This window comes from Lotus japonicus, chromosome 1, assembly GCF_012489685.1.
Source record: "Lotus japonicus ecotype B-129 chromosome 1, LjGifu_v1.2".
Classification (NCBI taxonomy): domain Eukaryota; kingdom Viridiplantae; phylum Streptophyta; class Magnoliopsida; order Fabales; family Fabaceae; genus Lotus; species Lotus japonicus.
In genome coordinates this window covers 88,707,226-88,777,575 of record NC_080041.1, presented here as the reverse complement: position 1 = coordinate 88,777,575, position 70,350 = coordinate 88,707,226, and the positions used below count along the sequence as shown (strand labels likewise).

The 70,350-nt window shown below is 37.0% G+C and overlaps 7 protein-coding genes and 1 long non-coding RNA gene across 9 annotated transcripts; 3 read left to right on the top strand and 5 right to left on the bottom strand.

The window, feature by feature from the left end:
* Positions 1-4,003: 4,003 nt before the first annotated feature.
* On the top strand, positions 4,004-5,617 carry LOC130710807 (uncharacterized). Its single transcript, XM_057560178.1, has one exon. It carries the CDS (start codon positions 4,004-4,006, stop codon positions 5,615-5,617), a length of 1,614 nt encoding a protein of 537 aa, XP_057416161.1.
* Positions 5,618-18,690: 13,073 nt separating this feature from the next.
* Positions 18,691-21,044, top strand: LOC130727539 (uncharacterized). Its single transcript, XR_009015337.1, has 3 exons — positions 18,691-20,205; positions 20,591-20,665; positions 20,758-21,044. It is a non-coding gene; the product is annotated as an uncharacterized LOC130727539 (long non-coding RNA).
* A 2,143-nt stretch (positions 21,045-23,187) lies between these two features.
* LOC130727538 (aspartate aminotransferase 1) lies at positions 23,188-27,676 on the top strand. The gene is made up of 12 exons (XM_057578693.1): positions 23,188-23,468; positions 24,142-24,213; positions 24,443-24,504; positions 24,593-24,676; positions 24,810-24,909; positions 24,990-25,110; positions 25,251-25,414; positions 25,715-25,852; positions 26,110-26,231; positions 26,621-26,715; positions 26,920-27,040; positions 27,181-27,676. Exons 1-12 carry the CDS (start codon positions 23,268-23,270, stop codon positions 27,263-27,265), a joined length of 1,365 nt encoding a protein of 454 aa, XP_057434676.1. The 5' UTR covers positions 23,188-23,267; the 3' UTR covers positions 27,266-27,676.
* A 1,361-nt stretch (positions 27,677-29,037) lies between these two features.
* Positions 29,038-35,798, bottom strand: LOC130727537 (transcription factor MYB3R-1-like). The gene is made up of 12 exons (XM_057578691.1): positions 35,589-35,798; positions 35,007-35,197; positions 34,015-34,069; positions 33,658-33,715; positions 33,170-33,264; positions 32,921-33,024; positions 32,594-32,722; positions 30,640-32,287; positions 30,291-30,565; positions 29,968-30,100; positions 29,684-29,887; positions 29,038-29,349 (listed from the first exon to the last, which is right to left on the bottom strand). The coding sequence occupies exons 2-12, from the start codon at positions 35,081-35,083 to the stop codon at positions 29,233-29,235; spliced, it is 2,895 nt and encodes a 964-aa protein (XP_057434674.1). The 5' UTR covers positions 35,084-35,197; positions 35,589-35,798; the 3' UTR covers positions 29,038-29,232.
* A 1,471-nt stretch (positions 35,799-37,269) lies between these two features.
* LOC130727536 (la protein 1) lies at positions 37,270-40,983 on the bottom strand. Its single transcript, XM_057578690.1, has 10 exons — positions 40,859-40,983; positions 40,698-40,776; positions 40,431-40,580; positions 39,463-39,605; positions 39,208-39,356; positions 38,889-38,990; positions 38,455-38,800; positions 38,074-38,221; positions 37,688-37,769; positions 37,270-37,555 (listed from the first exon to the last, which is right to left on the bottom strand). Exons 1-10 carry the CDS (start codon positions 40,910-40,912, stop codon positions 37,450-37,452), a joined length of 1,359 nt encoding a protein of 452 aa, XP_057434673.1. The 5' UTR covers positions 40,913-40,983; the 3' UTR covers positions 37,270-37,449.
* Positions 40,984-43,970: 2,987 nt separating this feature from the next.
* On the bottom strand, positions 43,971-44,633 carry LOC130710799 (secreted RxLR effector protein 161-like). Its single transcript, XM_057560167.1, has one exon. The coding sequence runs from the start codon at positions 44,631-44,633 to the stop codon at positions 43,971-43,973; it is 663 nt and encodes a 220-aa protein (XP_057416150.1).
* A 7,295-nt stretch (positions 44,634-51,928) lies between these two features.
* LOC130727534 (uncharacterized) lies at positions 51,929-54,841 on the bottom strand. 2 transcript variants are annotated; one of them, XM_057578688.1, is made up of 6 exons: positions 54,591-54,841; positions 54,144-54,271; positions 53,801-53,904; positions 53,587-53,674; positions 53,273-53,334; positions 51,929-52,488 (listed from the first exon to the last, which is right to left on the bottom strand). In XM_057578688.1, exons 1-6 carry the CDS (start codon positions 54,701-54,703, stop codon positions 52,324-52,326), a joined length of 660 nt encoding a protein of 219 aa, XP_057434671.1. In that variant the 5' UTR covers positions 54,704-54,841; the 3' UTR covers positions 51,929-52,323. The 2 variants fall into 2 exon arrangements, with proteins under 2 accessions (XP_057434671.1, XP_057434672.1); XM_057578689.1 differs by having other exon boundaries at positions 51,929-52,476; positions 54,591-54,836.
* Positions 54,842-56,548: 1,707 nt separating this feature from the next.
* On the bottom strand, positions 56,549-61,385 carry LOC130727533 (sulfite exporter TauE/SafE family protein 3). The gene is made up of 12 exons (XM_057578687.1): positions 60,803-61,385; positions 60,122-60,281; positions 59,518-59,718; positions 59,262-59,326; positions 58,999-59,026; positions 58,725-58,801; positions 58,562-58,648; positions 58,419-58,469; positions 57,972-58,193; positions 57,463-57,556; positions 57,116-57,256; positions 56,549-56,887 (listed from the first exon to the last, which is right to left on the bottom strand). The coding sequence occupies exons 1-12, from the start codon at positions 61,034-61,036 to the stop codon at positions 56,805-56,807; spliced, it is 1,443 nt and encodes a 480-aa protein (XP_057434670.1). The 5' UTR covers positions 61,037-61,385; the 3' UTR covers positions 56,549-56,804.
* Positions 61,386-70,350: the final 8,965 nt, after the last annotated feature.

Sequence of the window (70,350 nt, the reverse complement as noted above, 5' to 3'; positions counted from 1 at the left end):
CATCAGGGCTGAATGTGCCACATACTTAAAGAAACAGAAGAAAGGAATGGTCACCACTTGGTCTGATGATGAATCTGATACTGAAGGTGAAGATGTAACAGCAAACAAAGTAACATCATTCATGGTTAGATGTGATTCAGATGATGGAGACAGTGACAAGGAAATCTCCGATGAGGAACTTGCTGAAGCCTATAAACTTCTCTACACTAAGTGGAAAGAAGCATGTATCTATGGTCAGCAACAAAAGAAGCAAGTCCTTGACCTTCAAGCTGAGAAGAAGAAGCTAACTGAAGAAGTTGCCTTATTGAACTCAAAAATGGAAGGAATGACCAAGTCCATTCGCATGATGAGCAAAAGCACTGATATTCTGGATGAAATTCTTGATGTGGGAAAAAGTGCAGGTGATAAGACTGGGATAGGATTTGATTATCGTGCTGTTAACAAGGCAAGTCAGAACATGACCAAGGAACATGTGCAGATTGGAAGGCAATCAAATGTTAAAATGTGGAACCACAGGCCCCAGCAATCGGTTACACATTCGTATGCTCAAGTCAGGAACTATCAAAATTCAACTTGGAGATGTCATTACTGTGGCAGATTTGGTCACATTAGACCATATTGCTTCAAGCTGTATGGATATCCTATGCTTCAAGGTGTATCACGAGAAGATGAAAAGAAAAGTCCAGACAAAAGAAAGTGGAAGCCTAGGGTTAATGTTACTGCTCTCATTGCTCACACCTCTCTGCGCTCATCATCAAAAGAAGACTGGTACTTTGATAGTGGGTGTTCCAGACACATGACAGGAGTAAAAAGTTATCTTGAGAAAGTGAAACCACATGCTAAGAGCTTTGTTACTTTTGGGGATGGAGCCAAAGGAAAGATCAGAGGAATTGGAAAATTGTCTGACACAGGATCTCCAAACCTTGATGATGTCTTGCTAGTTGAAGGGTTAACTGCAAACTTGATCAGCATAAGTCAACTTTGTGACCAAGGCTTGAAGGTGGTGTTCAAACAGTCTGGGTGTGTTGTCAAAAATAAGAACAAGGATGTGCTGATGAGAGGAGCTAGATCAAAGGACAACTGCTACATGTGGACCTCTGAAACAACATCTTTGTCTGCTCGATGTTTGATGTCTAAAGAAGATGAAGTTAGAATCTGGCACCAAAAGTTAGGTCATTTGAATCTTAAGAGTATGAAAAGGATTGTTGCTGAGGAAGTAGTTAGAGGGATACCAAAGTTGAACATCCAAGAAGGAAAGGTTTGTGGTGAATGTCAGATTGGGAAGCAGGTCAAAATGTCTCACCAGAAGTTACAACATCTGACTACATCAAAAGTGCTTGAACTACTGCACATGGATTTGATGGGGCCAATGCAAGTGGAAAGTCTGGGAGGAAAAAGGTACGTTTTTGTCTGTGTAGATGATTTTTCCAGGTTCACTTGGGTAGAATTTCTGAAGGAGAAGTCAGACACCTTTGAAGTGTTCAAAGAACTATGTCTCCAAGTGCAAAGGGAAAAAGGGAGTGGGATTGTCAAAATACGAAGTGATCATGGAAAAGAATTTGAAAATGGTCAATTCTCTGAGTTCTGCTCATCTGAAGGAATCAAACATGAATTCTCTGCTCCTATCACTCCTCAGCAAAATGGAGTGGTTGAAAGGAAGAACAGGACATTGCAAGAATCTGCTAGAGCTATGTTGCATGCAAAAAATCTACCATATCATTTTTGGGCTGAAGCCATCAACACTGCCTGCTACATTCACAATCGTGTCACTATTCGTCAAGGAGACACAGTCACTCAGTATGAACTATGGAAAGGAAAGAAACCTACAGTGAAGTATTTCCATGTTTTTGGGAGCAAGTGCTACATTCTGACTGACAGAGAACATAGGAGAAAACTGGATCCTAAAAGTGAAGTTGGAATATTTCTGGGATATTCTGGAAACAACAGAGCTTACAGAGTTTATAATATCCGCACGAGAGTCATGATGGAATCCATTAATGTTGTTGTTGATGATACATCCAATGAGAGAACGGAACAAGCACATGATGAAGATGATCTACCGTATGAGTATACTAATGGGGAACCAGATGAGCCAGCAATTCAATTCCAAAATGAACAAGAAGACACTGTCTCTCAACTGCCTTTAGCTACCAAAGAACCCTCTATTAGAATTCAGAAGATACATCCAAAAGAAAATATCATTGGTGATCTGAATGATGGGGTTATTACAAGGTCAAGGGATCTAGTTTCTAATGCATGCTTCATATCAAAAATAGAACCAAAGAATGTCAAAGAAGCTCTGACTGATGAGTTCTGGATTCAATCCATGCAAGAGGAACTGGGACAGTTCAAGAGAAATGAAGTGTGGGAATTGGTTCCAAGACCTGATGATGCAAATGTTGTGGGAACTAAGTGGATATTCAGGAACAAGTCTGATGAGAGTGGTAATGTGACAAGGAACAAATCTCGTCTAGTTGCTCAGGGATACTCTCAAATAGAAGGGGTAGACTTTGATGAAACATTTGCTCCTGTTGCTCGTCTTGAATCTATCAGATTGTTGTTAGGAGTAGCATGTTTGCTAAAATTCAGACTATATCAAATGGACGTCAAGAGTGCATTCTTGAATGGTTACCTGGATGAAGAAGTCTATGTGGAACAACCTAAAGGGTTTGTAGATCCAAGTTTTCCAGATCATGTGTACAGATTGAAAAAGGCTCTGTATGGCTTAAAACAAGCACCTAGAGCCTGGTATGAAAGATTGACAGAGTTTCTGATCAACAATGGTTATGACAAAGGTGGCATTGACAAAACCTTGTTTGTTAAGAAAAATGGCAGTGAACTCATGGTAGCTCAAATTTATGTTGATGACATCGTGTTTGGTGGCATGTCGAACCATATGGTGGAACAATTTGTTGAACAAATGAAATCTGAGTTTGAAATGAGTCTTGTAGGCGAACTAACTTACTTTCTGGGACTTCAGGTAAAACAGATGGAAGATACCTTATTCATCACTCAAAGTAAGTATGCCAAGGGAATTGTTAAGAAGTTTGGTCTTGAGAATGCTGGCCATAAAAGAACTCCTGCTGCAACTCATATCAAGCTTACAAAGGATGGGAAAGGTACTGATGTGGATCCTAGTTTATATAGAAGCATGATTGGAAGTCTTTTGTATCTCACTGCCAGCAGACCAGATATTACTTTTGCAGTTGGAGTCTGTGCTAGGTATCAAGCAGAACCAAAGACTAGTCATCTCATTCAAGTGAAAAGGATCATTAAGTATATCAGTGGTACAAGTGATTATGGCATTTTGTACTCTCGCAACACTAATTCAGTGTTAACAGGTTACTGTGATGCGGATTGGGCTGGAAGTGCTGATGATAGGAAGAGCACATCAGGTGGATGTTTCTTTCTTGGAAGCAATCTAATTTCTTGGTTCAGTAAAAAGCAAAATTGTGTCTCTCTCTCTACGGCAGAAGCTGAATATATAGCTGCTGGAAGCAGTTGCACTCAGTTGATGTGGATGAAACAAATGTTAAAGGAGTATAATGTGCAACAAGATGTTATGACATTGTTTTGTGACAATCTAAGTGCTATCAACATATCCAAAAATCCAATTCAGCACAGCAGAACAAAACATATTGATATTCGTCATCATTTCATCAGGGAGTTGGTTGAAGATGGTACTGTTACTCTGGAACATGTCTCAACTGAGAAGCAGTTAGCAGATATTTTTACCAAAGCTTTGGATGCCACACCGTTTGAAAAATTGAGGCAGTTATTGGGTATCTGTTTATTTGAGGAATTATAGCAATTAAAGGGATTTTTGTGTGCCAACGGCTATTTTGTTATTACTTATGAGACACGCTTAATCAGGAATTTCCATTGTTTCTTGATAATCTCTCCTGCAACTTCCACTGTGCAACTTCCAATCTCTGAAACTCACTCCAAAACCGTCCATTCTTTTCTTGAAGACCCGTGTTTCCTTCTGTGTGTCTTCTTCACCATGAGTCAAGATTCTAGCAAGAAACTCACTCCTGAGATGAATGCTTACGGAGTAAAGGTAATGGGTCTGAAATCCAAAACCCCAAAATCTTCAAGGGTTTCCAAATCCTCTCCTCATACCAGTGAAATCGCAATTGCTCAAGGTATCTCTCAACCATCATCTGATCCGCACAAGAAGAAAGGGAAAAAGGCACGATCCAAGTCAGATGCGTCCAAAGCGAAGAGGAAGATGGTAACGAGAGGCTCTGAGGCTACTCAGAGAGTGAATTCCGAGGCTGAGATCAATCCAAGTACGGGTGACGATGTTGATGATTCTCGTATCACTGAAGTGTTGGAAACTCCTCTCAAGGAAGTTTTACATGCAAATGTAGATCCAATTGTTCCATCACCAAGCAACAACCAATCAAGCCACGGTGTTGATACTGATTGCAACAAGGATTCTGATCATCTTGAGGAAGAGGTAATGGTTCCCATCTCTACTCCCTCTGTTGATAAAACTATGCATGTCGAGGATGTTCAGGATGTTATTGAAAACTCAGAATCTGATGAGGTGTTGATCAACACCCGTGGTGCTTCTGCTTCTGTTGCTTCAAAAAGGCAAAAGATGACTGTTGTTCGTAAGTACTCTACGCGTTCCTCTGGCAATAAGTTAGGTTTGGGTTTGAGTGAGAACAAGAAGAGCAAGAAGGTCATTATTCTTGATGATGATACTCCTGTTGTCCAGAATGTCAAGAGAAAGGTTCACAAAGATAATGCTGCTCCTGTTATTGATGAGACTCCCACTGAGGAGTTGGATAAGTCAGATACTGGTTCTGCTGCTCGGAAGCGCAAGATTGGGAAACGAATTCCAGAAAATGTGCCTGCTGCTCCTTTGGATAACATTTATTTTCACTCTGAAGAGAGTGTTGGTAAGTGGAAGTATGTTTATCAGCGCAGGATTGCTCAAGAGAGGGAATTGACTGGTGAGATTCTGCATTGTCAAGAAATTATGAAACTTCTTGAGGCTGCTGGGTTATTGAAAACTGTTACTGAGATAGGTGGCTGCTATGACAAGTTGGTGAGAGAATTTATTGTGAATGTGACTACAAATTGCACTGTTTCTGGGCATCCTGATTTCAGGAAAGTTTTTGTGCGTGGTAAGTGTGTCCATTTTTCACCTGAGATCATTAACCAGTATTTGGGAAGGAGCACTGTTGCCACAGGAAATGAAGAGCTGTCATTGAGTGCTATCACTAAAGAACTCACGGCTGGTCAGACTATGGTATGGCCTGCTAAAGGATTGCTGTCTTCTACTCATTTGAGTGTGAAGTATGCTATCTTGAATCGCATTGGTGCTGCAAATTGGGCTCCTACCACTCATAGCTCAGATGTTTCTTCAGGTTTGGCAAAATTAATTTATCTGGTTGGAACTCAAACTCAGTTTGATTTTGGTGAATATGTCTTTGCTCAAACTATGAAGCATGCTGAAACTTTTGCTGTCAGGCTTCCTATTGGTTTTCCTTGTTTAATTTGTGGGATTATTTTGAGTCAACATCCTCAAATTCTCCGTGATGATGAGGTTCCTAGCCAGAAAGCTAGTCTTCTCACTATTGATTCCAGCTTCTGCTGTGGCTGAGAACGTTAGGTAGGTCGTCAGGAAGGTACAGTAGCTTTTGTACTTGGATAGCGACGCGACCTTTGAACCTAGGAGACTTCTGATCAGGGGAATGCTTCATATTGGAACTTGTGAAGCCGGTTGATCAGAGTCAGAGGGAAAGCACAGATCCTTTGACCATTGTATCTTCTGATTCTGAACTCAGAGGGAAGAACATGGCCTTCAGAGTTTCTTGCTTCTGGACATCAGAGTTTCCACTATTCAGCTTCTGGATCTTCAGAGTCTTCTACACCATCAGAACATCTGAACCTTCAGTGCTTCTTGGTTATCAGAACTTCTGGATCTTCAGAGCTTCTAGTGACTGAGTCCTCATCAGAGTTTATATGACTTCAGAACTTCTGAAGCTTTTCCACTGTTCATACTGAACATGGTGAATGCGAAAGCGTTGCTTGGGTCACTCTTTATACACAGTGCTTCTGATTTGTGTGAGATTGAGTTGAGGTCAGAACCTGCAAATAGCACACTCAGAAAAAACACGTTAGAGTACCACAATTGTTCATATCAAAAGGTTAACTTGTAATCATCAAAACATAGAGTTGTACTACTAGATCAAAACTTGATCTTACAATCTCCCCCTTTTTGATGATGACAAAACTAAGATTTTTGATGAACAATTCTTAAACATTAAACTGAATTCACTCGGAGTTTAGAGATATAGAATAAGACTTATCCTGATGTGAATAGTTTATCTTGCTCATTCTGAATTCAAGTCACTGCTTGATTCTGAGCTTAGCTCCCCCTGAATCTAATACTTGATGAAAACGTTAGTAAAGTCTAGATTCTGAGCTAAATAATATAAGAGTTCAGAGTGAAAAACTTATGACATAGATGAAAAACGAATAATCAGAGCGCATAAGTAATCAGAGTCATGGACAAGGTATCAGAGTCTTGGGTATCAGAGTCAACTTATAATCACTTCAGAAGAAGTGAAATGTATTCCTTGTATTTGCCCAGTGACACATCTATGGTCATGAAGGTGGAACTCTTAAAATCTCCAAAAGAAAAATAAATCACACTAACACATCTTACACATCAAAAACTGGGTTTACTCCCCCTTTTTGTCATAAGCAAAAAGCTTGGGGTGTGAAAAACTTAGCTTGAAGTACAAGGTACTCCCCCTTAGAGAAGGTCTAAGTTTAAAGGAAATGAAAACGATGCAAGAATCAGAGTTAGGCGAAATAAATAGAAGAGTTAATGCAAGAGAAGAACGTTTACCACCGGTCAAGTGAGTAAAGAGAAGGGTCAGTTACCAAGAACTTAACCTCGAGAAACCGTAGAAGCATTAACTTTCAGAGAGAAAGTGAAGCCTATATAAAGCGTTGGAGAGAAAGGTAAGCTTCACACCTCGAACAATTTTGTAGTTCTTTTGATTGGCTGCATTTTGCTCAAAACATGATGGGCAACCATATGTTCCAACATCTGGAGCAACATGGTGGAATTACATATGTTGCGTGTTCAGTTGTTAAAGTCAAGCTTGTTGTGAGGTTGCTAACTGTATGGTGATTCAGAAGTTTTTATCCTATGCTGTGCGTTTTATCTTCTGAAGGCGTGTTTGTTTTAATCTTGGCTGAAGTAACAAGATTAATATCGTATGGACCAAGTCTATCTCAAATTCTGTTTTACTTGGTTCTGTTATTTTATTCTGGTAAGATTTGATTCCATGAAGATTCTTTCCAGAAGTGTGTTAGTGGACTCTATGACGTTCAGCCCATTGAAGATCCAAGCCCCAAGTGAACGTCTATATAAAAGGAACTTGTAAACCCTAGCTGTGCACGGATTCAGAGATTCAGATATTGATTTTAGGGTTTTGTTTGTGAGTCCTCTTGTGAGTGTTGTACCAACTTAGTGCTTTAGTTCATCAAAGTACTGAGTTGAATTTGTTTAGTTGAGTTGTAATCTCATCAAACTGTTTTTGATAAACATGTCTTGATCACTGTGGCAGTGATTGTTAGGAGTTAGAGAAAGTTTTCTCATAGCTTAGAGGAGAAGGGCTAAGCTTGATTCACTTGTGTAATAGTGGTGAACATATAAGAGGCTCTATACTAAGGGGGAGTACTTAGGTATAGGAGGGACTTTTATGTGACCTGAGAACTATTATTTGATAGTGAATTGACTCCTGGATTGGTATCCTCCAGACGTAGGTGATGTTCACCGAACTGGGTTAACAACTCCTTGTGTTTTAACTGTTTGTTTATTATTGATACTCTGATTGTGTTTTGTTGTGCTACACATTGTTGCAACATTGTGTATCACATATGTCCTAGGTGAATACGAATTTCAAATTTTCAGTAAGAAAAAAAAATGGCATCATACATCGTAGCACTAGAAGAGCTGAGGAAGAAGGCCTTTGAGGAGGACTTGTTCCTGAACATCCGGCATCCAGAGGGTACAACGACCATCGCGGAGCTAACACGGACACTGCTGGAAGAGGACCTGCGTCCAGAGTTGGAGAGAGACCTGAAGGAATTTCTTGCCTTCGTTGAGGAGGTGCAAGAACTCAGCCGGCTTGAACTCAAGCTGCTGGAAGAAAAAGAAAGTTTGGAAGAGAAGCTCAGGACTTCAGAAGAGATTCTGGAGAGGGAAGAGCTAAAGGACAGGCTCAACAACATCCAGCATGTACTGGAGCGTCTGGAGAAGGATAGGTCAGAGCAGCGCCAGGAGTGCAGAAGAATGAGGAGGGAGCCTCCATTCTAGATTTTAGGGAAAGAATCGATGATGTAAACATAAAGAATGTATGATGTAAACGGTAAAATATTATGAATAAAAAGATTTTGGCAAACATATGTTACACAAATATATATAGATATGCATATAGAATCACAAACGAATAAAGTAGAATATATAAATAAAAAGAAACAGAGTTTAAATAAAACAACGTTAAAGAAAAAGAAAGAAAATGAAGAGATCCTAAAAACTAAGGTTTATCAGATCGTCGCAGAAGTTCCATCATCATGTGCTTCATCTCAATCAGCATGGATTCATGAATGTCAAGACGCTGTTCCATGATGTCGAGTCTGGATGAGCTTGGCTGAGTAGAACTGGAAGGAACATTCTGAGCAGCTTGAGGTTCTGGAATGGAAGCAGAAGCAGCAGGAGTAAACACAACTGGTGCAAGTGCTTGGCATCGAAGAGCTTCAGCCTCAGCTTCAAGTCGCTCTGCCTCTAGTCTGGCTTGCTCAGCTTGAGCTGCTGCTAGACGTGCAGCTTCTTCTGCTTGAGCCTTCTTTCTCTTGGCTTCTTCAATAGCTTCAAGTAGCTTATTTCTCTGTTCTTGTTCATGAAGAGCCACCCTTCGAGCAAACCTTTGCTTTGCAGCCTCAATCCTCTGCATGAGGAGCTGCATCATAATTGGAACTTGAGCAACCAGCCAAGTACCCAGATTGTTCCACTCATCAGCCACATATTCAGCATTCTCACTGAGGTCAGTCTGACCATGCACATTGCGGAGCCTCAAGGAGGCTTCATGATAGAAAATATTGATGCACTCAGAGAGAGATGTGGGTTGGAGGTGAGTATAGGGAATTATGGAGAGGTTGGGTTCAGGAGAGGCTGGGTGGTTGCTGCTATGAGCTTCAGAGGCACCTTGTGGAGAACCAATGTTAATCATTTGAGCATTGGGTTCAGAGGTTCCAAGGTGAGGGTCTGAAGTTTCAACCAGAGGATGGGGTGATCTAACCGAGGATTGGTTAGACACTGAATGTTCGGGTTCAGGTTCTGGTTGAATAGGCTCTTGTTGATCAGGGGCAGGGTGAGCTTGTTGAGCCAAAGGGTCTGCCTCTTGTAAAGGATTGGCCAAGATAGGTTCATCTGGGTCTACTAGACGTTCAGGTCTAGGGCCAGGATATCTCCTAGGGCTTGGACAAGTGAGGTAATATTCCTCTAAGGTAGACACCTTTTCTTTTCTAACCTCCATGAATTTTCTAATGGATTCAGAGTTATTGGAGGGAGAAGAATCAGCAACATTGGTTGGGAAGGATACAGGTGTATAGGCTGTGGAAGAGTCTGTATCCGTGGTTCTGGCAGCAGGACGTGCTGATGCTCTGGGAACAGAGTGATCAGACGTTCTGGGTTGTGGCTCTGTTTGGTTGGGCTCTGGTTGTTCATGGATGATGGGTTCAGAAGATAATGGGTCGTACGGGATGGTAAGGAGAGAGGTTGGTTCTTCTGACCTAGAGGTTTGGTTCTGAAGCAAATTCCAGAGAGGTGCTTCAGTAGGGGAAGGTTGAAAGAAGGAAGATCTTGGGGAATATGGTGGAGTGGTGGTTTGTGCGGCTGGTTGGGATTCAGGAATAGGAGTGAGGGGATTTGAGGAGTGTTTGAGCATGGCAGATATAGGGAGTGCATCAAATAAATTCAAATCATCATCAGAAGCAAGTGCAGGCTTACTTGAATGTGCTGATGATCGAGTCACTCTGGCAGGAGGTTCAGTCCTTCTGACCACTTCAGCAGTTGGTTCCACCCGAGTAGGCTTCACCAAGATTCTGACCTGCTTCTTCTTCTTCTTAGGAGGACCATCCTCATTGTCACTATCATCACCATCATCAGGCTTTCTCTTCTTCTTTTGGACCAGAGGGACATCGGATTCCTCAGAAGATTCGTCCAGTAGCATCTTCCTCTGAGCTTTCTTCTTGGGAGGAGAAGGAAACTCTGGAGCTGGCGGTAGTCTGCTGACGAAATCATCAAGGTCAATTTCGAATCCTTGAGCCCTGAGGTCTTCAACATAGCACCTGATGGCGTCAGGATTGTCTGCCTGTGTCCACAGAGGATAGTCAGTCAGAGGCATCCTTCTGCTTCTGATCTCAGAAGATGTGTCTTCATGAGCAGGAGCGATCTTCTTCTGGACCAAACCCATCTTCTTCAGAGAATTTGCAGTGAAGACATCACTGACAATGGTGCTCAAATCCTCTACACATCCAGCATTGACCAGATCTTGCACCAGGTTGCTTTCAATCAGAAAGTCTGAGAGCAGTCTCCCAAAAGGGATATATTTGATTGCTGACTTGATGGAGGCAGTGGTGCGAGACTTCCGAATGCATTCCTTCAAGTAGGAGAACAGGAAGTAGGGAAGGCAGATCTTCTTCTGATCTTGGATGAAGAACAACATCACCTTCTGGTTGAAGTTGATGTAGTCTGGAGAACTGCCCTTCGGTCTCTGGTTTATGCAGTGGAGCAGGATCTTGTGCCAGATCCTGAGTTTGGGATGAAGGTCCATCACCTTGTAACTCGTCTTGCCCGGTTTGAAGGTGGTGTACAGGGCCTGGTTGATTGTATCCTTGGTGCTGGGTTTCAGCTTCGATTCCGTCAGTTGGAAACGATACCCATAAGCAGTGTCTGCACCCAGCAGATTCACGAAAGACTTCTCGGTGATGATGATCTTTCTTCCGAGAATGTAAGATACCACCTGAGTATCATCGCAGTCGGCGTGCTTCCAGAATTCCTTGACCAATCTATCATACACCGGTCCTCGAAGTCGGCTGAAGTAATTTCCCCAACCTTGAGCTTGAACTTCAGGACGAAGATCATACCCATTTGTAGCCAAGTTGTCGAGGTTGAATCTCTATTCTGCCAGGACTTGGAGTTCCTCAGGAGGATATACGCAGTGAACGGCACAGCCCCATTCTGCAATTGGAAGAATCTGCTCTTGAGCTTGAACTGGATCTGGTGTCGGATTCTCAGGGCTCCTTTGACCCGTTGCCAGACCAACTACCATGTGAGGGAACTGAGGTGCGTCTGCAGTAGATCTTCTGGTTTGTCTCACCATTTTTGAAGCGGTTGAAGGTTTGAGGTAGAAGATGAAGGTTGAAAGATGAAGAGAGATCGAGAGAGAAATCGAGAAAAGGCGGTTTTGAAAAGCAGAGAGAGCGAGAGTAAAAACCGGAAGTGAAAGAGAACGTGTGTGTATAGTGGGTTTTATCAAATAACCGTTGTTGATTCAAAAAGCACTTTAAGATCAACGGTTGAAAATTAAAGATAGATAGTAACAGTAAAATACACAAATCACACACAGGAGAGAAGCATATCTACACGCAATCATAACAGACTGTCACACGGGCACAAGGAACTATGCATCAGAAATACTGACACACGTGTTGTTGTCTCAGCTTCAGAGTCAGTACCAGTGGGTACACACACTCTGATTGAGTTACCTTCTGGACTAGACATCTTCTGATCAAGAAGTATCATAGTCAGAGGTTCTGATCCATCTTCACTCTGGACAAAAGTCCATGTTTAGATTTTTCAGAATAAAATTAAATCTATCCTCTGCTAAGGGCTTTGTAAAGATATCTGCCCATTGATGGTCAGTATCAACAAACTTCAGAAGAAGTACGCCCTTCTGTACATAATCTCTAATAAAGTGATACTTTACCTCAATGTGCTTTGCCCTTGAATGCAAGATAGGATTCTTACTCAATGAGATTGCAGCAGTGTTATCACAATAGATTGGGATATTGCTCTCAAGGATCTGATAATCCTCCAGCTGATGTTTCATCCAGAGCATCTGAGTGCTGCATATTGCTGCTGAGATATATTCTGCCTCTGCAGTTGATAGTGCAATGGTTGATTGCCTCTTGCTTGCCCATGAGACTAGATTGCTTCCCAGAAATTGACAATTTCCAGAAGTACTTTTTCTCTCTGTTCTATCTCCAGCATAATCAGCATCACAGTAACCTGAAAGCTTATACTCTGATGTTTTCTTATACATCAAGCCAAGGTTAGTGGTGCCTTTCAGATACCTTAGGATCCTCTTAACAGCAGTTAAGTGGGTTTCCCTTGGATCTGATTGGAAACGAGCACATAAGTGAACACTAAATAATATGTCTGGCCTAGATGCAGTTAAGTATAGAAGTGAACCTATCATGCCACGATAGAGCTTCTGACATACTTTACCACTTTTATCTTCTTTCTCCAGAATGCATGTAGGATGCATTGGAGTCTTGGCCACTGTAGATTCCAGCATATTGAACTTCTTCAGAAGTTCTTTAGTGTACTTGCTCTGATGGATATATGTTCCTTCTGGTGTTTGATCAACTTGTATTCCCAGAAAGTACTTTAATTCTCCCATCATACTCATCTCAAATTCAGCCTGCATCATCTCAGAAAATTCTTTGCATAGAGATTGATTAGCAGAACCAAATATAATATCATCAACATAAATTTGCACAATTAAGATATCATCTTTATAAGTCTTGCAAAAAAGAGTTGTATCTACTTTACCCCTTACAAACTCATTCTCCAGAAGGAATGAGCTAAGTCTCTCATACCATGCTCTGGGAGCTTGCTTCAGACCGTAGAGTGATTTCTTCAATTTGAACACATGGTCTGGTTTCTTCTCATCTTCAAAACCTGGGGGTTGATGAACATAGACTTCCTCTGAGATATAACCATTTAGGAAGGCACTCTTTACGTCCATCTGATGTAGAACTATGTTGTGATTTACTGAGAAAGAGATCAACAGTCTGATTGCCTCCAGTCTTGCTACTGGAGCAAATGTTTCAGTGTAGTCTATTCCTTCCTGCTGGCTGTAGCCTTGAGCAACTAGCCTTGCCTTGTTTCTGACTACATCTCCTTTCTCATTCAGCTTGTTTCTGAATACCCACTTCGTTCCAATAACATGGACATTCTCAGGCTTCTTCACTAAGCTCCAAACATCGTTCTTGGAAAATTGATTCAATTCTTCTTCCATGGCCAGAATCCAATCCTTGTCCTGAAGAGCTTCATCTATGGACTTGGGTTCAATTAAGGACGCCAATCCTTTCAGACTGAGCAAGGTCTCTTTAGAGGGTCTGAAGGCAGATCTGGTTCTGACTGGTTCGTCTTTGTTGCCCAGAATCAATTCCTTAGGGTGAGCTGCAGTGATTCTGCTCTTCTTCAGAGTTTGTGAGTTAGAGGGACCAGCTTCTTCCTCTGGTTCATCTTCCTCTGGCTCATCTTCCTCTGGAGCTTTGCCTTTGTCAGAAACATTAATGCTTAAATCTGCAAACTTTTCAACTAGCTTTGACTGGTCAGAGTCAAGCTTATCGTCAAATCTAACATGAATAGATTCTTCAATAGTCTTAGCATCAGTATTATAAAATCTAAAACCTTTAGATCTCTCAGAGTAACCGAGTAATAGACATTTAGAAGACTTAGCATCAAATTTATGCAATCTATCCTCCAAAGCCAACTTCGCCTCCAGGCTTAAGTTTTAGCTCTCGGAACATACGCCTTTCTCCCTTCATGTGACGCGAGCATCCACTGTCCAGATATCATGATTGGTGTTTCAACGGAGCTATCAAGGATATCTGCAACATAGATAATCTTGTCCTTGGGTACCCACTTTCTGGGTCCTCTTTTGTTAGTTACCCCAGAGATTCTGATCACCTTGGGTGTCTCAACATGATATTTTAAAGGAATATTTGCATGATATTTAGTCATAGAGAAAGATCCCTTTTTAAGAGGGTTTTTAGCAACTTTAGCAGGTACAGGATCAGGCAATATGGTACCAGAGGGAACAAAGCATTCATACAAGGATTTAGCTTTAGACACAGAGGGCTCATTTCTAATTGGTTTAGAATAGCCAATGCCATGCATTCCATTTCTGCTTACGCCATAGATCATTGAAGCCATTAAGCTTCTATCCACGCTTTTAGCTAGGAATCTTTGAAAAGACTTTTCATACTTAGATTCATTTCTACAATCAGAGGCATCACATGCAACAATTTCTTCTAACTTAGCAATCTGGTTCTTAAGCACAGAGTTAGAATTGATCAAAGCATGATTATCATTTTTCAAGTCAGAAATAATTTTCTCATGTTCAGAAGGAGTTTTGGAAACAGCAGATAAGTTCTTTTTCAGCTTCTTATGCTTAGACAATAAGGAGTTATACTTATCCATGATATCAGACAATGCATGTTTCAGTTCAGAGGTAGAGAAAGAAGCGAATACCTCATTTTCATCGTCTGAGTTAGGATCTCCTTCTGATTCTGAGTCAGAGTCAACAGCTTCCTTTGACTCTGTTTCCTTGTCTTTGACAATCGCCATGAGTCCTTGGACTTCACCATCAGAGTCAACATCCTCTGACTCTGATTCATCAAATGTCACCATCAGACTCTTCTTCGTCTTGAAGTGCTTCTTTGGCTTCTTGTCCATCTTCAACTTTGGACAATCACTTTTGTAGTGCCCAGATTCTTTGCACTCAAAACATGTGACTTCCTTGATTGAAGACTTCTTCTGGCCTGAGGACTCATATTTTCCTTTTGCCTTTCCAGAGCCTTTGAACTTGCTCTGCCTGTGCTTCCAGATGCGGTTGAGTCTCTTGGAGATCAGAGTCAGCTCATCTTCATCAGAATCTTCTGATGCTTCTTCAGATTCCTCTTCTTCAGCTTGAAGAGCTTTTGACTTCTCAACCTTAGCCTTTTCAGATTTGGATTTCAAGGCTATGGACTTTTTCCTCAGATCTTGCATCTCTGAGCGCTTCAGCTCATGGCATTTCAAAATGCTGATGAGTTCTTCTAAACTCATATTCTCAACGTCTCTCGTGAGCTCTATTGAAGTCACCAAAGGCATCCAACTTTCAGGAAGACACCTGATGACCCTTATGACATGATCTTTTGTTGTGTAGCTCTTGTTGAGAGGTCGTATGCCAGCTACAAGCAACTGAAATCTGGAGAACATTTCTTCAATGGACTCATTTGGCTCCATGATGAAGGATTCATACTTTTGGATCAAAGACAATGCCTTTGATTCTTTGACTTTCTTGTTTCCTTCATGAGACATCTTCAGAGATTCGAAAATGCCTTTTGCAAACTCACGATCTGTAATCTTCTGGTACTCTTCATAGGAAATAGCACTTAGAAGAATTGTTCTTGCTTTGTGATGTTGTGAGTACAGCTTCTTTTGATCTGCAGTCATCTCTGACCTTGGGATCTTCTTGCCATCTGCATCAACTGGACGCTCGTAGCCATCCACAATAATATCCCAGAGATCTGCATCGAAACCCAGAAAGAAACTTTCCAGTCTATCTTTCCAATATTCGAACCTTTGACCGTCGAACATAGGAGGCTTTGCATTGTAACCATCTCTTTGAGTTTCACTGGTGGTGGCAGCCATTGTTTTTCACACCGGCCCGGATCACTGAACACTGTTAGGTGTGGTAATCAGAACTTGCGCTCTGATACCAATTGAAGGTATGAAAAACGGTAGAAAGGGGGGGTTTGAATAACGTTTTCAGTATAAAACTTCCACCTTAAAGATTTTGACAAATCTTTCGAGAACTTAAGTGCTAAAGATAAGAGATAGAAAAGCACACAAGGATTTTATCCTGGTTCACTTGATAAATCACTCAAGCTACTCCAGTCCACCCGTTAAGGTGATTTCTTCCTTCTTAGAATGAAGGCAATCCACTAATCAGGTAAGAGTTACAACTGCACTTGAAACCTACAAGTGACTAACAATTACACTGACTTAGCTCACACTAAGATTCACTCTCTTAGTCTTCTCTAGGATCCGATCAACCTTGATCTCCTAAAGGAACTAAACAAACTGTTTATCAAAGAATTGTTTACAAGAGATTTGCTTCTAAAAAGCTAATAGTAAACTCAATGAATTTCAGATGAAAGAAAACTTAGAAGATTTTGAATATGTCTTGCGTATGTGAATGCTTCTTCTAGCCGTTTCTTTCAGTCTTCAGCCTCTTTATATACTCCAAGGATTAGGGTTGAGCGATGCATGGGAAATGCTACCGTTGGAGGGCAGTTCTGGAAAATCCAGCTTCTGCTGTGGCTGAGAACGTTAGGTAGGTCGTCAGGAAGGTACAGTAGCTTTTGTACTTGGATAGCGACGCGACCTTTGAACCTAGGAGACTTCTGATCAGGGGAATGCTTCATATTGGAACTTGTGAAGCCGGTTGATCAGAGTCAGAGGGAAAGCACAGATCCTCTGACCATTGTATCTTCTGATTCTGAACTCAGAGGGAAGAACATGGCCTTCAGAGTTTCTTGCTTCTGGACATCAAAGTTTCCACTATTCAGCTTCTGGATCTTCAGAGTCTTCTACACCATCAGAACATCTGAACCTTCAGTGCTTCTCGGTTATCAGAACTTCTGGATCTTCAGAGCTTCTAGTGACTGAGTCCTCATCAGAGTTTATATGACTTTAGAACTTCTGAAGCTTTTCCACTGTTCATACTGAACATGGTGAATGCGAAAGCGTTGCTTGGGTCACTCTTTATACACAGTGCTTCTGATTTGTGTGAGATTGAGTTGAGGTCAGAACCTGCAAATAGCACACTCAGAAAAAACACGTTAGAGTACCACAATTGTTCATATCAAAAGGTTAACTTGTAATCATCAAAACATAGAGTTGTACTACTAGATCAAAACTTGATCTTACAAGAGAAGGCATATAGCCATCAATCGCAGGGTTTTAAATTGCGGTTGTTGTCACAGACTGTGACTCACAGTTGCTGCTACGGTCGCTGCGGATGTGAGTCATGACTGTTGCGGTGTGATTTGTAAAATAAAATACACTAAAAGTAAAAAAATTACATATAATTATTATAAACATTTTTATTTATAACAGTAGATTGTTTTTTATATATTATTTCATCTAAAAAATGCTTTAAAAATAAAAACAATATAATGACCCTTATATTAATTTTAAATAAGACGTTCAAATACAAGGCCCATTTCTTTTGCTCAAGCTTCAGGCTTGCTTTTTTTTATCAATTAATAAAGTGTTCCATTAAAAAAGGCCAAGGCCCAAAGACTAGATACAAGCACAAGCAAGGATAAACGGCTGAAGCTACAAGGCACATGAAGTAGTGCTGCCAGCTGTTAGATTAAGTGTCAGTTGTTAGAAGGTAATGCATTGAGTAAAGTAAAGTTTTTTTTTTTTTGAGATGAGTAAAGTAAAGTAAACAACAATAATAAATGCATCCCTAGGTATTCGGTAAATTAGCTTTCTTCAACAAGCAAAAGAAATAGATCTGGATATGTCTATCTTCATTCCATTTCCAAACCTGGCAAAGTTTCTATAACCGATTGTTCATGTGTGCACATCCTTCTTCCGTTCTTCTCAATCTCACAACCAAATTGACAAACCGTCCACCCACAGGCCACACAGACCACACTCTCTCTGCCATAACCTTTCAATTTTGTCCAAAGAAAAAAAGAAATTTTTTTCCCAGGGCTAGCCGGGGGTAAATCCGCCCCTGACTTTGAATGATTCTTATTGATGTAAGTTTGATTAATTTCATTTTCGTCTATGGCTTCCTTTGTACTCTGATTGAATTTGCGTATGAAATCCGCGGCAACACGGTACCAGATGCTGATGGCTCGCTTGCTATGTTTACTTGCGTTACGTTTTGTTATAGCTCTATTGTTTAATCTGAAGCACACGCGACCTTCCTTTAATCTAAACATTTGTTACTGATTTGTGTATTTTATTGTTTATATTACTAACTTGTATCTTAATCTTAACGCCTTTTTTTTATTTGTGTTTGTAAAATAGGTGACTTTTGCTTTCAACAAAGATCCTAGCCCTGTTAAGCTCAACTTGGGTGTTGGCGCTTACCGAACTGAGGTGAGTGACTCTGCGATTTCGTTTGGTTGCAATTGTAGTTCTTAGTCATTTGAGACACATAATAAACCATGTTTCCTTGACTTTTATAATCATGAATTCATGATCCTTTCCTTGCATTTAACTTGGCCATTGAAAATAGTCAAAATTGAAGTTAATGAATAATTACCTGTAGCTAACAATCAAGTTCATTCAATTTCAGTTTTACTAATGTAAATGTCTGTCTGTACCAGGAAGGAAAACCTCTTGTTTTGAATGTGGTCAGGAAAGCTCAACACCAAATCGTGAATGATCCGTTAGTACCTGACTTTGCTTTCTTTCTTCTCATTTCTGACGAAGTTATATTCTATATTTGATGTTTTTACCTTTCACGTTGTTTTCAAGTCACGCAACAAGGAGTATCTTCCAATTGTGGGGCTTGCTGATTTTAACAAATTGAGTGCTAAGCTTATTTTCGGTGCTGACAGGTTAGTAATAGAAACAAAGTATTATTACATTACATGAGCTTTTCTTGTTCTTGTTAGGAGTAGGTTTTGTTCAATCTGTAATTTCTCTTATTTTAAAGACAAATAAGAAAAATATGAGAATGACAAAGAAAAAAGATTTTCATACCTCATTTTCTTCATTATGCTCATGAAGCTCTATAACTAAGTACGAGAATCGGTTGACCCACCTTTGATTCATCTCCAAATAGCATCCCTTCTTTTTCGTCTTTCTATGAACTTCATTATAAGTTGCAAGATTGATTGGGTTCCCGTTTAGGTTTGTCAGTTGCTTCAGTGGAATATCAAACTATCGTGTCACATCACCTTGTTGTAGCCCCAATTGCCTATAACATATGTCCGGGCGAACTATAGCTATGACAAAGAAATTGATGCAGGAGACAACTGCATATTTTAGACGACGAAGTTGCTGCTCATACGGAGCATGAAAGCCGTATGGGCTCCAATTTATATCATCCTCATTCAGCTCATCAAATTTGCCGTTGAACACATTTTCCATTAAAATCTTCTTGGAAGGCCTTAAATGATCAAACATCACTTTAAACCACTTGGTAAGTAATGGAGTTTCATTTGCTAATTCTACTCCATGGAGAATTTCAACCTCTAAGAACTTGAATAGCTCTAATGCAAATACAACTAAAACTAGAACAAAACAGCTAAAACTTTAATGTGTACGATTAGCTATATCATGCTTGATGTGACCCAACACTGCGGCTCCCCACGCATAGTTGTCGATCTCATTAAAATCCAACAATGGCAAATAATGTGGCCCACCGGACTTTGACCGAGACGGAAAAATACTAGTTGAGAGGCAGTAAAAGATGAAGGCTTTTGCACGTACCTTCGAAGAATAAACAGTGGCAGTAGTATTAAAGTACTCTAGAAAAGTTTTCAGATTAACCCCACCCTTGTAAGCAGGTTTTACTTTAAAAACGAACATACTCTGTGCAAGACCCATTTCCATGTCGAGATGTTTTACTAGTAATTGGGCAGGATTCTCTATTATTTCTCCCGTCACCGGGTTCCCATCAATGGGAAGTCCAGTAATGTGCAGGATATTCTCAAACCCAAAATCTAACTCAAACCCTTGGGCTCTCCATCATATTTTAATATGAGATGTTTTAAGAAGCTTAGAGGAATCTGCAAATCACTTTTTATGGCAGACAATAGATCATGGAGTGGAAGCAAGAACTTAAAACAAGTTCTTTCAACCTCTTCCCTGACGTCATCTGTCAATTTCCACTCCTTTAATTTATTCAAATGCATTTCTGATTGTTTCATCTGTCAAGGAAAATCATACAATAAAGCAGCAACTTAAAAAACAACAAAGGAGCTAAATTACTCAGCCAATAAGCATGGCACATTGCACATGCGCGCAGATTGCAAAAGTTAGGTGTCAGATTTACCTTCAAAAGTTCACAGATGATTTTAGATTGCACAACGAAGATGATTTCAAAACGCCAGTTATTGCCTCAGCTTGCTTTGAAGGTACTCCTTGCCCCTCTAGTCTCTTTGAGTTCAGATCAACTACGTCCGTTGTTGTTTTAATTGACTTGTATATTGCTTTTGTATATGCAAATGAATAAGAATGTTATTGATGAATGGAATCCCTACTTGACTACTTTTGTGAATGCTATGAACATTGTTCAGGAATTCATTTTAGTTTTCCTGGTTGAAGCTGAAAATTATGTTTCACGTTTTTGATGAATGGAATCCCTACTTGACTACTTTTGCTAATGCAATAAACATCATTCAGGAATTCATTTTAGTTTTCTTGTTGTGAAGCTGAAAATTATGTTTCCTGAATTGAACTGTATGCCAGTTTCTGATGGTGCTCCAATATTTACTTAATTGACTTTTTCATTTGCTGCAGGACTTGATGATTCATGTTGTGCAGTCTAAACCTGCCAAACGTTCTGGTGATTACTTCTTGCGGCAGATTGTCAAGGTAGGATTGCGTCTGCAGTGTGATGTATATTTTTCAGGTCTGCCAAGTATTGTTATTTCTTATATGACCAATTCATTCTGTCTTGTATGCAGCTTGAAAGGGTGATCAACGAGATGGACGCTATAAAGCTGGAGTGAGTTGTTGCCCATTAGCTCCTAAATTGACTTCATAATTTATCCTTTTTGGTTCCCTGTTTTACTTTGATTATCAGGCTGAATTTTTCCTGAGGAGTCAGTATGTTGTTTGGAGGTGGAGGATGTAGTTAGCATTCTAAATGTAATTTTAACTTTTCTTAACTTAAGTTGTTTTATCTTAAGAAATAACCCATCCATTTATTGTTCCAAAAAAGAGGCTTAAGAAAGTTTCATTATTCTGGTGATTTACTCGTTCATATTCACGATAATAGGTGAACACTTTGTTGTGTTCAGCTACTAAGTTTTAATTGACCAGTAGCAAGATTGCGTCTTTTGTTTCGTTAACCCGACATATTATGATACTATAGCTCTAGGTGTGCTTTAAAGTTTGAGCTCGAGATGATTGCTTAAGTTATAGTGAAGCACTAGCACAATCAAGTGATTAAGAGTATTTTAAGTTCATCTTAACATGCCAACCCGTACAACGTTGATCTCATTAGGATAAGTTTATGTTTGGGAAGGGTTTGATGGAATATATTATTAATCTTAGGTGAATGTCTGATTGAGCTTGGCGAGAAAAGTGATGATGGTGTTGCTGGCATAGTATGTCAAAGAATGACAAGTAGGTTACTACATGCAAAAGGAATTTTGAACCGACAAAGTGACAATAATAGTCAAATGTGACCCGCATATCTGTGACATTGTGGGGTCTCCTATTTAATGGCATCAAATGTGGGCGACGGGGAGAGAATTTTAGAACTATAGACAGGAAATGTGTGAGGGAGCTGGGGAGAGAATTTTAGAACTATAGACAGGAAATGTGTGAGGGAGCTCGGGCGAGGGAGAAGGTTATTTGACTAGATCATTTGGTGACTTAATGAACCTCATCTATTCGACCTCGTTAAGTGCCCCAAAGAACAAAATTTTCCTAGCTTAGACATTATTATAAGACATGCTAAAGGCATTTCATTTTTTTTTATAAGCGAAAAGTATATTATTCTAAAGAAGGTACAAAAATACCTTAACCCATACACAACTCGTTTTTAAATTTTAAGTTTTTACATATCTGATTATAATAATTTTTAAGCGTGACCAGCACGAGACAATTGACGTTGAGGCATGGATGTAAAAGTTATTTTAAGAAATGATTTTTAATTTATATAAACCATTTAAATATACACAAACTTAGCATTAATTCAGTTATGCATAAATAAATCACCGTAAACTCTAATTAATCCGAGTCAAGTTAACTTGTTCTAGAAGACACAAGTCTCTAAATTGAGTCTCGTAGATCCATGCTTGAATTGACCACCACTACACATGTGTTTACCGGGGCTAAGTGCGAAGTGTTAAAAAGAAATTTAGTGGGATTTTTTACCTATGCTGATAAAACATGTGCAATTTTTGTGCGCATAGAAGCTGTTGGGATCAAAAAAAAATTACTGCCATAATCTACTACATATATCACTTTTTTTGCCATAATCTACATATATCACTTTTTTGGTTACATCCACATATATCACTTGAATGTTGTCATCCGAGAATTATTATTCCTCCTCTAAATATTTCACCATCAAGTTATATTTTAAATTTAAAAAAGTAAAGTCGACTAAAATATTGGATCATGCTGTCCAATTCCGATTATCAATACTATTCCTTTGTCTTTTCTTTTTCTTTAAGATGACGTTACAGTATACAAAAATATCCTATGTATCCTTATCTATGTTATTACAATATAATATAATGTGCTATCACATCGTGTGATGTTCATACTTGGTTAATTAATGGTTGTTACTTGTTATAGGTAGTGCCAGTGGTTTATGAAGGCGGTTTTTACATTTTAATTTTAATCTTGCTTTTGTTGTATCAAACATAATAACACTACCTAAGAGCTATTGAGTTCGATATCCACAAAAATGACACAATACAATATAAAAAGCGATGAAGAGTCTTAATTGTGACTAAATTCTAATTCTGGCGACATTCAAAGAATAATCAGGTACTGAATGTTTATAAAAAAAAAGTAAAGTCTAGCACAACCGATAAATACTTAGTTTCTACATTTCGTCATGAGTTTGATCATTGACTAATGTGTATGAAAAAAAATATGTTGAGAGAAATTGACTCACTTAATATAATTTAAAGGATTATTAGTCTCATGACTTTCGGTCTCCAAAAACATACTACAAGACATGTGGTGATGTCAAGAAAGGCCTCTATCAATCAACCATCACTCTTCACTACCCATGTCATAACAAAACAAATTTCATATATATATTTATCTATGTGGATAAATATATAAAGTATATTAGTATAAACACAAATGCAATAAACAAACAAGATTTTCCATTTGTTTCTATAAAGTGGAGGGAGTGATAGAATACTAGTTTTCAGTTTTCCCAACAACAGAGTAATTCAAACTTTATTCCCAGGGACCCAGCCAAAGCATATACATACACACATTCAGCATGCGCCCACCGGTTCTTCTCGAAACTACCTCTTTTTCTTCTTCTTCTTCTTCCCCAAGCGATCGCAGACTCAACGTTCTCGCAGGCCACCTCGTTCACAACGATCAAATGGATTCTCAGAACATCTCTCCTTCTCCAACCGCCTCTTCTGGTTCCGTCTTCGCTCATCTCGTTCGTGCTCCCGAAGATCCTATTCTCGGGGTAACATATATCTCTTCTCTCTCGCAACACTGAACCATAACCGTTTCTGTTATCATCCTCATCTCAGATCAATTCTGATGAGATCGCAGTTTTTGTTTTGGCGGTTTCTCTTTGATCCGAGTGAGATCACGAATCACGATCTCAAATTCTCAACCGCGCAACTACTCCTATCATTTGCATGATTGATTTATGTATTTAAGTTTGATTGATTAGTTTTATTTTCAATTGATTATGCTGATTTATCGGTTACTTGTTCTCTGATTGAATTTGCGTATGAATTTCAAAGCAACACGGAACCTGGTGGTGATTGCTTGCTTTGCTTGCTATGTTACTTGCGTTTCAGAATTGATTGCTTATTATTATGATCCGTATCATTTGACTTTGAATGATTCTTATTGATTTAAGATTGATTAATTTCATTTTCGTTTATCGCTTCCTTTGCACTCTGATTGCATTTGCGTATGAAGTTCACAGCAACACGGCACCAGATGCTGATGGCTCGATCGCTATGTTAATTGTGTTTCGTATTAGGATCGCTCGTTTTACTGTTATAATCTGAAGCACACGCGGCCTTTTTGTAATCGAATTCGAAACATTTGTTACTAATTTGTGAATTTTATCTATTATATTAATCTTATCGTTTTTTTCCTTGTCTTCTATCTTTGTAAAATAGGTGACTGTCGCTTTCAACAAAGATCCTAGCCCTGTTAAGCTCAACTTGGGTGTTGGTGCTTACCGAACTGAGGTGAGTGACTCTGCTATTTGGTTGGTTGCAATGGTAGTTCTTAGTCATTTGAGACACATAATAAACCATGTTTCCTTGACTTTTATAATCATGAATTCATGATCCTTTCCTTGCATTTAACTTGGCCATTGAAAATAGTCAAAATTAATGTTAATGAATAATTACCTGTAGCTAACAATCAAGTTCATTCAATTTCAGTTCTACTAATGTGAATGTCTGTCTGTACCAGGAAGGAAAACCTCTTGTTTTGAATGTGGTCAGGAAAGCTCAACACCAAATCGTGAATGATCCGTTAGTACCTGACTTTGCTTTCTTTCTTCTCATTTCTGACGAAGTTATATTCTATATTTGATGTTTTTACCGTTCACGTCGTTTTCAGGTCACGCAACAAGGAGTATCTTCCAATTGTGGGGCTCGCTGATTTTAATAAATTGAGTGCCAAGCTTATTTTTGGTGCTGACAGGTTAGTAATAGAAACAAAGTGTTATTACATTACATGAGCTTTTCTTGTTCTTGTTAGGAATAGGTTTTGTTCAATCAGTAATTTCTTGTTTGTAATGCCTAACTGCTTATTTATGAACCTTTTTTGGACATAGCCCTGCTATTCAAGAGAACAGGATTACCACTGTTCAGTGCTTGTCTGGTACTGGTTCATTAAGAGTTGGGGGTGAATTTTTGGCTAAACACTATCACCAAGTAAAGTTCTCTGTCCTTTGAACTCATATTATTGCACTCTGTCCCAGTTTACAATGGCTGACTGCCTTTGTCTTTTTCAGCGGATTATATACTTGCCAAAACCAACTTGGGGCAATCACACAAAGGTTTTCACCTTGGCAGGGTTATCTGTCAAAACATATCGCTACTATGCTCCAGCAACACGAGGGCTTGACTTTCAAGGTTAGACATTATTGTATCAAGCTGTGAAGCGGATTGTTCCTTATTTTCTAATATGTATCCAAGTTCATATGCATCATGGTCATAATTCAATAACTTCAACATGTTTCATTTTATGATACTTTTCCCCATGTTCCTTACAGGACTTCTAGAAGATCTTGGTTCTGCCCCATCTGGATCCATTGTTTTGCTACATGCATGCGCTCATAACCCTACTGGTGTTGATCCAACCCCTGAGCAATGGGAGCAGATTAGGCAGCTGATAAGATCAAAGGCTTTATTACCTTTCTTTGACAGTGCTTATCAGGCAAGCTTTTTTGCATACAACCAACTGCTTGCTTCCTGTTTTTCACCTTTGAGATTTGTAGTATGGACATAATCTATTACTGCTTACATTAAAATATAAAATTCAACCAATTCAAATCTCTTGAATCCTGGAGTTTGCATGTGCGGAAAAAATCAAACTTGAAGTGCATGGCTTCCCAACTTCCATTTCTTAGTAGTATACAGTGGATCATGTCTACTCAAGAATTCATCTCTACTAGTCTTAAATTCTTATTGTTTTATGAAACACTCTTTTTTAAACTACACATATTTTGTTCAATAGGGTTTTGCTAGTGGAAATCTAGATGCAGATGCACATTCTGTTCGTTCATTTGTTGCTGATGGGGGTGAATTGCTGGCAGCCCAGAGTTATGCAAAGAACATGGGTCTTTATGGAGAACGTGTTGGTGCCTTAAGCATTGTAAGAATTTCAAAGCATTAAATGGAGACAACTTGGAGTTTTTCATTAGTTTTGATTAGTGAATCATGCACGTGTTGTTCTATTTAATCTGATATTTTTCCTTGACTACCTTTTGAGTCTTGGGATCCTTTTAGTACCATTGGTGTAATTTTTATGTTAGTTTTTTAGTAGAACAGGTTGACAAAAGTTTCTTGTTCTTTTTTGGTATGTTGCTCTTACCTTTTTCCTTTTTTTTCATCAAAAAAAAAATCGCCTAGGTCTCCAAGTCAGCTGATGTTGCAAGTTTGGTTGAGAGTCAGCTGAAGCTTGTCATCAGGCCCATGTACTCAAATCCTCCCCTTCATGGTGCATCCATTGTAGCTACGATTCTTAAGGACCGGTAATGAACCAAGACTCTCTGCTTTCCTGTGTAAAACTAGACAAAGAATGATTTGCTAATGACTATCATTGTTCGTTCTCCTTGTATGTGTGGGTGTTTATTTTTGTCATCAATGCTAGTCTTGAAATGGCATGTCAAGTGGTAATGGATTTTGTGGTTGTCATTACTGTGGTATTTAGAGGTCATACTTCAAATATGTTTGATACCTCTAACTGTGAGTGAACATTGTCCTTAACTGAGATGATTTTACTGGTTGAGTTCATATATTTAACTGAGCCAAGTGTATATATTTAACTGCCAGGAGATGCTACTATATAATCTTTTGCTAGCTGATATTATCCTCTTTGAGCCTTTGTTAAAGTTTCTCAACCGTTTTGCTTCTTTGTCAGGGATTTGTACAATGAGTGGACTATTGAGTTGAAGGGAATGGCTGATCGTATTATCAGTATGCGCCAACAACTTTTTGATGCTTTACGTTCCAGAGGTTAGCCTCTACAGAATTTCTTTTTGCAATTTATTCCTCTTGTATTTTTCTGTATGGTCCGGTATCACTATTGTTTCACCAATATACCAGACTTTTTTAATTGTTCACTCATTCTTTCCTATCTTACTCGTTCTTATTTTTCCAGGATTTTGTATCTATGAAATATTTATTGCAGTTATACTTATTTACTTTTCAATTGATCAGGCACGCCTGGTGACTGGAGTCACATTATCAAGAGTATCGGTATGTTCACTTTCACAGGATTGAATCCTGAGCAGGTTTCCTTCATGACTAAAGAGTACCATATATACCTGACATCCGATGGGTAAGAAGCTCTTTGTCTGACTTCATTGAATGAGCTAAAATGAATATCATACACATTCTCTATTTCTCTTACCGTGTATATGATACACATTCTCTTACCCTGAATATGATGATCACTCATTATGCATTGTTATCGTGCAGGCGGATTAGCATGGCTGGTTTGAGTTCCAAAACCGTCCCACATCTGGCGGATGCTATACATGCGGCTGTAACCCGAGCTTCCTGAACATGTTTGGAAAGATATCTCAACCATAGATGAAAAAATCAACTGTTAGATATTAACAAATCATGGATTTGTTGAAATATACTCTTGATTTTCTCATCAACCATTGAGATACCTTTACTTTCTCCCTTTAAAGCTTTAGAGGAGCCAAATTCTATGAGCGAGCGCGATTTTCAACTCACCTAGTAGGACTTCCATTTTCAATGTAATAATATCACATCAAACAATGAAAACTTTTTTTTGATGTGAGAATTAGAGACAACTTTTCTGCCCAGGGTGCCTCGGTCTCCGATCTTGGCATTCTAACATTTTCGCCAAGTTTTCCTAGTGTAAGCATGATCAAGTGCCCCCAAGAAGGAGGCTTTCTATTTTCTAAATAATTTCTGAAGGATAAAGTACCTTGTTTTTATTTTATCTTGGATATTTTTAACAAAGGTAGTACTGTCAATTCGAGTAGAATCAATAGAAGCGATAACACTCACCTGAATGAGTTTTGAATCTAAAATGTGATAGGTGGGGCTTGGCTCATCTCATTTGGGTTTATAGTGTTGTTGGATGAAAATTTGTATCTATTTTTCTCTTCATCCATTAAGTGATATTAAAATTTCACATTATATCAATATCCACATGAAAATATCCGAATCAAAATAAAATAATTTTAAGCTGTGTATATATTAAATGAAATATCCAGTTCACTTAATTCGACCCATTTGGATTTTGGGTAGATCCTGATTTGGTTTGTTATTGTGGATCTTATTAATGGCCCCATATCAAATTAATAATGGTGACTTGTGAATCACCTAATTCGTTCCCTAATAATATGAAGGCGTTTCAAAAAAAATCATATGAAGGTATAATAATCAATATGTGATGTAATTTTTTTCTCTCTTCATACATTTAAACGTAATTTTTTAGTCAAATCACCAGATTTTTTTTAGTAAATGGGAAAGAAAAGTCACCAGATTTTTTTTTTGGTCAACAGATTTAAACAACCTAAAAATATATGATTAAGCTGTAACAAAAAAAAAAACAACCTAAAAATATAAGATTAAGCGAAATATGTAAATGTTTATGAAAGGTCAACTGGCCAGACTTATTTAAACTTGAGAGATTTTTCATGACATTATCTTCCTCCAAAAAAATAATGTGGTTGACCTAACACATATTTCATCCTAGCCGGTCTAGCTAATAGGTCTTTGTTGAAAGACCAAACTTATTAGTTCTCAACGGCTGCGACACAAATGGTCTGAGTTTTAATTCATGGCTTGCACGACAAAGCTATTAAACCTAATACATATTCCTTAATCATCTTCACTTGAGTTTGTAGCAATTGGTTTTGTCAATGTAGATTAGCCAAAATAGCCACAAGATCAAGTCCCCCAAAATTCCTCTTTTGCCACCAGGGTTAGAGCTTGAAGGATCTCCAAGGTAGGTGAGCACCATGCTTCTCTAGCAAGAATCAAAATTCAAAATGGGGCTAGAGAAAGTTTAACTACCTAGAAAAGTATCCTATATGGTTATATGGCCATTTAACCAATCTTGGCGCATTATGAGCGAATCATCTTCACTTGAGCTCGTAGCATTTGGTTTTGTCAACGTAGAGCAGCCAGAATTCCTCTTTGGCCACCAGGGTTGTAGCTTGAATTGATTGAACTTTTGCTACATTAAAATAAGATACTCAAGTTTCTTACATGGTATCATGGCTTCTCTGTTATCTTTCTTCACTTCATTTCAATTTGTAGTTTTTGTGATGCTGCGGACATTCGGCAACAGAATTTAATCAAGCAGGAGAACAGTCCAAATCTTTTACATGATTGTAATTTGCTTACTATATATATGAGGTGACAGATTAAGAATCAAGAATCCTAAGAACTGAAATAGATTCTGTTGTTACAATTACGAATTGAAGTCTCATCTCTCTATACTTAAATATGAAGAACAAAACAACAGGAGGCTTGTGAAGCAGCTATTTATCTACAACCCTTCAACAAATACGAAGAAGGGCTAGAGAATGTCACACCTGAGGATTTGCTCTTATCATCGCCCGGAGTTTCACATTCGCTGAAGTCAAGTATGCGACGCTCCACCTGCAAACAAATTAATTTAATATGTGCAATAAGCCATTGACAAATAGAAAAAGAGAAAGCATCAATTCACCCCCAAAAGAGATAAGAGAGAAAAATGGGCTGCTGCATTCAGCATAAAAAAAACTCATCCTTCCTTTGGAGAGACACATGATAAACCACTTAAATTTAATTATGAACTTGTGCTTCTCTTGCCAGCAAAGTTTCATCATGAAATAGTAGAAGATCCAAATATGTTTCAACTTTCAAGAAAATGTATGCAGGTGAATATGTGGATCAGAGGGTTAGATAAATCTAGCTTTACCAATACATTTGAAGACAAATGAGAATGGCTTACAGGCTGATTATTAGGATCATTGTTTTCCTGTTCCTCATCCCGGTCATTTCCAGATGCATCTCTTGGTAACAACGCCTTATGAGTTTGGTTTTCCAAAATCTCATGAGCATTGGCATATTGAACTGCGGTTTGTTCACTGACCTGTTTCATCAGTCCGATTGCATCGTAGCTTCTATCACCTGGGCTCAACAAATACCCAAAATCCTGTAAACATGCTCACAGTTTTTAGTTGTGGAAACTATATCTATTCCAAGACAGTAACTATCCAGCAAAACCTACACTACCTCAATCGTAAGTTCAGTGCCAGGCCTGGGGCTAGACAAAAAAGCATTGACGAACCAAGGAGATTTCCAAGCCGCAGGAGATTTCCATGCCGAAGGTGATTCAAGGCTTTTCCTAAAAGGTGTTCCAGCAAATCTGAAATCAAGCAGTCAGTCAGAAACAGTATGGTCATAAGAATAATATTTGAAATAGATGAATATTCAAGTGCCACGCAATGATAGCTGCACTTTACAAAATAATCAAATAACCCAGCATCATTAATAAACTGCACCTAAAAGCCATGCTATAATACTAAGAACAATATAGTTAATTTAAAGAATATTACATGCTATACGTTTCAAAGGCTCCATCATTTGCAGTATGATCACCCGAACTCTCCCCTGGGCCTGATGAACAGACGGATTGCACACAAGTGACAGCAACTGAAAGTCTTTCGTGCTCCTTTGCTCTAATACATGGAGAGTTAACCTTTGTGCATGGATTTTTCTGTTTTCGGGCACTTGAACTTTGAACCCTCTCTGACTTTGAACCACCTCGAGGAGAATGCAGCAGTTGGTCATTAGTATCATGGTCCACCAAAATTCCTGAAGGCTGCGGCATCTGACAAATTAAATAACAAGATAAGTAATTATCACATTCTGGATAACAGCTGATTTTAAGATAGTAATACTTACAGTCACAGCAACAATATTAACATTATTTGTTGTCTTGGAATCAATATCAAGAGGTCGCTGCTCAGTCATATCCTCAGAATTACTTTTATCAGTATCTTCTTCTGACTTTTTGTCGTCCAAATTTGCTGATTCATTTTTCTCCTCTACTTGTTCCACTTTAATAGCTTCTCTGTGATTTTCTCTGTCATCTTCAACAGAGGTACCAGAGTTCAGTTTTTCCACTGAAGCTGGAGAAAGCAAGTGTTGAGTTTCATTGTCAACAAACATGACATCCAAACGGGAAAAGTTTTTAATCAAGGTAGATGTCATGTCAACCTCAAGTTTCTTGTCAATTCTTTTATCAGATAATGGCGACAAAAGGTCCCGGCTTCGTTTCTTCAATATAGATGGTGTAGCTGTAAAAGTTTTAGCAGCACTTCTCAACAAAGCATCTGGACTATCATCGCGAGAAGGTGAATCCCACAATTTGAAAGGAGTTAGACAGTTCATAGAAGACATCATAAACTGGCGGATACCTAGGGGACTAAATTCTTGCTGCATATCACCCCCAGATTGTACAAGATCACAGCTTAAGAAAGGAATGTCCAAACTTGGAAAACGGGGAGGTTCATAACACAGAGCACCTGCTTCCTCCTGTTCTGCGTGCCCATTTGGCTCTTCATCTCTCGGATTTGAAGTTTGAATAGTATCTGATCCATGGCAAAAACTATTTACAGGGACCAAACTTGAAGTATCATTCTCAATACCTGGTGTCTCTTGCATTGCTGCACTGTCTATCCTATTTCTATCAATACAAGGAGAGCTGTTCAAGCCATTTGCATAAATTAAGTTATCATGTGCTTCGGAGATAAACTGCTGATCCTCAGACCCAAGCAACTGATTCGCTTCTGCAGTATACAGCAACCTAGCACCAGAAGAAGAAGGTCCTGATGAAGGTGAATGAAGGGAAGCGCAACCATTCGAGTCAATCATGTTTTCACCTTTATTATAATCACCCATTGCCTCAGAAAATAGGATTCTGCAACATTCATCATCAGGTATGAACATGTGCTCTGAAGAATGGAATGGAACGTTCACCATGTCATGACTTTCACTAGGAACTATACAACCATTTTGCACCTGTGATGATTCATGCTCAAAGCCAAGTGAGGAAATATTTGGTAAGGCATGTGAACTAAGCTGGTTTTCCCCATTTGTGATATGTCTAGGTTCATGTGTGTACTCAATCATTTGAGCAGAGTAATCCTCTTGGCAAGCTGTGTCTGGCAGGGACGCAGAAACATCACCCAAAGAAATGTAATATGGCTCTGAACACGATACTTGACTAGGATTGCCTAGATTAGATTCTTCATTTGGCCTGTAGTCCTCCCCATTTTCGAAAACAGCAATGCTCATATCTCCGGCGTACGGAAAGTGACCAGCATTAGCTGATTCTTGGCTGCATTGTGAAGCTTCCTCTTCTTCAGTCCCCCTAGGACCACTATCATCTCCGCTACGCTGTAACCTTGAAGAGGTTGAAGCAATAGGTTGATTCGGATTACCAGCGATTGGTACAGTTTGTAACTGAGTGAGCAAGCCCGACGCCAAGTAAGAATCCAACTTCTTTTTAACAGAGCTGTTCCAGTGATTTTTTATAGCATTGTCGGTCCTGTTGCCACAGAAGCACAAGTTTATCAATGCTTACTGATAAACAAGAGAAAAATGAAACCAAACTTCACACGGAAAACCAGGCATACAAATTACTGCAGGTATCCTCAAGGAAGAGAGAAAGACATGTGAATTTTATTGATAAATGTCGATATCTCATATATCATTCTCTGTCTTCCTCTCTCCTGCAATACCCAGTACTTTAGGTATCCAGATTCCTGCTGAAATTGGTCCAGGAACAAAAACATAAATAATAAATTGATCTGGTGTTTGTTATGGTGTTACAAGGATTTTGATATGGTGTTACCTTCCAGGCAAAAACTTCGTCAATTCTGCCCATCTATTCCCATAAATCTGATGAGCATGGATTAGAGCCAACTCTTCTTCCTGCGTCCATGCTTCCTTGTTTATGGAAGGATTAAGATGATTATGCCACCTAATGAATTTAACAAATAATGTTAATGAGAATGAACTGTATCCCTCCAAATCCTCCAATTTGACTTACGTATGAGGCTATAGGAAAAAGGATTGTTTGAATAAATATTTTATATTCTAATTTAATGTTTCTGGACAGTATAAGAAGCTAATGACACTTACTGTCTAACAAAAACCAGTAGAAATCCAATAGTCATACCTTTCCCGACATTGCTTCCCAATACGTCCAGGTAAATGTTGTGCGATAGTAGACCACTTTTTAGGCCCATATTTGTTCACACATTCAACAATTATTTCATCTTCCTGTTTGCAATCAGATTCGGTAGGTAAGTTCAAATTAGATATCGAAACAGAAAAGTTGATAGCTCAATACATCAAATATTACATCAGACCAAACACCAAAATGTAGAAATTAAATCAAAACACAAGAAATGGAAATAGAGATAACCTCTTTAGACCATGGACCTTTGATAAGTTCTGGATTTAAGACCTTCTGCCACCTATGCAGGCATTGTACATCAGTTCTGTCCTTGAAACACTCCGCTACAAACACATTTGGTAATCATAACAAGTTAAAAAAACAAAATACTGCATTTCCCATAAAAAATGCTTAAGATGATTAATGAACACGCAAAAATGAGTGTAACTGAAAAAGACAGAACTGGTGAGGGATACCTAAAAAAGAAAGATATAGATGAATCCCCCAAGAAACGGAGTTTTTCTAATTTAAAAAACAAAACATAAATGAATTGCCCAGTTAAAGCTATTAGGTCCAACTGAAGAAACAGCACAATAAATTGATCAGATGGGACACAGCCACACTAAAGAGATGCCAGTAGAATAGAGACATATATAAAATGAAAACATAAAAAGTAGAAGTATTGGACAATAGAAAAACGAACACCAGATGTACTCCATGCTACCTAAAAATAGTACCTATTTTTTTCCAATTCTTCCCTTTAAAACGATGAACAGCATTCCGCAAAATCTCATCCTGCAAAAACAAAATCCATGAGTTCACCTAATAATATAAAATTTCTTATATTTACAGGAAAAATCTTAGTCCAAACTCCAAAAATTCTAAATGTTCATATATTATATGAAGAATGTCATGGTATTATACTATTATATATCATATAACCATTTTCCAAAGAGTAACTATAATCAATTGAAAAAAAAATTACATGAAAAAGTTAAAAGAATATCATGAATACGTAGAAAAAAAATCTTGTTGCATAAACAAAACAAGATTACTACAGAGAGATGCATATGATTAAGTATTAAAAAATTTACCTCCTCAGGAGTCCATTGTCCTTTAGTAGACCGTCTTGTTGGCCCAGTAGTCCTCCTATAAAAATACATTTTATCATAAGAGAAAGGATAGAAATTCAAATTTGAGTTGGACTTACTAGACTTAGTGCATGTTTGGATCGTTGTCAGAATTGAGTTTGATAAAATTAATTCTTGTAAAAGTGAGTTAAAGTGAATTAAAAGTAAAGAGATTATGTTTGGATAACCTTATGGGAAAAGTTATTTCTATAGGGTAATGTTGTCAAACCCAGTTATGAAATCCCACAGTTGAATATGTTATCCGCAAAAGTTGAGCTACTCTCTAACTTCCCCGCAGAATTGATTTTGGGACTAAACTCAATTAAGTCAATTGCCAAACATCTACATAACCAGCTAAAAGTGATTTTGGTTAGTGGGAGTTAATTCTAAGGCTCCCAAAAGTCGAACCAAACACACTTAACGATCTTAAATTGCATGGCTTCTGTTTCTTAGGTGTTTATGTTTTAACTTATTAACAATATATAAACTTTGACCGATACACCATGATGTTGATCCTCTACAAAGAAAACAACAACCAAGTCACGAAGTCTGCTAATTTCTTTTGTAGTGGATAAATATATCACCAATCAACATGGACTGACTGGGCTTTTTCCCTTATGGAAAGGGGAAACTTGTATCATGCCCTTGATGAGCGTTTGAAGACACAAATTCATACCTAATTGACTAACACGAAGCTGAGAGATAAACTATTAATAAGGGAAAACAAGTACTGAAAACCCACACCCCTATTGGATATATCATTCCTAAAAGTAAAGCAAATAACATCTCCAAAGATAAGCATGTCCATTATTAATTGCTAAGGGTACAGCAATTGTCTTGTAGCTAGAGAGAAACACAAGGGGCACCAATTGTAAACTAGTATAAGATCGAATTGTAGAGCCCAGAGGACTGTCTAAGATCAACCAAACAAAAAGAAAGACGAATTCGAGAATTACCCATATAGAGCTCTAATTTTCTGAACACCGTCCACGGTTCCCTCCGATGGAGCAGGGGTTGACCTTTCACCTTCCATAGTTTGTAAGCAGATAGGTAAAGTAGCATTCACCAAATCCCCCTCGACTACGATTCTGTTCAGAATTGGTCCTCCAAATCATTCTAATAACAGTCCAACCCTAGAAAACTTCTTCTGCAAAAAAAAACAACAAGATGAATCTCAATCAGGAGAAATTGAAGTGGAAAATGTACAGAAATCAGAAACTATTTTTCCCCCAAACCAAACAATTTCACATGTCACTACTCGGATCGGATCACACCGTAAACCAACATCAAATTAACCACTGAAAATCCAATTCACATAAATCTCAGTCCAGGAAGATGAATCGAGTCGCCAATTTCAAAATCACAAAATTAAATTCAAAATTAAAATTGAGCAATTCAATTCAAATTTCAATTGTTCGAAAAACACAACACTGGAGAACAAATCGACGTTGAGATAACATGAATTGCAAAATCGAAGAACGAACGAACACGGAAAACGAAATTCGAGAGAAAGAGACAGTTCGATGAAGTTGACTCACCGGACTGAGCTTCAGAACGCGAGATAATCGATAGTCGCATCGAAACGGAGTGCATCTGCAGATAGAAACGGAGATTGAAATTGAAGATCGATCTGCAAATGCACTTCAACAATCGAAAATGGAGAAGCGAAACGAGATGGTGAAGATGAAGAAGGAGAAGAAGAGAAAGTGAGTGAGTGAATGAAACGGTCTTGATCTCTCTCTATTCAAACAAAAAGGGGCGGAATGAGTTTCAAACCCTATACTTAAACTTCCAACTTCTTTAGCTTTCTACGGTTCTGATTGTGACACGTGTGAATCAATCAATAAGGTGCGTCTTTTTTTTAAATGTGCAACGGGCAAAAAAATAATTCAAACAAAATATAAAAGCCATCTTTATTTATCTTTTATCTTGTATTTATTCAGTCAATTTTCAACCACATTTTTTTCTCCTATTCAGTTTTGTTCTCAAAAAATATAGATACTAAAAAAAATAGAATAGAATTTAAGTACTAATTTGCATCCAATAGATCTAACGCTTGAATTAGTTTTAACGCTTTTGGTAGTTACAATATAATATAATGTTGCGGACAATAATATTTATTGCGTAATATAGGTGTTTAATTATAATAAATAGAGGATGATCTTATTAATTAAAAAATTAGATAGATATATCAAATCCTTTTTTTGGTTAGATAGATAGATATACCAAATCTATTGAATGAGTCAAATAGTTTTGTTTTATGTTGATTCAGCTTAGATTGACTATTAAGGCTTCTACACACCGTACAACAACAAAAAGAAATAAATTTAGAAAACTCTAAATATGTTTTATGAGAGCATCTGTCACTCTAAATTGTTGTTTTCTAGAAGCATATTCATCCATTGAACTTCACCGAGCGAAATTGCTTTTATTATTTATGATTTAGGTTATGTTTTAATATTTGTTGGCTCGAGCACAAATTAACATTAGCACTTATTTAAGATAAAAATTGAACAAGATTGTTTCCTAAACATGATGATGAAAGTCCAGTTGGGGTGACATGAGTGTATTGGTTAGGAAACGAATTGCATAGCGAATGGTCCGGTAAAATGCCAGCTTATCGTAAAATGTTATACTGAACTTTTGAAAAATGATTCGTTTATTATGTCAAAAAAAAGGATTAGTAGTATTTATGTAAGAAAACCCCAACTGTTATAAAAAAACACAATACTACAGAAATATTTGAGAAAGGCTTAAATCTAAAGCGACAGATGAACTAACTTTTGAAAATTTTCAAATTAGTTAACGCCACAAGATTGAATCTATTGAATGCAAATAATGACATGAAGTCCAGCGTGAGTGTTAAGAATTAAGATTGTCAATGTGTAATTAATTGACTCTGGGTCTACACCCAAAAAACAAATTGACTAGGCATACAACACTGAAAATGGATTGCAATGGTGGCAACTAGCCACTAGCTAATAGACCAATTTTAAGAATTAATAGACAGTATTCAGTGAAGTGTGAACCACAAGAGGAAGAAAGACTTAACTCTTTCGTGACGTAGTGATCACAAAAGTGGGTAATAAATCATTTTCCATACACGCGGCTAAGATCCAAACCCTTGTCAACATGTTTAAGAGACACCGCTATCCAACAACTATGCGCGGCTGTAATGGTATGTGAAGATAATGTGATATAATAGAGTTAGAGAAGCGGTGGAGGAAATCATACGGATAAAAGTTATTAAATTATAGAAACGTTGCAACATAATAACAATGCAAAACAGAAAACCATAAAATCAAAACTTCAGAAGCTGAGAATACATCAGGTGACCAACCAGTAATCTGGTTCACCGAAAATCTCCCTGCACCTAACAAGATAGTTTCGAATGATCCATTATGCCGCTGTACCAACTTTCTGAACTTTATTTGGACGACCTGCTGCAGAGTCATTTTCTCTTGAGCGTGAGTGTCTCCCTCCCCCTCTACCATGCCTACCTCCCCTGTGTGATGAGATGATATAATTAAATCCCAGTTCCACCACTTCCACAGTAACCAGCAAAACAAAGGAAAACCCTCAAAGGGGAAAAAATAGTGAAATCAAAATCATAACATCGTGCAATCCAGACACTTACCTTCCTCGGTTACCCTTAAAATTATCTCGACGCTTGTCTTGATTACCACGAAGCAGGGACCAGTATTCTTTTTCAGCCTCACCTGAGATCATATAACAAGCAAAAGAAGCTCAATCAACCAATCAAATTTACTGTCAGACAAATCTCAGCGGATACCAGCTTGGTACCAATCTCGGCAACTATGCTATCTAAATCACTTCTCTCCAGGATAAGTAGGTTTGTTCATCGAGTGCAAGTTTTTACCATTTAAATTGAGCACAGCTTATATCATTGCAAACCACTTAATGAAAAAAAAAATTTGAGACTAAGTCACTACGAATGAAATCAAACCAAAAATGAGATAAATGTGTTAAAAAATTAATAGATAAATTTGAAGTGGAACTAACCAGTCACTGGATCTAGCATAGCAATATAATTCTTTACAACCAAGCCTCCCTTCTCTGAAAGAACTGCAGCAGCACGAGATTTTTGAGCCGCTTCACTTTCTTCAAATCGAATGAATCCTGAGTCTGCTCCCATCGTGAAATCAATGTACTAAACAAGAAAACAATAATATTTAATCAATTCATAAAAGGCTGACCAATTCTTAGTAGCAGGGATCTAACCACCATCGAGGAGATTATTAAAGAAAATACCAAAAGCATCATTCTAAAAGCGGGAAAATAAACTCAGAAATCAAAAAATAAAGATTAGTTAAAGTAGAAAGCTGTAAAAACATTATCAGAAGGCTTAAAATTCCAAAACATGGAAGGGGGAAACCCAAGTACCTTCACTGCACCAAACTTCTCAAACACACGCTTCAAATCCTCACGCAAGACAACATCCATGTTATCCTTGCAAGCAGCAGCTGAAAGCTTTTCATCAGCTTTGGGATTCTTCTCTTCATCTTGAGTTTTCTTTCCATCTTTTATCTCATTATTTTCTTCATCGTTGTCAACATTTTCTGAAACCTTTTCGTCATTTTTCTCAGAAGTAATTTCAGATGGAATTTTTTCATCAGTTTTAGAAACAACAGCATTGTCATTGGCTTGCTGATCAACACCATTTTGTTCTGAAGGAACTTCATCAGAAATGCTCTTTAGTTTGAAGGCAATAATTAAGCCTTTTGGGTAGCTGTTATAAAAATGAAAGAAAAAACATCAGTTCATATGTGTCTACCTCCTTTTTAAATGAGGTATAGGAAAAATTAGCAGCTTCTTACTATTCATCTGCATCTGAGTTATTCTGATGATTTGAACCAGTAGATGGATGAGATTTTTCATATTCTTCTAACTCCTTTTGTCTCTCTGCATCAAAGTCCTTCCTGAATTGGGTATAAAGATCAGCAAATATCCACATATATAAAAAGCAGTGAAATTAAAATCTTCACCAATATAATCAGTCTGGACCTTCTTTTCAAATATTGCATACAAAATAACAAAAATATTCTATAGTCTATATAATCTATAAAATACAAATTGAACTCTCTTTAGCATAATTCATCCCAGACAATAGTATTGAATGGCTATAAGCACCCTTACTTTGGTTTCAATTCTAACTCAGCCCCAGCATAGACCAATTTTTCCTTGAGAACTTTTTCTACTTCTTCCTCTGAAGAGAATTCAATCAGGGCAGTGCCACAGAAGAACTTTTTGTCCCCAACATGACGGGGAAGACGCACACTGTTGACCTGTACAAAAAAAACGCTGTCTGTCATATAAATTCAAAAGGAAAAAGTAAAGAGCTCACAAAGTAAATTGTACTTAAGAACTGATAGCGACAGGTGCTATTGTTACCTTAGCATATTGACTGAAGAATGTCTCCACATCTTCAAGCTTCAGATCATATTGAAATGGTGATGCAGCAATTGTTCTTATATCCACCTGCTCAATGACCTCTTCGGTCTTTGGAAGTTCAGTTGTCCTGCCAACTTTTTTCCCTGAAACATGCAAATAGTAAAGAAAGTAAAGGATTATAACTTGCCAGCCTTGATTCAACAGTATAATTAACATCTAAAAATAAAAACAATACATTTTTATCCAGTCAACAGTGAATGTGCGTACTAATGCTTAGGGCTGCTAATGGGCTGTTATGTTTCAGTTTTAGACAGCATTTATTTTTCAGCTTTTGTTTAGGGAGCAGTTACTTTCTTATGATTCTTCAGTTATGGCATAAGTTTTGCCTTCTTTTATCTTTTAACATGTGATGTTACTCCTGAAACAGAATAGTACTTTTCTACTGTCAGTAATCAGCATATTCCCTTTCCCTTCATCACTTTTGTGCGTTTTAAACAAAAAAGCTCCTCTAAAATGTGAAAGTAAGGGTAAGGAAAACAATGGATATAGCCTAATTTACTTGCTTCGAAGACAAGCTTGCTTTCGAGGAGCCTAATCCCAATTTACATCATGTTTTCCAGCCATTTCATTGCGCCACTCACGAGTCACAAAGTTAAAAAAGAATGAACTTGTTTATGACCATGTGCACTCATCATCTCCTCAATGGCCAGAAAATGTTTAAAAGGAAAACAAACAAATTGTATGTTCTATTGTTCTACATCTGTTAATACACACTAAGTGCAATCACTAAGCACAAATACCAGAAAAATTGAGGTGAAATCAATCCCCATCTCCTCCCCTAAGCAAAGAAATCCATGCCAACATTGCAGTAACCCCATAATCTCCAATTATTATAGATTAAAACTGCATAAATTCTGCGGAAAAATAACAAAAACAAACAGGAAAAGGGTTAAGCAGAGGAAACTAACCATCTTCAGAGACTTTGAGTGAAGCAGAATTTCTCAAAACATGAGCAACAGCCTTAACAGTATCTTCAGTCACATCCTCAGCCTTTACATCACCCAAATTAAGGTGCTGGCGCATTCGGTTGAAAGAACAAAGCAAAGCCAAACTAACCACTGTATAACCAGGTCAAGACCAACAATGAAAAATTCCAAAATCACTTGAACAAAGCACAACAAATACAGTAACACGAGAAACAAACAGCAAATACGAAAAACGAAGAAGAAGGATACTGCCATCTTCGCTTTCAGAGACGGTTTTCCGCATAAAATTGTCCTTGGGAAGGTTGCTATCACTGAAGTAGAACTCCACCTGAAAAAAAACGAGAAAATTTGATGATCGATGAACGGTTGTGAAATAGAGAGAACAAGTTGAATATGATTCGTGTTCGTACTTGTCGTATCACTTTCTTGGTTGTTTCTTCGTTCAACGTGGTCGGCGTCGCCATTGATGAAGATGAAGAAGTATCTAGGGTTTATGGGAAGATGCTGCAACTGAACCTCGATACTTGCTTGCATTTTTGAAAGAGCGGTTCTGAGTTATATAGGTCCGTTCGGATTTCTGATCCGGTCGGTTCCGGTTCGCGGTCCAAACTCTAGCAATACTTATTTTATTTTATTTTTTTGTACTAAATACTTGTATATAGTTTTTTTATTGGGTACTATATTAGTTTTAGTTTTTTAGTTCGTATGTTTTTTTAGGGGTGTAATCGTACCGGATTAATTCGGATTTAGGGTGTTTAAATGTCTGAACCAATCAAACATGTTCGGTTTGGATTTGTTCGGATTTCATGATTTTTACTTTTAAATCCGAACCGAACCAACCCGATAATCGGATTAGTTCGGTTCGGATGGTCGGATTTGAAATAAAAAATATTATTTGAAAATATGCACGAAAATTATTCTAAAAACGTGAAAAATTATAAATAAATAAATAAAATAGTAAAATCCAACATTTTTAAAGAGCTTAACATTCAATAATGACATAATTCATATAATCCAAATAAAACTAACTTCTCTAATACAAATATAAATATGTAATGTAATGGGCTGAAAGTGTTTGAGCTTAATGTAAAAAATTCTCAATTGATTGGGTTGGTTCGGATTGATCGGTTTTTCAATCCCTAAATCTGATACTCGAACCGATGGTGATCGGATTCAATAAAAAAAATCTGAATCAAACCAATGATCCGATCTAACCCACCATAATGTGTTCGGTTTGATCGGATTCGCGGATCAGACCATACCCGCTTACACCCCTAGTTTTTTTGGTGTTAAGTGTTAACTAAGGGTCCACGAATGACCGGCCAGCTGAAGTTGTAGTAGTTAGGGGACATGTGGGTTGGTAAGGGAGGTCCAGAATTCAATCTCTGTAAAGTGCAATTTATATCTCCGGTGTACTGAAAACAAATGTTAACCAAGGTATTTTATAGTTGATAGTCACGAGACTAATTCATCATTTTAATGTTAATGTATTTACTATTTAGTGGTAGGAGGTTGACAACAACTACGTCAACCAAGAGACGAAGTGTTGAACCACTACGTCAAAACTTAGTTAATTATACTAGTTTGTATATAGATAAATTAGATTGCTATTCAATTTTAATTATGCATAAAATTTAAATATTTTTGGTAGTTGCTAGTTAAATAATAGTATTTTTTAATTAAATTATGGATTTTTATATAATTTAAAAAAAATGTAAAGAGCTTACTAGCCATACACCTACCGCATGTAAACTTTTTTACACAACATCACATCATGATGGATGTGATTGCTTACAAATATCTTTCATCAAAAGTAATTTTGTTCAAGCCGAAAACAATTACATCATGATGAAACTTATTGTGATGAAGTCACCTACTTACGAGAGTTTTTTTCCATTCATACAAATGCGGTGAGGTGACCTTAGTACCATTCTCGCCACTTACATATACTTCTCCCATTAATATTTAGAAAATATGGGGAACTTAAAAAAAGCAAATTTATCAAGTTAACTAAATCATAATTCACACACTTATCATAATCAAATGCTTGCACCAAAAAATGGTTTGGCCTCCTTGCTCGTTACCGTGAGGGTGAGGTTCTTGGTGCAACTACAACCTCTCATTTTCAGGTGCTTTCTCCTTTAATAGCCAAGGCCATTTGCTTATGTTGGGCTATTTTTATGGATGTGGATTTAGGATTTCTTTCTGTTTGTTTTGAGATTGATTGTTTACAACTATATGAGATTTGGAGAAAGGTTAAAACCGAGTCGTCATACGTTTTATCTTTAGTTCAAGATTGGCGTTTGATTGCTTGCAGTTTTGATTTTATAAGTTTTTATTTTGTCCGTAAAAGTGACAATAGAGCTACAAATTCTTGGCTAAGAAAGTTTTTTCTTTTCAAAACTTGGTTTGAATTGAGGAGGCTCCTCCAGGTCTTAATCCTCCTATATGTCATGGTGTATTAGCCTTTGGGCAGCTACTTTCGTTTTATTATTGGAATTTACCTAAAAAAAAACAAAATTAAAGTGAAGGATTTGGGGAGTGAGGGAAGGCCATGGTTGGGGCCTTCCAAGCCATGAATGGCTGCATCTAGTGGTGGGTAGAGGTGGCATTGCATGCAAGAGGAGGTTGATTGAGGCTAGGGTTCAAGCTCCAAACCGGCTGCAGTGGAGGTGTTGGGTCCAGGTGGGCCAGCATCCTGCCTGCTAGGTAGCGTTCGAAACGGGGCGCTGTCTGCTACGCTATAAGGAAATAACGTTGCGCCCTCACTAACACCAATTGGTTTTGGCGTAGTGGTAAGCGCGTGATCCTTCAATTGGTATCAGAGCTAGGTCCCGTGTTCGAATCCCACGGAAGGCATGTTGTGCAGCTAGTTTGGCTGGCAGGTGCTGGGGGGGGATTGTTGGGTCCAGGTGGGCCAGCATCCTGCCTGCTAGGTAGCGTTCGAAACGGGGCGCTGTCTGCTACGCTATAAGGAAATAACGTTGCGCCCTCACTAACACCAATTGATTTTGGCGTAGTGGTAAGCGCGTGATCCTTCAGGAGGGTGTAAAAAGAAAAGTGAAAGAAAGAAAAGAGAAAAGAAATTGAAAGGTGTTAGAAAAATATTGGAGAGAAAAAAAAAATATGCCGGAAGAATGTTGGTTATTTTAAAAATATAGTATGGGTAGAAGAGAAGAACGATAGCAGAGAATTGGAAGCATAAAGCATATTTTTATTCAGCAGCATAGCAACTGGTTTTATACAGCAGAATCTCCAACATAAAATTCAAATTCAAAAACATAACAACTACTAGATGAAAACCTAAAAAATAGAAGCTGAAACAGCTCTATCTTATCAGTCAATAAGACTGTTATTTTCCTAAATAATAGCTTAAAAATTAATCTTCTGCTGTTTGTTTATTTCAAATTCAATCAATCAACACTCCTCCTTGACTTTGGAACTGCAAACTCCAAGCTTTTGCCTCAAGAACTCAAATCTGGATTTTGGAAGTGCCTTGGTTAGGATATCAGCTACTTGATTTTATGTCTTGCAGTAGATTAGCTTCACTTCTCCTTCCCTTTGAACCTCTCTTAGAAAATAAAGCTTTATCTTGAAGTGCTTTGTTTTTCCATGAAACACTGGATCATTGGATATTGCAATTGCAGCCTGATTGTCCACCAAAATCTGAGTGCTACCATGTTGTTCCATGTGCAAATCTGCCATGATTTTCCTAATCCAAAGAGTTTGATTCACAGCAGCAGCAGCAGCTACATACTCGGCTTCCGCTGTAGACTGAGCTATAATTTCTTGCTTTTTAGAACACCATGAAAAAACTCCAGAACCAAGAGTAAAACAATAACCAGAGGTGCTTCTCATGTCATCAACACATCCTGCCCAATCACTATCAGAATAACCATGAAAGCTGAAGCTTTTTACTTGCCTGTATCTTATTCCATAATCAGTGGTTCCTCTAACATATCTAAGAATTCTTTTTGCTGCTTGAAAATGAATTTCACTTGGACAATGCATGTACCTTGATAGCAAACTCACTGAATGCATGATATCTGGTCTGGTACTTGTTAAATACATCAAGCATCCTATTAAGCTTCTGTACAGCTTTTCATCAATCTTTTCAGCTCCATCTTCTTTGCAAAACTTCTCCTTTTGATTCATTGGAGTAGCTGTTGGATGGCACTCTTTCATGTTGAACTTCTTGAGGACTTCCTTTGCATACTTTTCCTAACACACAAATATTTCATGTTGCTTTTGCTGCACTTGCATACCAAGAAAGAATGTCATCTTTCCAAGATCGGTCATTTCAAAGACATCTTCCATTTCTTTTTTAAACTTGTCAATCATCTTCTTGCTACTTCCTGTAACGAATAGATCATCAACATATAGAGATAACACAAGTATATCACCATCCACCTTTTTAACATATAAGGTAGACTCACTTAGACTTTTCACGAAGCCTAAGCTTTCTAAATGTGTATCAATTCTGCTGTACCAAGACCTTGGTGCTTGTTTTAAGCCATACAATGCCTTCTTTAATCGATAAACCTTATCTTCTTGTCCTTGAAAAACAAATCCTTCTGGTTGTTCAACAAAAATTTCTTCCTCCAAGTATCCATTCAAAAAGGCTGATTTGACATCTAATTGGTGTACAATCCAATCATTTTGTGCAGCAAGTGCAAGCAGCAGCCTTATTGTATCCAACCTTGCAACTGGGGCAAATGTTTCAGAGAAATCCACCCCAAACATTTGGGCATAACCCTTGACAACAAGTCTTGCCTTATGCTTGTTCACAGAACCATCAGGATTAAGCTTGGTTCTATAAACCCACTTGACTCCAATGGCTTTCTTATGATTTGGTCTGTCCATCAACTCCCATGTCTGATTTTTTTCAATCATTTTCAGCTCCTCCATCATTGCATTTATCCACTTTTGATCAGTTGCAGCTTCTTCATATCCAGCAGGCTCCATGACAGCAAGATTGCACCTTTGATAAACTTCAGAAAGTAATCTTGTTCCTCTAACTGGTTCATCATCCACATCTTCATTCTCCTCCTGGAATTCAGATTTATTTTCATCTTCCCAACTCCAGCTATCTGACTCCATGAATTTAACATCCCTACTAACAATTATTTTATTCTTATGTGGAAAATAGATCCTGTAGGCCTTTGAAGTTAAGCTATAGCCTACAAAAATCCCAGATTCTGCTTTCTTGTCTAGTTTGTCTCTCTTTACATGAGGAATGTGAGAGAAACACAAGCAGCCAAATGTCTTCAAATTAAGCAATTCAGGTTTGTAACTGTACCATGCTTCAAACGGTGTTCTTCTTTGTAAAGCTTTTGTTGGCAGCCTGTTTTGCAAAAATACAGCAGTATTTGCAGCTTCTGCCCAGAATTTCTTTGGTAGCCCTTTGTCATGAAGTAAGCATCTAGCCATCTCCATAATTGTCCTATTCTTTCTTTCTGCAACACCATTCTGCTGGGGGGAGTAAGGTGTTGTCAACTGGTGTTCTATGCCTGCATCTTCACAAAACTTGTTAAATCTTCCTGAGGTATATTCAGATCCATTATCAGATCTGATCATCTGCAATTTGCACTTGCTCTGAGTTTCAACCCAGGCTTTGAACTTCCTAAAGATGTCAGCAACTTCAGATTTAAGCTTCATAAAATAAATCCAGCACATCCTTGTGTTATCATCAATGAAAACAATATAATACTTACTGCCATTCAATGATGGTGTGTTTATGGGTCCTCCAACATCTGTGTGAACTAATTGTAACTTTTGTGAAGCCCTCCATGCCGTACTTTGTGGAAATGGGAGTCTTGACTGCTTTCCATATTGACAGGCAGCACATGTTGGAAGATCTTCTTCTAATTCCGGTAAGCCTTTTGCAAGATTGTTCTTCTTCATGAATATTAGAGCGTCATGATGGAAATGACCCAATCTCTTATGCCAAAGTATTGTATTGTTGCTAACTTCTTTGTGCACTGCAGCATGTTCTAGGTTCATGAGATCCAAGACAAACCTTTTGTCTTTCATTTGAACTTTGCACACTTCTTTGCCTTCTGGATCTTTGATCTGGCAGTGCAAGTCTTCAAACAGCACCTTATAGCTATTTTCCAGCAACTGAGCAACACTCAAAAGGTTTTGATCAATTTCAGGAACATATAAAACATCTGAAATTAATTTCAGACCTGTATGGCTTTGAATTGCCACTGTTCCTTTTCCTTTTCCTTCAAGATAAGCTGCATTACCAATTTTGACTTTAGAATTTTTTTCTTTAAACTCTTTGAAGAGTTCAAGGTCAAAAGTCATGTGGTTTGAGCAGCCGCTGTCTATGAGCCATTTGGTGGAGCTTTTGGCAGCAAAGCATGTTGCTGCAAACAATTGTTCCTCTTCTTGTTGATCCTCAGCAACGTTGACTTCTCCTTGTTGTTGATGAGACTTGCATACCTTTTCCATGTGTCCTTGCTGGCCACACTTGAGACATTTTGCATCTGGCCTCCACCAGCACCATTTTGGTTGATGATTTGTCTTTTTGCAGTGAGGACAAGGTGGAGAAACCTGAGTGTTGTTTTTCTGGTGGTACTTGTTAGAACCTCCAGGCTTGTTGAAATTGTTCTGCTTCTTCTTCTTGTTTCTTCCACCATTGTTGTTTTGCAGTTTGGCTTGTAAGGCACCCTCTGTAGTTCCTTCTTGCCTCATAAGCCTTCTTTGCTCTTGTGCTTGGAATGCATGTAACACCTCTGCCAAAGTGATCTGCGAAAGATCCTTTGTGTTCTCCATGCTTGCTATAGAAGCTTCATATTTCTCAGTGACAGTTACAAGGATTTTTTGTACAATCCTGGAATCAGGAAATTCAGTGCCCAACAACCTTACCTTGTTGGCAATGGTGAGCAATTTGTCTGAGTACTCTTTAATTGTCTCTGACTCCTTCATTCTTTGTAACTCAAATTCCCTCATCAAGTTCAACACCTGCATGCTTCGAATCCTCTCATCTCCTGCATATTCTTCCTTCAGGTAGTCCCAAATTTCTTTGGGAGTTTTGAGTGTCATGACTCTGGGGAAGATCGTTTTTGAAACGCCAGCAAAAAGACAAGCTTTTGCCTTTGCCTTTCTTGTTTTTCTCTCCTTGTGACTTTTGATCTGAGCCATGGTAGGATTATTCGGCAGCGGAAGTATTTTATAATCCTCTTCCACGGCTTCCCACAGATCTAAAGCATCTAGGTAGGACTCCATTCTCACAGCCCAAAGGTCATAGCTTTCCCCATCAAAGACAGGAGTAGCAACATGTGAGAAGCTTGATCCAGCATCCATTTTACAGGTCCCTCAAGAAGAGGGCTCTGATGCCAATTTGTTGGTTATTTTAAAAATATAGTATGGGTAGAAGAGAAGAACGATAGCAGAGAATTGGGAGCATAAAGCATATTTTTATTCAGCAGCATAGCAACTGGTTTTATACAGCAGAATCTCCAACATAAAATTCAAATTCAAAAACATAACAACTACAAGATGAAAGCCTAAAAAATAGAAGCTGAAACAGCTCTATCTTATCAGTCAATAAGACTGTTATTTTCCTAAATAATAGCATAAAAATTAATCTTCTGCTGTTTGTTTATTTCAAAGTCAATCAATCAACAAAGAATAGTTAATTTCCAATTATTAAAATCCATCATGCATTGGATTTAGTCTGCATGACCAACAACCAACTCAAGTTTGGACTTCATAAGTGTGATTTTTCTAATTGCAGCCTCACACAAGTTCATACATGAAACCCAAATATTAAAAGTTTGTTCAAAAAAAATTGATGACCAACCCGTTTATTCATATTAAACAAAATTATATTGAGGCTAAAAAATTAAATCAAAATCATGTTTTAAGTTTTGACACATGCAGACTAGTCCACAAACCAATTCATTTATCTTGCAAATTTATGCAGACTAGTCCACAAACCAATTCATTTGACCATAGTCCTATTTTGCTGATGTGTGGGAATCGGAGGCAGCGGAAAGAGGTGAAGAGAACCCGTATATTTCGTTTTGAGGAGATGTGGCTTAGAGAAGGGGAGGAGTGTGCTGAAATTGTGATAGAGACTTGGTGTGCCGGGGGTGAGGATGTTTTATCCAGTTTGTCAGGGGTTAGCAGGGCTCTAGATGGTTGGGGGAAGGCAAAATTTGGAGACTTGCCTAGGAAGATACGTGATCAGAGTAAACTAGTGGATGACCTTCAAAAGAAAACACAAACAGAGCAAGTAATATTGGCCACAACAGAGGCTAGCAAGGAGCTGGATTCCTTACTTGAACAAGAAGAGATTTGGTGGAGCCAGAGGTCTAGAGCTACTTGGCTTAAGCACGGGGACTGAAACTCGAAGTTTTTCCATCAAAAGGCGTCCCAGAGAAGGAAAAGAAACATGATAGAGCTTATTAGAGATGACAGAGGAAGAAAGTATGAGGATGATAGAGAGATTTCGAGTGTCCTTATGGACTATTTTACTAATTTGTTTTCTACCTCCCACCCATCGGGTGTCGAGGAAGTTCCCTTTCTTGTTGCAGGTCGTATTACTCCAGTACACTTGGGGATCCTGGGCGAGCCTTTCACGAGGGAAGACATAGAGGAAGCTCTTTTTCAGATGCACCCAACAAAGGCTTCGGGAGAGGATGGCCTCCCTGCCCTATTTTATCAAAAATTCTGGCATGTGATTGGGGACGATGTAGCTGAGTTCTGTTTGAAAATTTTGAGCGGAGTCGTGTCTCCAGGTATGATCAATCATACTTTGCTGGTCCTTATCCCAAAAATAAAAAAGTCTGAACGTGCAACACAATTTAGGTCAATAAGCCTCTGCAATGTAATCTGTAAGATTGTTACTAAGGTCTTGGCTAATAGACTTAAACTGATTCTGCCTGATTTGATTAGTGAAAGCCAAAGTGATTTTGTTCTAGGAAGGATGATAACTGATAATGCTTTAATTGCATACGAGTGTTTTCACTATATGAAGAAAAGAATCTCTGGCCGGAATGGCATTATGGCGCTAAAATTGGACATGTCCAAAGCGTATGACCGTATTGAATGGTCTTTTCTTGAGTCAGTTTTACGAAGCATGGGGTTTCCGGAAAATTGGGTAAGCCTGATTATGAACTGTGTGACATCTGTGTTCTTTTCTATCTTGCTAAATGGGAACCCCCAGCCAAGGTTTGCTCCTCAACGAGGCCTAAGGCAAGGGGATCCGTTGTCTCCTTATCTATTTATCCTTTGTGGAGAAGTTTTTTCAGCTTTGATTGAACGATCTATATTGTCATCTAAGATTAGTGGTATTAAAATTAGTCGGCACGCCCCTGTTATTTCTCATTTGCTTTTAGCAGATGACAATGTCTTGTTTGCACGAGCGACGGTAGAGGAGGCCCAATGTTTGAAAAACATTCTTGGGACTTATGAGCGTGCCTCTGGCCAGATGATAAACTTTGACAAGTCAATGCTTTCTGTGAGCCGAAATGTGGCTAATAATCGTTTTCATGAGCTTGAACAGCTATTGGGAGTAAAGGAGGTGGAAAGCTATGACAGATATTTGGGTTTGTCGACTATCATTGGTAAGTCAAAAACCCAAATTTTCAATTTTGTCAAAGATAGGGTCTGGAAAAAGCTTAAAGGCTGGAAAGAAAAATTCATTTTGAGAGCTGGGCGTGAGGTTCTGATTAAGTCAGTAGCCCGGGCTATTCCCTGCTATGCTATGTCATGCTTTATTTTACCTGATGCTATTTGTGCAGATATTGACAGTATGATAGCTCGATTCTATTGGAGTGGGGATCCTACTAAGCGTGGCCTTCATTGGACAAAGTGGGAAAACTTGAGCAAAAGTAAAGCAGAGGGAGGCCTAGGCTTCCGAGATTTCAAATCTTTTAATATGACCTTAGTGGCAAAAAATTGGTGGCGTATCTATACTCGCCCAGAGAGCTTGGTTGCTAGAGTTTATAAAGCAGTTTATTTTAATACATGCTCCATGCGTGAGGCTAAAAAAGGTTATCGTCCAAGCTATGCATGGACGAGTATCCTAAAAACGGCTTGGATGTTTGAGCGAGGAGGGATTTGGAGGATAGGTGATGGGTCCACGGTTAACATATGGACATACAATTGGGTACCGGGAGAAGCTACCCATGTTTGCCGCCAAAATTTGGTTGACGAGTATAATTTAATTTATGTGTCATCTCTTATTGACCTTGCCAGCAATTGTCGGAAGCAAGGCTTGATTAAAATGGTCTTTAACCCAAGTTCCGCGGCTAGAATCTTATCAATTCCTCTAGGGATGCATGGGGGCCCGGATGCTTTATGTTGGCTTGACTCCACTAATGGACAGTACACGTCCAAGGGAGGCTATAATTTCATGCGACAGTTGATTGCTAGAGACCAAGCGAGGTCCTCGTCTTCGTCCAATATGGAGCCTCGGTTTTGGAAGGATTTCTAGGCAACTAGAGCCTTGCCATGGTGCAAAGTTGGCGTGTGATTTCTGGGTACTTGCCGCTGAACGAGCGTTTGTTTCATCGTCGTGTCGATGTTGATCCCGGGTGCAACTTCTGTGCTTCAGCGATGGAGCATGAGGATAATCTCTTTTTGCTTTGCCCAACAGAGAAGAGAGTGTGGTTCGCGTCTCAGATTGGTGTGCGGGGGGACTCCTTTCCGTCGTTCCGAGAGTGTTGGAGGGTCGTGATTCAACTTGGTGACGACGAGGTTGCTGCCATGGCACAGTCGATTGTCTATGCTCTTTGGGAAGCACAAAATCAGAAATGCTTTTAGCAGCGAGAGGTGATCACGGAAGCTGTCCTAGGACGTGCGCGTGGTCTCATGGAGGAGGTCCAGGTCCGTGACCAAGCTAGTGCACCGGCGGTGGCTTTCCCTGCGCGTTGGAGGAGACCTGGTCTAAGTATTATAAAATGCAATTTTGATGCATCTTTCCTTGTTGATGGTCCAGCTAGGATGGGAATGGTGGTGAGGGAGAAGTTATGGCAGCAGCTTGCTTCTATCCTCTCTCTATTATTTCTCCCTTGTTGGCGGAGGTCGTGAGCATGAGGTACTGGAAACTGATTGTCTACAACTTTTCAAGGCTTGGAAAGCGAAGGAGGCCGGCAGATCATATCTTAGTTCTATTATTTCAGATTGTCGATTATTAGTTTCTGCTTTTGATTATGTTAATCTTAGTTTTGTTAAACATACGGGTAACACTGTTGCGGACTTTTTGGCTAGGAATGCTGCAACCTATGCTGGTTTTGTATGGGTTGAAGAGGTTCCTGATGCCGCTCTTCCTTTAGTTATTTATGATGTAACTCTTCTGGAGCCAATTGGCATTTAATAGAATTGCAGTTTACTTTCAAAAAAAAAAATTTGAAAAAAAATTATGCACACTACGATCATACAAGTCTATGAAGACTAATCCATTTAAAGTGCATGCACGCTTGCGTATCGCTAAATGAATAAATATTCCACCACTAGTCCTAATATCAACAAGAATGAAAAGTTTCTCTGTATTACCAAGAACACCTCATAATTCCCCAGTAATCAAATGCAGTTAACATCGAATTCCAAAAGGAAAATAAAACTATAAACCGAACAAGGTTAACAGGACTTTTGTGATAATCATAGCAAGAAACTTGAGTTTTTGACTCAACACTCAACAGTGAGAACATTAATGTAAAACTCATGGTCTCATTTCTATCATCAGGTACAAAAACAATATTATACCCCCCAGGGTTTTCTTCCCTTCTCCTTCATCCCTCAATCACAGTTGTGCACACACTCCTTCATCCTTAACCAAGACAAATGCAGTTTCATCATCATAAATCCGCATGGCAGCAAGCTGAACTCAGTCATCTGCCTGTAATCCAATGATCAGTGCTTACATAAAATCCTCCTCTAGTTCCTGCAGTGATTTGCTTCCAGATGCAATGTCTTTGTTGGATGTCATATTTTCTGCAACCATCAAGCCCTTGTAGCTCCTAAGCTCTGATTGTCTCTCCTTTTCAAGTCTTTCCATTTCCTCACGGCGCTTCTGCACAGAGCTCTACATGTGGTTAAATAAAGAAAACAACTCCAAAAAAACTGTTCTAACATTTATTCAAGCATTTTCTGTGATAAGAAAATTGAACTAGAAAGAAGAAATTACGGCAAAGTTACCGACTAAAGCATAGTAATTAAATTTCACATGTACAACTCAAAGCATTTTATGAGATCTTCACATTCTTAACAACGTTCACAAGCAAAACATCTGAAAGGGCAATAAGCTGCAAAATGACCTGAAAAACTCAAGCAGCCCATGAGGCCAAAGGAAAAGAGGATTTACAAAACTATGACTTTGAAGGGTATGCAACAAGCCAGCTAAAAATACAATGGTAAACATAAAAACAGGCATTCAGCAATTCACATAGAAACCTGATCCCTAGTCAAGCTATCATAACAGTTAGTGCAACATAGGTTGTTTAAATTTAATGCACTGGGTCTAAAAGAATTTTGCACTTGGAAGCATGATCACTAGTAAAGCTCTAGTAACAGTTTGTGCAATATACAGTGTTTAGTTTTGATGCAATGGGGTTTTAGAAAGAAAAAAATGCACCTAGATTCACTAATATGATAACACGACATCTTATGAGTTTAAATATAACAATTACATGAGTTGTCAACTGTCAAACTAATTAGTGTGATGCATTGTTGGAGGCAAGTGAAAGCATCAAAATTAAATTATACTGTTAAATTAAGAGTCTATACTACATAATATACTGTGCTAAGATAGAGAGGATGATGACAGCAGTATTTGGTTGAACATTAATTATAAGAAGAAAAATTCTCACTTTTTCTCTCAGGTGTTGCTTTCTCTCTGCTCTTTCAGCTGCATTAACTGCTTCTCGTTCAGCTGCAACACACATATTCAAAACGATAACAAGATCAGATAAGTAGAATAGAAATATACTCTATGAAGATCAGATAAGTCAAATCAATTTTGCAAGCCTATTGCATATGAGACACCACAGTGAGTTAATGAGTAGATATGATAACCAAAAAATAAGCAAATTGCCTCCTCGTCCAGCAAATAGCAATTTGCAACTTCAAACATGAATGTTCAAAGAAAATTACATGTCAAAGGAAAGAGAAGAAAACTTGTTACCCTTCAAATCAGGAGTTCTTTCCACCTTTGTCTTGTTTAGCCTGTTAACAATCTCATTTATCCTCTTCTCCACTCTAACAGTTCGAACCTAAAATGCACAAGAACCTGATGATGAGATTTTGAAAATGGAAGCTCAAGCATTCATCCACCCACCCACTGTGAAAAAAAAAAGGCAAGACAAGGAACTGACAAAACAGAAAGAAAAAGCATTTACCATTTTTGAGTTATAAAAACCAACTTGACCAACATCCATTGAAGCAGTCTTCTTCAAATTAGACCAAGGAGTGTAAACAACATCAACATTGTTCACTTTATTTCCTGCCACGAGTAAAGAAAAAGGAAAGATAAGTACATAGACATACTAATGGGAATTGGAAGAAAACAAAAATCACTAATAACTACACATATGTATCCTGCAACCTAGCACAAGAATTAATCTCACTGACTACTGAAGAAACCTTGCTAGGGGCAAGGTGAAACACAACTTACGATCAAATCGGGTGCTAAACATCAGTTAAATTAATAAATCAGAGACAAAAGCAGTCTCACTCTTTTACCTTGAATTGAATTTGCTTTGACAAGCTGAGCACAGTCTTCCAGTAAACCTTCGCTCATGTCATCGATAGTCTGACCTTTGTGCAGCCTAACATAGACATGGGCCGAAGACATCTTATCAACATGGAACCTACAATAGACAGATTTCACCATTAGTCAACCACACAAAAAGTCCCCAAACTTTAGAAAAAATAAAAAAAATCTAAGCAAAGCACAAAACCAAATCAAAACATCATTCAATGGCTACTCCATAAATTAAACTCTAGAAAATTGTATTAAGGGGCTTCTAAATGTTCAGAAATAAGACAACAAATCGAAGTTGATACAAAACATAAACCTCCGCCACACAAAAACAACCGATCATCAAATGAAACCATGAAGGAACCAAACAGATGCAGAGAATTTCTGGAAACAAAGAAGAAATTGCGAAATTGCAAAATTAGGGTTACCAGATGTCTTCAGGAAAACCGTATTTGATGAGCTCTTCATTCTCATACTTGTCAAGACCCATGAAGATGGTGAAATCGCCAGCTTCAGGGCGAGCTTTGAAGTAGAACACCATGGAGTTGCTGCGTTGCCTTCACGCACACAATGACAAGAAGGAACAAAGGAGGGTGCGTTAGGGTTCCGCGTTTGTCAATTCCAATTTGGGGATTTGCTTTTCGAATCGCCGCATATATATTATGAACACGGAGGTTTCCTTTTTTGACTCTTTTTTGAAAGGTACATTATTATAGGGGCTAGTTTATAAATACTGTATTATTTGGTTGGGACATTTGAAATTCTAATGAAATACAAAAAAATATTGCAAGTTGGGGAAAAAAATTAAATGCATAGTGCCAAAACAGATCAGCATCCTCCCTATTTTAAAACAACCACAGAAATAATTTAATATTTCATTTCTATAGTATTAATACACCCTCTCTATATGATCGTGTTGACATGTTTTTTTTTGCCTTATACTCCTGATAAACTTGGTTTTTTATGTCTTACTGATTCACTTATTATACATTGTGCCATGTCTTTCTCCTTATTCATTTTTTGGAATGGTACGAGACTACATTCTTCTATTCCAAAAAGGCGGCTAAGGCAAACACATCACTTCCGCATTATCTATTTGTGCTTTGTATAGAGAAATTTGCTCATGCTATTAGTTTTGAGGTTTATAATCGGTCATGGACGTCGATCACTATAGTTTTTAAGATATAATTTTCTCTAGTTCCTCTTAGAAAACTTCTATTGGAATTTATCACGTGAACATTCACTTGTGACATTCCCTCACTTGACCCATCATTTTTCACTCATAGAGAATGCAGCTCCCTCGCCTCATCTATCTCCATTCCATTATTTTCCTTTTGATTCCTACACATTTATTATAGACTTTGGTTGATTGTGTTGCAAGACATCATCCGCTCAAATATTTTCATTTCATTGTTGGTGTTTGGAGAAAGGTTGATTTCTCTCGACTGCATCATTTCTTCATGTCATAGGATGTCTGTGATTGAGATCTGTTCCTAAGCATCTTCAACAAGTCTTTAACTTGTTATTATTCTTTGGTTAATTTGAAGAGCTCGATGTGACTTGATTTTTAATGGGGTGAAGTTCAAGTCTCATCATTTATTTCTTATGGCTCGGAGTTATGTTCGTAATATGTAACATGCTTTTGGCCAGACTCACCGCTTTTCAAATTTGTAGTTGGTTATGTGGATTAAACCCCCCTTTGGGTTGGATGGCTCTTAATGTTGATGAGAAATGACATTGGGGATTGGTTTTTACTTTTTAGGTTTCTCTAGTCACTTGGGTTATACAGATATCCTTAAGGCTGAGCTTTCTGCCATCCTTCATGAGCTTATCATTTATTGTAATGCTAGTTTTACTCTGAAGTTTTCTCCTATTCCTAATTTGCATCGTTATGTTTCTATCATTCAAGCCATTAAGCGTTTATGCCTATTACCTCGGGAAGTTGATTTTGCTCATATCCTCAGCGAGAGTAGTTAAGGACTTAAGTTGCTGATTTCTTTGTGAAGCTGAGAGCATCATACCCTTTGGGGTTTGTTATTCATGATAAGGCCCCCTCAGAGCATTATGACATCAATCAATAAAGATGCTCTTGGAGCTCTTCTTTGAAGAGTTGCTTTTTGTTTCTTTTGCAATTTGTACTCAAAAGCATCCATTCTCTACATATTAAATTATAGTGTTCAATATTGAATATCATGAAATCACGACATCAATTTTGTTCTCATGAAGGCACGTGACATGAAATTCTACATGTAAATATTAATCAAATCAAATAGAACATGGAACCGGGAGAAGATATTTCAACCTGTTTGGAAGAGAAGAAGGATACCCCGCCTTTTGCACCAACACACTTTATTGTCAGCTTCTCAATAAATTGCAGAAGAAGGGCTGATTTAATACCACGTGATTTTCATTAAAAAAATCAAGATGAATCAAAAGCTTTTACACAATAAATAAGGAATCTAATTCAGTGTCTCAGATTCCTACGGAATCACTCAATGACTTGGCAACCACAAAAAAATTACACCCACCCAACAGGATAGAAGCCTTATCACTAAGCAGAGGTCAACTTTGGCGACCTGGGTTCTTCTTGGCTTTGGTACGGAACTTCAATAATATCAACAAACTTCCAAAATACAGTTCTATCATCCGTACTTGCACAGATTCTCAAAACCCATGTATTCATGATTATGAATCTTGTGGATCATGTTTATAATGCCAACTCCACCTATCAAACGAGTGAAAAGCATTTCAGAATAATTCATAAGCACATCAACGCATGTTTGGATACACGGCGGATAATCATGGTGAAGCCAAAATCACGCTGGACAACAACAAAAACTAAGGGATGCTGCTTCAGTTCACCGTAATTTTGGCTCATAGTGTTTTTCATGATAAATCCCAAAGTCGGATACGTGTATAACCAAACCAAGCAAGAGAAAATTGTGATACCCACCTAGGGAGATTGCACTGATAAATATTGTGCCGGCTAGAATAAAGATGATGAGAGATGCTCTCCCGAATAGGATGATAAGCCTTCTCACAATATGCTGTCCAACCACGGCTGCAATTGTAGCCACCAGTGTGAGGTAACCAGCTGCAGCATTTCACAAAAAACACATGTTAGAGACAAGTAATTCGCGGTTAGCATGTTTGGATCAGGTACTTTTACCCCATAATCAATTATGACACTCGTAAGCTACTGTGGTACTCACAGTAGCTTCAGTAGCTTGTGGTCATCATTGATTTTGGTTTAAGAATCAATTGTAGAAGGAAGTTAGCAAGAAATTATCAGACACGAACCATAAGGAATTGGAAAACGTTTCAACAGGTAGTATTCTATAACAGACATAGATGAGGAGAAGGTCATGGCAAATGTGGCTGTGGCGCTTGAAACCTGCACACAAGATCATGAATCCGGTTAATGTTTGAAGTTGAACTCCTGCACCTCATTTCCCCTTCAAGTTCCAAATACAGACAAAATTCTTAGAATTCGGGCTACCCTAATTATACCCTGAAAGCAAGCTCTCTGGTGTAAGAATTGTTCAAGAACTTGTATCTCTAGTCAATGTGAAACTTTAATATACTAGTCTACTTACAGTTGCGAAATGTGCACATACAAAGATATCTAAAATATCTATAATGCTCCTTATTCTGTTTTTTCCTCCTATCTTGACATATACATAATACACATCTTCTAAAACTATTAAAAGGTAAATTTTGTGACCCTCAAATTGGTTTCCATGTGGAGCACATTTCCTGAGTACTTTTCCACCAGAATTGGCCTAAGAAAACTGCAATTTGAAACTCACCTGAGGTGGGACTCCCAGCTCCAGAAAAAGTGGACCCATTACAAACCCTCCTCCTAGTCCCAACAATCCACCAACCACTCCAGCCAGAATGCCAAACACAGAATAGATAATTAGCTGGAATGCAGTAAAATCTTTCCCCTGATCTCCAGTGGAAGAAATTACTTTGCGCCCACTGAAGAGGGCAGACGCCTCATACGCAGTTACCCCAACTGAGATTGGAATCTGCATTACATGGAAATGAAAGCACGCTTTAAACAATTTCCATATATCGTTTAGAGCGTGTTTGGATCAATGTTGTCATAAACTCATAATTCATTTTGGATAGAATTGAGTTCGGTAAAACTGATTATGATAAAAATGCGTTAATAGGCATTCAAATGCATTATCACAAAAGTTGCATAGTGATAATGCTCTGGAGGCAACTCCTGAACAGAATTAATTAATTACCTGTAAGAAGTTCAGTACCCAATATGCTGGTGAACATGTAGCAACATTTTGCTGTCAATAGGAGATTATTGGTCACAAGTTAGATAATGTATATGGTTGGGATAAACTCTTTTTCTTTTTGTAGTAGATATGAAGGAGCAAACCTTTGTAATTTGTAGTGCAAGGAATGAAACCCAAACAAATGCAAGAAGTCCAAACTCCTTCCAGTATACATTTTCAAGAATAGACACCTGCAAAATCCATAGTATTAGATATGGATTGAAAATCATCCCATCCATAAATAAGAGCTCACTAGAGAATAGTGACCTCCTGTTCCTTGGTTTCTACATCACCATTGTTTGGTCCACTGGGAAGAGCTTTATACTCCACTTCAGCCCCAGAACCTACCAAAAGGAAAGTTAAATACATTCAGACATCAGGAAAAAAAAAAATATAAGCACAACTTCATTGTTTTTTTTCTAAGTACTTTCTTGAAGATCCTTCTACAATTGATTATGAAGCCAAAATCGATTTCGGAGAAAAAAAGAAGTTGATCCAACAAACATGTTGTTAAGTGTCAATGAATAGTTTCTAAACTCACCAGCTGACTCTTTACGCCTTGCAGCCTCCTGAAATGAAACAACACAGCTTCAAACAGTTAGCCCAGAATAGTGTTTGCCTCTAAATAGTGATTCCAGATTAAACACCAACACATTACTCATTGCACTACTAATAAGAAAGCCATAATTGAGGTTTCATTGGCAATAAATTCAAGGACACTGCTATTAACAAAATGTTGTTTTCTTCTGGTTAAATTTAATAAGTTACTTTGTTTACAGTGGTGAAAATTTCTAAATATCAGACCTTTTTCATAATGGTTTCCTTTTTCCATGTCTCAACCCCTTTCAAGAATGCTTTTGTGGATGTGCCTGCAAAACAGTAATATCAGTCAGACCAAGTTATGGTTTGTTGTCCATTTGCATAAGATATATTAACAAACACTTCAAAACAAAAGGGAAAAAAAAAAACTCTTTTTATGAATTTGGTTAAAAGTCCAACTCACATCATACTCAGCTGATATAAGAATGCAGGACTGAAAGCCCAGTAAACGAATAGTTACCTATAAATATGACAATAAGCAAAATAGTCACCAACCAATCAGGAAACACAACGTTGAAGGACACTCCAATGCTGATACCAAGCATGAGCATTGGTTGAATGAGAAGTGCCAAATCATAGTCAATGATGGGCATGTTCAATGTGGGATGCCTTAGCTTAAGGTTGTAATACACAGTTGAGACAGCAGCACCCATGATCATACCTGAAACAAACAGAACGCAATGGATAACTAAAAGTAGCAGAACTTTTTGTTTTCCCTTATCTTTTGGCAATTAAGTGATTAAAAAACCAGTAGTGGAAAATAAAGCAGCCTATTGAAGAATAAAATTTAATTTGTGTCCTGCTGCTTCATCAGCTAAACAATATGTGGCTCAAACCAACTAATGATGTCCATCATTCATAATTGCTTTGAAACTCTCTCAGCAAGAAAATTACTGTATGTTTGGATACACGATAGAAAATCACGGTGAAACCAAAATCACCGTATTTCACCGTAGTCAACCCCAGCAGTTAAGGGAAGTTGCTTATGTCCACAGTGATTTTGACTCATTGTGATTTTCTATTGTGTGTACAATCATGCAAAAGAATAGGTGTCACTTTCTTACATTTTGAGATGGCTGTTGATGATTTTGGATCAAAGCCAATGACCAGACTAAGCATAGGAACAAATATACCACCTCCACCAACACCACCAACACTTCCAAACGCTGCTCCACAAAAACCAATAAAACTACCCACCACAATTCGCCACCCAAATTCCATGTCCTGCCAAAGCAACACCCAGTAACAACAATATTATATCCAAGTTAATAACAACAAATTCCATATCAGGAAAGCACTAAGAAAAAAATCCAACAAACCACTTTTTCATTCTTCCCTTTCCCCCAAAACTTATACACAAAAGCACATCTACAGAATCCATGAAAAAATAGTCAATGGATATTATATCTCCTCCCTCAATCAAATCCAAAGTGACATAATAGTAGAAGAGAAAAACAAAAACAACCCAAATTTTATCTTTTGCTTAAAATTTGAAAAGAGGGCAATTCTCGACACAACGGTAAGTTTGCTGCCCGTAACTCTAAAGTCATAGAGTCACATGTTCGAGCCAGCTCGTTAATATGTATGGTAAGACAGGCGGTCTATATTAGATTCACAAAGTCGGTCCGGTCCTTCCTGACCTCGCGAGTTTTATATCACTAGATTTGCAATTTTTTTGCTTTGAATTTTAAGAATAGAGAAAACAGAAAAAGATACAAAATCCAACGAAGAAAGTGAAAGCTTACCGGCCAAACGTGATGATAACCAGAATCCTCCGATTGCCATAAGAAATTCAAAGCTTGGGTGAGGAAACTGCGTCCAGGCTCATGAGCAGTACCATTAAAACTCGGCACTTCCATTTTCATGATCAACCTTTCTGCAGAAACAGAAGCCAAAACCGATGCAAAAACAAACAGCACCATCCATGATGGTCTCATTTTCACACCCCTCCACCATCTCAACCCGAACTCATTCATCATTGATCAATTCTCTTTTCAACTCCGAATCCAATAATCAACAAGATGATATGCTCTGTTTGGCGAGGAAGAAGAAAAACCAGAGAGGAGAACGTGGTTGGTAATGAAGATGATTTTACTTTTAGAGAGAATAAATGAATGCAGTACACTTTGGCGTGAAGGAATAGATAAGGGGAAAACAACAAGAAACAGAGAATGAGAAAAAAAGAAGTTGTCGTGGATTGAAAAGAATAAAACGAGGAAGAGAAGAAAGGGGAGTGGTCACAGACACAAGACTCACAGTTTTGAAGTGAGATGAGAGTGGTTAGAGCAGCGAATAATGCTCTATCTCTGACACGGGATCGGGATATTCATAGTCACCTTTGCTTATCTCAGCGATACCCATTCATTTTTAATTATTATCAACAACATGAATTATTGAGATTCATCATTTCCTTATTTTAGTGAAAATGATAGCATATATTAATATGTTTATTATATACATTATATATATATATGGCTAAAAACTATAACCGTCCCTGAACTTTGAGCAAGATTTGAAAACCGTCCCTCGCCGAAAAATTATCTGAAAATTGTCCTCGAACTTCAAGAAATATATTGAATCCATCCCTCCGACCACCGTACTTATTTGTCATTAACGATCCTATGTGGCACTGTCACATCAATTAAAGAATCTAGTTGGATTTTTTTACTTTTCTAATTAAATTTAATCATTTCCAAATCCTAATTAAACTAATTAAATTTCATAAATCCTAATTAAATTTCATTAATTCTAATTAAACTAATTAAACATTTCATCTTCATCAAATTTCCAGAAAATTTCTAACTAAAGCAGAAAAAGAAAATTCCAGAAACATTAACTCATCTCCTCCACCCATCCTCCTCACCCCCATCGTAAACCCATACCCCCACCACAAACCTAATTCCCAACCCTCCTCCTTCTCCTCTTTCTCCAGAAACCCAAAAACCCCGAAAGAAGGAGAGGGATGTGAGAGAAAGAGGAAATCAATGGAGACAGGGGAAAGAATGAAAACCAGAGCTTCCAAAGCTTCATCCTCACAAATCCAAGCCCAGAAATTTCATCCTACATAAACCAGAGCTTCAGGTCGAATGAAAATGAGGGATTTTTTATGGGTTTTGCATCAATGGGGGATTTAGAGAAGCATGACGTGATTAAAACTTGAACACCTTCCCAAATCACAGCCAAAGTCCCAACAACACCTGAAATTCAGAAAAAAGAGGGAGATCGAAAGATCGAGAATGAGATGGGGAAGAAAAATGTAGAGAACGGAAGTGGTCGGTGTCGTTGGGTGGTGATTCGTTGGGTTGTGGTGGTGGGTTGTTGTTGAGAAGAAGGGGTTGCAGAGCTTCAGAGCCTTTGTTGTTGATGGTCTCTGTGGGAAAAAAATTAACTCATATCGAAGAAGAGGAAGAACGGATGAGAAGAGGAAGAAGAAAACTGTGGGATTTAGGGATTTAGGTTTAGAGAATAGAGATTAGGGATTTAGGGATTTAGGTTTAGAGAAGAGAGATTAGGGATTTAGGGCTAATTAAGATAAATAATAAGGAAATATTTATTATTAAAAACAAAATACACGTCGGGCTCTCATTAATTGACGTGGACAGACACGTAAGCGCTGGCCGGAGTTGGGGCTGTCGGAGGGACGAGTCCAAATTATTTTCAATAGTCTGAGGACGATTTTCATATAATTTTCCGAGAGGGACGGTTTTCAAATTTCACTCAAAGTTCATGAACGGTTATAGATTTTAACCCTATATGGTCTTGCTGTTTCCAGATCAAAGATTAGTCTCTTCCAAACCAGAATCAAATTCCTTGGACACAATATCCACCAAGGAACTATAATTCCTATCAATCGTGCCATTGAATTTACAGACAAATTCGCTGATTAAATTATTGATAGAACTCAATTACAAAGATTTTTGAGTTGCCTCAATTACGTTGCTGATTTCTGTCCACAGATTAGCAACCTCATAAAGCCCCTTATATATATATACATATATATATATATATATATATATATAGATGTATCATATGAGAAAGATGCTTTTATGTGAGAAAATAAGAATAAATCACGACCGTTAGATTTAATCATGAATAGTTAAGATTAAAACAATTTAATGCTCACATGACTACTTTAAAATGTCATGTGACTTTTGTAAAATTTCACATGACTTCATGTTTTAATCTTGACCATTTATGATTAAATCTAACGGTAATGATTTATTCTTATTTTCTCACATTAGAACGTCTTTCTCATATGATACATCCTATCTATATGTGTGTGTGTGTGCGCGTACGCGCGCTGTTAAACAGTAGTTATTTTGCCAATAATAACGAGTAGTTGTTTCAAGTGGTACATGTTTGATTTCTCTTGAGTAAGGTCTCGGGTTCGAGTATTGTGAATGGGAAAAACCTCTATTGGGAGAGTTAGCACCATTATGATGTGGATGTTTCCGGTTCGAACATAATTACCTCCAAAAGAGGAGGTCTGTCTTAAAAAAACAATAGTTCTCTAATCAATATATATTAGAAAAGAAGAACTTCTATCAGGCTGATTTAGTGACGTGTCATTCTCACGTTAATTCTCATAAAAAAAAATTCCACGTATCATTCTCAGGTTAATTCTCATAAAAAAATACATTTTTTAATTTTAGATTTGATTAGGATTTAGGTTGTTTATTTATTGATTTTATCTTAATTTATTTTTAGAGTATTAATTAATTTTTATTGAATTTTTTAAATAGAGATAATATCTATTTAAATAGAGATAGGTTTAGATAGATTTAGTTTATTTTTATCTCTTTGTTAGATTAATAATAAACTAAATCTTAACAGATATTCAACAGAGTCCTTATATATTTTTGGCTTCTATACATTTTCAGGACTTTTGGGTTAAATAACATTTGTGATTTTTTTCTCCTTGATTTGTAGGTTGAAGAAAGTATTCGTAATGACGGGGTTAATCCCATGGCAGAGCGGTGTGATTACCTTTGAGACTCACGATATTGCTCAGGTTGGTGCTACGATCTATGATGGAAAAGTTGATGTATGAATTCTCATCATTTATTACTTTTTCCCTTTTTTTAGATTTATGGTTATGAAAAGTGATATCATTTTCTCTTCCTATTTTCAAATTTTTTTATGGCTCAAAGACAGGTCAAGGTTGATGGGGATATCTAGAAGAAGGAGCATGGGATGCTATCATTGAAAGGTTTGGAGTTTACATGACATTTACTATTTAGTTTTTAGATTCATGTCATGCCTTAAAAGTAGTAATCTCCTTCGCACATGTGAGAGAGAATTTGATTTGGATTTTTGGGTTTTGAGAAGATAATTTCAGATCGAGAGAGAAAGGTTATGCTTATATGTTTCCCTTTTTTCATTCCCCTATCTGTTTGACTGTAGTATCTAAAAAGAAAAATTTATCACTCCTTATATGCTTCTCAAAGAATAACATGATTATCAAGTAGAAAAAGTCTATATTGTTAGCTTCCAATGAAATTAATTTGAAAGTTTGATGCATAAGAAGATGAATATAGTTGATAGCTTAATTTCGTTGTTTGTCTCATGTTTTCATGTGTCCAATTGTCTAACATTTGTGTAGCAAAGATCTGATCTTTCAGTTCCTATTGGAATTGTTATTATTGATTCTTATGCTGGGGGATGAAGGATACTTATCAATCATCTGAAAGTTTTGAGATTCATTTATAGGCATTTTTTTTCTATGTTTCTGGCCATTTATATTGATTGGTTGTCTTTTCCTTTATATGCTGGGTGCTAAGGTAACATATGTCCTACTATATGATGGGTGTCTGATTCGGATTGTAGGCTTAGACTTAATGTAGAACACCGATGTTGTTATTTGGTAGAACATAGATGAAGTACCAACCATATTGCTATGTTTTTGGATGATTTTATGATATTTTTCTTGCATTCTTACAACGTTTTCTTCAACACATTGAATGCATTATTTCCCTATGAATAATAATTTTAAATTAAAAAAAAATTATGGTATTTTTATTGAATTTTCATATTTTTAATTAATTCAGGATTTTATGAGTTTTTATTGTGATTTGCTAGATTTTTGTACTTTTTATCTATCTTTATTTATTACATTTTTAAATTTTAGATTTGATTAGGATTTAGGTTGTTTATTTCTTGATTTTATCTTGGGTCTTTTATTTTATTTTGAGAGTATTAATTTTTTATGTCTTTATTGAGTTTTCAGATTTTTATTTAATTTATGATTTTATCAGTTTTTATTGTGATTTGCTAGATTTTGATAGTTTTTATTTATCTTTAATTAGTATCTTTTTAAATTTTAGATTTGATTAGCATTGAGGTTGTTTATTTCTTGATTTTTTCTTAATTTGTCTTATTTTTATTTAATGTTAATTCCAGGAAAAATGGAGCTGATCTGGTGCTGAGGGTCCATAGAGCTATCATGGACACACAAAGATTTGATGGTTGCTAGGTGAATTTGGCAGATTTTCTCATTAGCTGCGGACTGCGGTTATTTCTACATTTTTTCCATTTATCACCTAAGAGGAGTGTTTACTTAAATTTTCAAACTCATGTAAGGATGTAACAGAAGGAGAAATTAATCAGGGACTGCTAGGTTAGTTAGATGTTATTATAGTAGTTACTTAGTACTAGGACGAGATGAGCTATAAATAGAGGAAAATCAAATTTGTATGGTATTTTTAATGAATTTTCAGATTTTTATTTAATTCAGGATTTTATGAGTTTTTATTGTGATTTGCTAGATTTTGGTAGTTTTTATTTATCTTTAATTAGTACTTTATTAAATTTTTTATTTGATTAAGATTTAGATTGTTTATTTCTTGATTTTATCTTAATTAAAAAAATATTTTCTAAAATTCGACCTGGAAATACTGGGATGCACACTCCTTTAATTCATATTTTAATTTCATTCGATAAATATATCATGCACTCATGAATTAAAAATAAACACTTAAAAAAAAGAATTAAAAATAAACATGTAATATCAACGTTTTTTGACTAGAAATTACGTAAAATCAAAGTAAAACTAGCAAAAATCACTAAAAAAAAATTCAGCCACTATGTAACATTATATTTAATGTAAATGAAAATTATAAATTCCTCATTTCTTGATTGTAGAACCGTGCTATTTTAGGTGATAAACCAGGTAATGTATTATTTTTTGTTTATAAAAAAATTTCATGTGTTATTCCATTAGATAGTTTCTCTTTAGTTGACACGTGTCATTCCAAATTTCAAAAGATTTTATCTAATTATCTAATATTTACCTAGATTACTCCTTACTAAATTTATTTCCAAAACAAATCTTGAAACCGTTTTCATTATCTCTTCAAATTAAGAAAAGTTTCAAGCCTAATTTACTGCATATTTACCGGAATCCCCTGATTTCTCCTTTTATTCTTTCTCATGATCTACAATATAAAAATAAAATATGTAGTGCTGGGATTATAAAACATTAAAATTTTAAAAGATTTTCCCTAATTAACTAAGATACTGCATCAGTCATCTCCTCTCTTATATGTACCCGCAACTCGACTTAAAATTCAAAAAGCAAGCAAATAACTATCATATCTTATTTCTAACAAACTCAATCTCCTAATATCATAAATTAATTAATTCCATTATAATTTTAATAACCAATATAAGAAAGCAATAACCGACTCAAAATATATTAAAATACACACTCAACCAAGAAACATGGATAATTGAACATGAGTGTTACCGGAATATGAGTCCTACATGAGTGTTTTTAGTAATCTGAATTCAAAGTTTGATATATTGAGCATTTGTTTGTTCAATTTAGAAGCCAGTGTGTTGGTTTATGTTATCATTCTTTTTACCCGCGCGTTGGATCAATCTTTTTATTAGTTATTCAATCGTACGAATTTCAATCTATGCAACAAGGGTTTCAATTTAAGACTTTTTGACCACTTTGTTTAGCATTTTAGACTATTCTATTTCATATGTTGTTTAATATGTTGGTAATTCCTTATATTTGTGATTTGTTCTATTGTCTTCATGTTTATGACGAATGTCAAACGAATTTCTGTTGATTTGGATCAGGCTTAAAAGAGAAGTCTTTTTATTCACTTTGTTTCGCATTTCATACTCTTCTATTTCATCTGTTTAATATATTTTTTTAAACAGCGTATTCATTGACGTATCAAATACGATAGACATATTCCCCGTGCAACGCACGAGTAAAAAAACACTAGAATATATTTGAATTGTTCATATTAGGTTAAGAAAAATTAAGAGTAATTATATTTATATGTATATAACTATAATAAGAATAGTATGAGGAATAAAAAATATTAATACATATGTACTATAAATTTATGACCTAAATTTATTAGTGCTAACATATTTGAGTTACGAAATCTCACGGGAAGGAACATTTTACATGAAAAATGAAATTTTGTACGAAGTAAAAAAAAATAATTTTTTTATAACTTAAGTGTATTTTTAATAATGTAAACAATAATTATATATTTACATATCTAAAACACAAAAGCAATACCTTTTATGCAACACGTGTATACATCTTCGCAAACAAAATTCAGTTATACCTCATATATGCAAAACTTTACAGAACACTAGACTTGAGTGTCTGAATTTATGTTATTTAAATATCTACATCTTTATTATGATTGTTCTTACCTTCTTAGTATCTTAAATTTTTTATAATTTAAAATATTAATCGATTTATTAAATACAATAAACAAATTCCCTGTGCAACACGCGGGTAAAAAACACTAGTAAATAATACAAATCAATAATAGGAAAACAAAACTAAGAAGTTTTAATTATTTCTTAATACTTTAAAATGAATGTCTCAAGTAAACGTAACTGATTTATAAGAGAAACACTTTGATCATTCCTCACAATCAAAGGAAGTACCGGTAGAGAATTGTTGCAGGGTATAGTAAAAAATGAGATAGATAAGTTAAAAGTAAATAAGTGATTTTAAAGTCCAAAAAGTATATCTTCCTAAATCTTCCAAAAGAAAAATCTTCAGAATTGGGAGTGTTCCAATAGTTTGTAAAATTGCAATAGGGAGTGATAAATAAATGACACTGTACGTTGGGGAAAAAACACAGACAAGTTAGGAGAATGACATAGGGCCACAAAGGAAAAATGGTATTTATTTCTTTTTTCGGACAAACATAGTATTTATTTCTGATTGCATCTAAAAATTAAGGTTTTGATTTGAATATGAACAATGCTCCACCGACGAAGATTAGATGATTATCTCCACAAAAAAAAAAAAAGATTAGATGATTATCATAAAAAAAAATCTATTATTTTGAAAAAAACTGATTAAATGAGATATTTTAGGATATTGAAAAGAAAAAAAAAATACACAGTGAATGAAAGATAAATAAATAATTTGAAAATTGAAATAATTAAAAAGTGATGATGTGGCTTATTGTAGGATTGGAAATTTTGTTTGAGTCTCTAATCAGAATGAGGTCTCTCTTTATTATATAATAACATGGAAGATATATATATATATATATATATTAATAATAATTGATAAATTCACTCGAGGGATAAGAATGACAGACAACCCAACATAAAAAGGATCAAGATCTCCGGTGAAAATGAAAGTCTATTTCTTTTTTTACTTCATCGGAAAATTAACTGAAATGAAAGTCTATTTAAAGTTTAAAACAACACTCATAACAAAGGCTAAAAAGAAACTTATTAAACTGCACAAAAAGAAGACTCCAATAGTTAAAAATGAGCACCTAAAACAACACCAATAGAACGTTAATTGAGAAGAGAAAATCATCCTTCATTCTTCCTCTAACCGCTAGGAAGACATTTACATTCTTAATTAATTAAATTTTAAAAATATGGCAAAAACTGTTTTTTATTTAATTTAAGGAATTGTTTGAATTAACATAAGTGAATATGAGATATAATCAGTCTAGTCTTAAGAAATATAGTAATTTTATAACTTGTATCTTGAAAATTTTAGTTTCATAAATTTGTCAAAATATTAACGGATCATCTAAGACTAAGGTCGTTTTATCTCATATTTAATTACATGGGTAATCTAAATAAATATTAATTGTAACAAAAAATACTTAATTTAATTATTTCATGTGATACATATCATTTTTTTTAAATGCATGTGATACATATCATAAATCTTGATTAGTTGACACTGAAAAAAAAATACATTATTAGTGCATAATATATATTCTATACATATTTTTGGTTCTTTCTTTTTCTCCTTCGAAAATCATATTTTTGCAAAAAGATGATATTGATCTCCATATTATTTTTAGAGATTAATTTCTATGCACTGACAGTGTAAAAAGTTTTACACCATCATTCGATCACAATCTTCCATTTTCTATTTTAGATATTATTAAATTCAAAATTAATTAAGAGCTAACAAAATAGAGGTATGTGATTAAATGCTGGTGTGAAACTTATTTACACCGTCGGTGCATAGAAATTAATCTCTATTTTTTATGTGGTGTAAGTTCCTAAGTTTTAGATATCACCATGTTTTAATCGTTTTGGTCTTTTGTGGCATGAATCAAGCCAAATAAAACAAAACAACAAATATTGACTAAATTGCGGTAATATTTAAAAATTATGTACCTAATAAAAAAAACCAAAATCATATATTTCTTATTTTATTTTATAAGGACAAAGTTATATTGATACCATTTAAGAACTTCTTTGATTTTGAATTCTCATTTTCAAGCACTCAATAATAAATCCACCCTCGTATATATATTCAATTTTTCTTTTTATCATACTCTTATTTCTTATTTATGTGGATTCAGCTCAGCTGTCTTGATACTTGATAATTTGTCACAATAGATGTGCTTTAAACCAAAATACATCATATTTATTAAGGATATCTCCAATGTCCAATCCAACTATGAACTATACGTTTACCAAACATTTTTCCATCTTTTACTTGCTTTCTTTTCAGAGTGCCAAACGACCATGTGAGACGTGGCAATCCTTCAAACACCTTGCTTCATCCAATTCTTATCTCTAAATTGCAAATTTGTCTCTTTTATTTTGAATAACTCAACTTCCTTATTTAAAGACTGACTTATGACTTCCATAAAAATAATAAAAACTGACTTATCACTATTCTATTGTTTAGTCTTTTTAAAAAAATTTATAATATAATAATTAAAAAAATAATTATATATTCAGACATCATTCGTGCTTTTTCTTAAATTAAAAATACATTTAAATACCAACAAATTTTCCACACAATTGGTAGATAGTTTAG

Excerpts from the sequence above, each read along its gene's own strand:
- LOC130710807 (XM_057560178.1), top strand. The coding sequence starts at position 4,004 with ATGAGTCAAGATTCTAGCAAGAAACTCACTCCTGAGATGAATGCTTAC.
- LOC130727538 (XM_057578693.1), top strand. The coding sequence starts at position 23,268 with ATGCGCCCACCGGTTCTTCTCGAAACTACCTCTTTTTCTTCTTCTTCT. Across the intron at positions 24,214-24,442 it reads TTGGTGCTTACCGAACTGAG|GAAGGAAAACCTCTTGTTTT; the intron begins GTGAGTGACTCT and ends TGTCTGTACCAG. Across the intron at positions 25,853-26,109 it reads GTGTTGGTGCCTTAAGCATT|GTCTCCAAGTCAGCTGATGT; the intron begins GTAAGAATTTCA and ends AAAATCGCCTAG.
- LOC130727537 (XM_057578691.1), bottom strand. The coding sequence starts at position 35,083 with ATGGAAGGTGAAAGGTCAACCCCTGCTCCATCGGAGGGAACCGTGGAC. Across the intron at positions 32,723-32,920 it reads GGGAAGCAATGTCGGGAAAG|GTGGCATAATCATCTTAATC; the intron begins GTATGACTATTG and ends TAAATTCATTAG. Across the intron at positions 30,101-30,290 it reads GCCTTTGAAACGTATAGCAT|ATTTGCTGGAACACCTTTTA; the intron begins GTAATATTCTTT and ends GCTTGATTTCAG.
- LOC130727536 (XM_057578690.1), bottom strand. The coding sequence starts at position 40,912 with ATGGCGACGCCGACCACGTTGAACGAAGAAACAACCAAGAAAGTGATA. Across the intron at positions 38,801-38,888 it reads AACTCAGATGCAGATGAATA|CTACCCAAAAGGCTTAATTA; the intron begins GTAAGAAGCTGC and ends TTTTTATAACAG. Across the intron at positions 37,770-38,073 it reads TATGCTAGATCCAGTGACTG|GTGAGGCTGAAAAAGAATAC; the intron begins GTTAGTTCCACT and ends ATATGATCTCAG.
- LOC130710799 (XM_057560167.1), bottom strand. The coding sequence starts at position 44,633 with ATGAAAGAGTGCCATCCAACAGCTACTCCAATGAATCAAAAGGAGAAG.
- LOC130727534 (XM_057578688.1), bottom strand. The coding sequence starts at position 54,703 with ATGGTGTTCTACTTCAAAGCTCGCCCTGAAGCTGGCGATTTCACCATC. Across the intron at positions 54,272-54,590 it reads GGTTTTCCTGAAGACATCTG|GTTCCATGTTGATAAGATGT; the intron begins GTAACCCTAATT and ends TGTCTATTGTAG. Across the intron at positions 53,335-53,586 it reads AAGAACTCCTGATTTGAAGG|CTGAACGAGAAGCAGTTAAT; the intron begins GTAACAAGTTTT and ends TGTGTGTTGCAG.
- LOC130727533 (XM_057578687.1), bottom strand. The coding sequence starts at position 61,036 with ATGATGAATGAGTTCGGGTTGAGATGGTGGAGGGGTGTGAAAATGAGA. Across the intron at positions 59,327-59,517 it reads GCTTATTGTCATATTTATAG|GCACATCCACAAAAGCATTC; the intron begins GTAACTATTCGT and ends ACTGTTTTGCAG. Across the intron at positions 58,470-58,561 it reads TTGCACTACAAATTACAAAG|CAAAATGTTGCTACATGTTC; the intron begins GTTTGCTCCTTC and ends TCCTATTGACAG.